General features: G+C 45.0%; 1 protein-coding gene, 1 long non-coding RNA gene and 1 pseudogene across 2 annotated transcripts; 1 reads left to right on the top strand and 2 right to left on the bottom strand.

The window, feature by feature from the left end:
* The first annotated feature begins 25,840 nt into the window (after positions 1-25,840).
* Positions 25,841-31,029, top strand: LOC147316583 (uncharacterized; annotated as a pseudogene).
* Positions 31,030-31,729: 700 nt separating this feature from the next.
* LOC147316582 (uncharacterized) lies at positions 31,730-34,132 on the bottom strand. The gene is made up of 6 exons (XM_086258161.1): positions 33,486-34,132; positions 33,196-33,241; positions 32,869-32,960; positions 32,680-32,790; positions 32,138-32,414; positions 31,730-31,954 (listed from the first exon to the last, which is right to left on the bottom strand). Exons 1-6 carry the CDS (start codon positions 33,674-33,676, stop codon positions 31,730-31,732), a joined length of 942 nt encoding a protein of 313 aa, XP_086114287.1. The 5' UTR covers positions 33,677-34,132.
* Positions 34,133-62,608: 28,476 nt separating this feature from the next.
* Positions 62,609-65,809, bottom strand: LOC147316581 (uncharacterized). The gene is made up of 5 exons (XR_015124496.1): positions 65,279-65,809; positions 64,716-64,784; positions 63,005-63,075; positions 62,849-62,886; positions 62,609-62,766 (listed from the first exon to the last, which is right to left on the bottom strand). It is a non-coding gene; the product is annotated as an uncharacterized LOC147316581 (long non-coding RNA).
* Positions 65,810-72,089: the final 6,280 nt, after the last annotated feature.

Here is a 72,089-nt window from a genome sequence, read left to right as displayed (position 1 = left end):
AGTCGTTATCTTACACGGAAACAGTCGTTATGTTACACGGGCAGGCGCGGGAAACAGGCGTTATCTTACATGGCCAGGCACGGGAAACAGGCGTTAACTTGCACGGAAACAGGCGTTATCTTACACGGAAACAGGCGTTATCTTACACGGGCAGGCACGGGAATCAGGCGTTATCGTACACGGGCAGTCGCAGCAAAAGAGCGTTATCTGAAAAGGGCAGGCGCGGGAAACAGGCGTTATCTTATAAGGGCAGGCGCGGGAAACAGCCGTTATCTTACACGGAAACAGGCGTTATCTTACACGGAAACAGTCGTCATCATACACGGGCAGGCGCGGGAAACAGGCGTTATCTTGCACGGGCAGGCGCGGCAAACAGGCGTTATCTGACACAGGCAGGCGCGGGAAACAGTCGTTATCTTACACGGAAAAAGGCGTCATCTTACACGGGCAGGCGCGGGAAACAGTCGTTAACTTACACGGGCAGGCGCGTCAAACAGGCGTTAACTTACACGGCTAGGCGCGGGAAACAGGCTTTATCTTACACGGGCAGGCGCGGGAAACAGGCGTTATCTTACACGGAAACAGGCGTTATCTTTCACGGGCAGGCGCGGGAAGCAGGCGTTATCTTACAAGGCCAGGCGCCGGAAACAGGCGTTATCTTACACGGAAACAGTTGTTATCTTACACGGGCAGGCGCAGCAAAAAGGCGTTATCCGACAAGGGCAGGCGCGGGAAGCAGGCTTTATCTTACACGGAAACAGGCTTTATCTTACACTGGCAGGCGCGGGAAACAGTAATGTGGATGGCATGAGCCAGCAACGCAGGGCCTGGTGAAATGAGGATGGTATCAGCCAGCAGCACAGGCCCTGTTGTGGTGAATATGGCCTCACAGGGAGCTGAAACTGGAAACCTAAACTGGGTAAACTAATAAGACAAACCAGAAACGAGGATGCAGGGAGGTCCGGGGAAATACATACGGTGAGACGCAGGGAGACCGAGGGCAAACAACACAGACGAACCAGCAACTACCATGACAGAAGACACAACTTAAATACACTCAGAGAACACAGGGAGATTACACACAGGTGGGGAACACAGCTGGGAATGATTACGTGACGAGAGTAGGGAGACAAACTGAAAACACTCACATAAGACGCAGACCTTCACAATAAAACAGGAAAGACATACACGCATTGACACAACACACCAACTTAACACAGACTGGGGGACACAGAACATAGGAACATGAACCATGAAACAGAAGAGTACAAACACCCAAGGTAACCAAAACCACAGAATACTAATAAACTAAACATAAACACGGAGTCGCAGACTCCGGATCATGACAGGACCCCCCCCCCCAACCTCAAATGCTGGCTCCAGACAGCACAACAAGAAACAAAACAGCAAGAAAAAAACAGAAAACAACCCGACCAGGGCGGGCGGCGGGGGTCCAGGACGGAGGGCTCGAGGCAAAACAAAACAGGAGCACCAGAAGGTCAAAAGACAAAAAGAAAAACAAAACACGAGTCCAAAACCAAAAAAACCAATGAAACGAAACACACCATAGCCCAAGAGTCCAAAACAGAAGAGTTCAGGGGGCTGGCCAGGGGGCCGACAGCACAGGAGTCCAAGACAGAAGAGCTCAACGGCGGCGACGTGGACACAGTTCGGGAGGCCGACCGTGCGGAAGGCAACGGCGACAGCGCTGGTCCGGGGGCTGGCCGTGCGGAAGGCAACGGCGGCTGCTCAGGCGAAGAGGGTCCGGGGGCCGCCCACGACGGCGATGGCGCCCGGCCAGTGGCCTAGCCAGCGGTCTAGAAAACGGCCGTTTAGCTCCAGACCCAAACGAAGCTGGGCCAGGCGAGGCTGAAGGCACGGAGGCTGGGCCAGATTCGGTGGAAGACTCTGCGGCTGGACCAGACTCGGCGGAAGACTCTGCGGCTGGACCAGACTCGGCGGAAGACTCTGCAGCTGGACCAGACAAGGCGGAAGACTCTGCGGCTGGACCAGACGAGGCGGAAGATTCTGCGGCTGGACCAGGCGAGGATGATGAAGCTGCAGCAGGCGAGGAGGATGATGAAGCTGCAGCAGGCGAGGATGATGATGAAGCTGCAGCAGGCGAGGTTGATGAAGCCGCAGCCGGCGGCTGGACGGGCTCCTCGGGCCCCCCAGCTGATGAGGCAGGAAGCTGGACGGACTCCTCGAGCCCTCCAGCTGACGAGGCAGGAAGCAAGGGCCGGAGCGGTCCCTCGGACCCTCCAGCGGAGACAGGAGACGAAGGCCGGAGCGGTCCCTCGGACCCTCCAGCGGAAACAGGAGACGAAGGCCGGAGTGGTCCCTCGGACCCTCCAGCGGAGACAGGAGACGAAGGCCGGAGCGGTCCCTCGGACCCTCCAGCGGAGACTAGAGACGAAGGCCGGAGCGGTCCCTCGGACCCTCCAGCGGAGACTAGAGACGAAGACCGGAGCGGTCCAACGGACCCTCCAGCAGAGGTCATCACTAAGCCAGCAGTCATGGAGGCCACTAGCTGACACAAAGGCGACTGGCGATGCACTGAGCACTGGCTCTGCCCAGGCAACGCTGACATGGTGCAGTTCTCAGGTGGCTGCTTAAACTTCAGGGGTCCAGAATTAGCTGGGGACTGAGACCTAGCCTCTGGGGAAGCCCTGGAGCAGCAAACTTTGCCAATGGTGGCTAAACTATGAAAAGCACCTTGAGTTGAAATTAGACTTTCTCCCTGCATGGAGTGAATGAGTGAAACTGGTAATACTGGAGCCAGAGCTACGGGTAGCGGGGGCACTGGAGCTACTGGGGCCTGAGCTACAGGCGGCACTGGAGCTACGGGGGCCTGAGCTACTGGCGGCACTGGAGCTATGGGGGCCTGCGCTACAGGCGGCACTGGAGCTACTGGAGACTGAACTGAAAGGGACACGGGTGGCTCTGGAGACTGAACTGAAAGGGACACGGGTGGCTCTGGAGGCTGAACTGAGGGTGACTCTGGAGGCTGAGCTGAGGATGACTCTGGAGGCTGAGCTGAGGGTGACTCTGGAGGCTGAGCTGAGGGTGACACTGGAAACTGAACTGAGTTTCCAGTGTCACCTTCAGCTCAGGACAGCAAAAAAAAAAAAAAAGAAAAAAAAAAAAAGATGGCGCCGATTATGGCAGCCTCGTCACGAGCTCCCCCAAGCAACAGCTTTTTTCTGTGTTTAATTTTACTTTTCCTTCATTTTTTCGCGAGTAGCACATGTCTCCTTGTGTACGACCGACAAACCTTACTGGACATAAAAGACGGTCTTTCTTATATCTTTCCGGAGTTCAAGTTTTGCAACACAGACGCTCCGTTTGCAGACCCCCCATTCATATCACCTGAGACGCCTTTGTTCTCTGGCCCTGGAGGCCGCAAACGCCGATGCAGAGGGAGAAGATCTGGCGTTCTGGTTCGACTGAGACGGCGCACTAACAGACCACCATTACCCAGTTTATTACTGGCTAATGTGCAGTCTCTGGAGAACAAGCTGTGTGAGCTTCGGGCACGGATCTCATTCCAGCGAGAGATGCGGGACTGCTGCGTGATCTGCCTCACAGAAACCTGGCTATCGGACAAGGTACCAGACTCCGCAATACAACTACCGGGGTTCTCCGTGCATCGCGCGGACAGGTCACAGGATCTTACTGGGAAAAGCAGAGGCGGTGGTGTGTGTTTCATGATCAACAACAGCTGGTGTGATTATGCGAACGTGCACCCGGTCAAATCCTTCTGCTCACCGGACCTGGAGTACCTGATGATTAAGTGCCGGCCATTCTGGCTACCGAGGGAATTTACAGCAGTGATTATTACAGCTGTTTACATTCCCCCACAAGCCGACACTGACCGAGCACTCAGGGAACTGTACAGCGCGATCAGCAGCGAGGAAACCGCACACCCAGAGGCAGCATTTATCACAGCCGGAGACTTTAATAAGGGAAACCTGAAGAAAGTCTCACCCAAACTCCACCAACACATCCATTTTAACACTCGTGGAGATGTCGTCCCATCCAGAACAGTTAAATCCTTCCCAAATCAAAAACCCTGGATTAACAGAGATGTTCGCGCGGCACTGGCGGCACGGAGCACCGCCTTTGCCTCCGCGAACACATTGGACTACAAACACACACATTACCAACTCCGGAAGAGGATCAAAGCAGCCAAACGTGAGTACAGGGACAGGGTGGAGCAACAGTTTGACAACCCTCAGAGTATGTGGCAGGGACTAAACACGATCACAGACTTTAGAGGGAAAACCAGCACACCGCAGACCACGGCCTCTCTGTGTGAGGATCTAAACGTATTCTACGCTAGATTCGACACAGCGAACACCATGAGACCGGACAGTGTGCGCACCGCGGATGACGTCAGTGCGCACACTGTGTCTGAGGAGGATGTGCGGAAGTGCTTCAGGAAGGTGAACGCACGCAAAGATACAGGTCCGGACGGGATTCCCGGCCGCGTCCTCAAGTCATGCGCGGCTCAGCTGGCTGGAGTGTTCACACACATCTTCAACCTTTCCCTCTCTCTGTCTGTAGTCCCAGCCTGCTTCAAAATGGCCACCGTCGTCCCTGTACCCAAATCCTCCACCATCTCCTCATTGAACGACTGGCGACCTGTAGCCCTGACTCCCATCATTAGCAAATGTTTCGAGAAGCTGGTCAGGGACTTCATCTGCTCTGCACTACCCGACTCACTGGACCCTCTACAGTTCGCATACTGCCACAACAGGTCCACTGATGATGCCATAGCCCTGACACTACACACTGCCCTGTCACACCTGGAGAAGAGAGACACGTATGTGAGAATGCTGTTTGTAGATTACAGCTCAGCATTCAATACCATCGTTCCCTCGAAGCTGGACAGGAAACTGCAGGATCTAGGACTGAGTAGCTCCCTCTGCAGCTGGATCCTTAGCTTCCTCTCTGACAGATGCCAAGTGGTCAGACTGGGCAGTATCACCTCATCCCCCATCACACTGAACACTGGTGCTCCACAGGGGTGTGTACTGAGCCCTCTCCTATACTCACTCTACACCTACGACTGCACAGCCACTAACAACTCCAACATCATTGTGAAGTTTGCGGACGACACTACAGTGGTGGGTCTTATCACCAATGGTGATGAGACGGCTTACAGGGAGGAGGTCAGCGCCCTGACCCACTGGTGTCAAGACAACCATCTCACCCTCAACGTCGCAAAGACAAAGGAGTTGATAGTGGACTTCCGGAGGTGCAGAGAAGTACACACCCCCATCACCATCAACGGCGCTGCTGTGGAGAGAGTGAGCAGCTTCCGGTTCCTTGGTGTACATCTGGCTGAGGATCTTACGTGGTCAGTACACACAAACAAAGCAGTGAAGAAGGCGCAGCAGCGCCTCTTCTTTCTCAGGAGACTGAAAAGATTCGGCATGAGCCCCCGCATCCTCAGGACCTTCTATCACTGTGCCATTGAGAGCATCCTCACTGGATGCATCACCACCTGGTATGGCAACAGCACCGCCTACAACTGCAAAGCTCTCCAGAGAGTAGTGCGGTGCTCTGAACGGATAATTGGAGGTGAGCTTCCCTCCCTCCAAGACATCTACAGGAAGCGGTGCCTGAGGAAAGCGGGGAGGATCATCAAGGACTCCAGTCACCCCAGCCATAAACTGTTCAGACTACTTCCATCAGGAAGGAGGTTCTGCAGCATCCGGTCCCGTACCAGCAGACTGAGAGATAGCTTCTTCCACCAGGCCATCAGACTGCTGAACACGTCATAGACACCTCACCTTCACTACTGGAACTTTAACATTATGCACTCCATACTGTACAGTAATGCCACTGTTTTGCACATGTCTCAACTCTGTATATTTTTATATATTTTATTTATTGTTTACTCTATTTAATTTGTAAAATATGTGTACACACACACACACACGTAGAAAAATATTTAGTATACACATCCAGAAATGCATATACTATTATATATTATACATATATTTATTAGTTTCAGATGTAGCCATTCTTGTATTTTGCTTGTTTACATTATTGTATTCTACACAACTCTGTTGCTTGTGAAGCTCGCACACAAGAATTTCACTCACATGTGCTGTACCAATGTACCTGAGAGTGGCTGCGGGGGAGCTAACCGAGCTGAGAGTGGCTGCGGGGGAGCTAACCGAGCTGAGAGAACAGAGTGTGTCTGAGGGGCGGGTAACTGGGCTGCCGGTAGCTGCACAGGCGATAAGCAGGTCGCGTTGACATCCGCCACACAAAACACAGCACCTGAATGAACAGTCACAAAGTCTGGAAAAGACACAGAGTCCTCACTCACCACAGCCGTGGAAATTAGAAGTCCGAACATCCGGCTGTGGGGTGGCGCACCGGCGGCGTGATTTGCGTTTCCTCCCCGCAGACAGCTCCGACGGGCCGGGCAAGATCACATCCGGCGAGTCGGGCAGCGAGGCAGGAGCGGCTGAGAGAAGGTGGGGTGTGTGCCGGAGAAAAGCCTGAACGGTCGGAAGAAGAGAAGTTAGAAGCTTTTGCAGGCCGGAAAAGAGCCATTGTAGCCGACTTTCCACGGCGCGGCGAAGCTCCTCTGGAGGGTACTCAAGCCACAGCCCGAGGAGAATCTCCACGTTATATGTAACGTCGTCCCGGAGCTCCTCGGACGGATTTACTGCCGCTGGGTACATGGTGGCTGGTTCGTGAAGTAGGCATCACAGGCCCTGATGTAATGCGGATGGCCTCAGCCAAAAGCACAGTCCCTGGTTTGGTTAAGATGGCCTCACAGGAAGCACTGGCAGTGGTGTAAGCTGGATGGCCTCAGCCAACACCACTGGCCCCGGTGTAATGTGGATGGTTTCGGACAGCAAAACAGGCCCGGGTGTGGTGATTATGGTCTCACAGGGAGCACTAGCCGTGGGGTCCAGAATTAGCTGGGGACTGAGACCTAGCCTCTGGGGAAGCCCTGGAGCAGCAAACTTTGCCAATGGTGGCTAAACTATGAAAAGCACCTTGAGTTGAAATTAGACTTTCTCCCTGCATGGAGTGAATGAGTGAAACTGGTAATACTGGAGCCAGAGCTACGGGTAGCGGGGGCACTGGAGCTACTGGGGCCTGAGCTACAGGCGGCACTGGAGCTACGGGGGCCTGAGCTACTGGCGGCACTGGAGCTACGGGGGCCTGCGCTACAGGCGGCACTGGAGCTACTGGAGACTGAACTGAAAGGGACACGGGTGGCTCTGGAGACTGAACTGAAAGGGACACGGGTGGCTCTGGAGACCGAACTGAAAGGGACACGGGTGGCTCTGGAGGCTGAACTGAGGGTGACTCTGGAGGCTGAGCTGAGGATGACTCTGGAGGCTGAGCTGAGGGTGACTCTGGAGGCTGAGCTGAGGGTGACACTGGAAACTGAACTGAGTTTCCAGTGTCACCTTCAGCTCAGGACAGCAAAAAAAAAAAAAAAGAAAAAAAAAAAAAGATGGCGCCGATTATGGCAGCCTCGTCACGAGCTCCCCCAAGCAACAGCTTTTTTCTGTGTTTAATTTTACTTTTCCTTCATTTTTTCGCGAGTAGCACATGTCTCCTTGTGTACGACCGACAAACCTTACTGGACATAAAAGACGGTCTTTCTTATATCTTTCCGGAGTTCAAGTTTTGCAACACAGACGCTCCGTTTGCAGACCCCCCATTCATATCACCTGAGACGCCTTTGTTCTCTGGCCCTGGAGGCCGCAAACGCCGATGCAGAGGGAGAAGATCTGGCGTTCTGGTTCGACTGAGACGGCGCACTAACAGACCACCATTACCCAGTTTATTACTGGCTAATGTGCAGTCTCTGGAGAACAAGCTGTGTGAGCTTCGGGCACGGATCTCATTCCAGCGAGAGATGCGGGACTGCTGCGTGATCTGCCTCACAGAAACCTGGCTATCGGACAAGGTACCAGACTCCGCAATACAACTACCGGGGTTCTCCGTGCATCGCGCGGACAGGTCACAGGATCTTACTGGGAAAAGCAGAGGCGGTGGTGTGTGTTTCATGATCAACAACAGCTGGTGTGATTATGCGAACGTGCACCCGGTCAAATCCTTCTGCTCACCGGACCTGGAGTACCTGATGATTAAGTGCCGGCCATTCTGGCTACCGAGGGAATTTACAGCAGTGATTATTACAGCTGTTTACATTCCCCCACAAGCCGACACTGACCGAGCACTCAGGGAACTGTACAGCGCGATCAGCAGCGAGGAAACCGCACACCCAGAGGCAGCATTTATCACAGCCGGAGACTTTAATAAGGGAAACCTGAAGAAAGTCTCACCCAAACTCCACCAACACATCCATTTTAACACTCGTGGAGATGTCGTCCCATCCAGAACAGTTAAATCCTTCCCAAATCAAAAACCCTGGATTAACAGAGATGTTCGCGCGGCACTGGCGGCACGGAGCACCGCCTTTGCCTCCGCGAACACATTGGACTACAAACACACACATTACCAACTCCGGAAGAGGATCAAAGCAGCCAAACGTGAGTACAGGGACAGGGTGGAGCAACAGTTTGACAACCCTCAGAGTATGTGGCAGGGACTAAACACGATCACAGACTTTAGAGGGAAAACCAGCACACCGCAGACCACGGCCTCTCTGTGTGAGGATCTAAACGTATTCTACGCTAGATTCGACACAGCGAACACCATGAGACCGGACAGTGTGCGCACCGCGGATGACGTCAGTGCGCACACTGTGTCTGAGGAGGATGTGCGGAAGTGCTTCAGGAAGGTGAACGCACGCAAAGATACAGGTCCGGACGGGATTCCCGGCCGCGTCCTCAAGTCATGCGCGGCTCAGCTGGCTGGAGTGTTCACACACATCTTCAACCTTTCCCTCTCTCTGTCTGTAGTCCCAGCCTGCTTCAAAATGGCCACCGTCGTCCCTGTACCCAAATCCTCCACCATCTCCTCATTGAACGACTGGCGACCTGTAGCCCTGACTCCCATCATTAGCAAATGTTTCGAGAAGCTGGTCAGGGACTTCATCTGCTCTGCACTACCCGACTCACTGGACCCTCTACAGTTCGCATACTGCCACAACAGGTCCACTGATGATGCCATAGCCCTGACACTACACACTGCCCTGTCACACCTGGAGAAGAGAGACACGTATGTGAGAATGCTGTTTGTAGATTACAGCTCAGCATTCAATACCATCGTTCCCTCGAAGCTGGACAGGAAACTGCAGGATCTAGGACTGAGTAGCTCCCTCTGCAGCTGGATCCTTAGCTTCCTCTCTGACAGATGCCAAGTGGTCAGACTGGGCAGTATCACCTCATCCCCCATCACACTGAACACTGGTGCTCCACAGGGGTGTGTACTGAGCCCTCTCCTATACTCACTCTACACCTACGACTGCACAGCCACTAACAACTCCAACATCATTGTGAAGTTTGCGGACGACACTACAGTGGTGGGTCTTATCACCAATGGTGATGAGACGGCTTACAGGGAGGAGGTCAGCGCCCTGACCCACTGGTGTCAAGACAACCATCTCACCCTCAACGTCGCAAAGACAAAGGAGTTGATAGTGGACTTCCGGAGGTGCAGAGAAGTACACACCCCCATCACCATCAACGGCGCTGCTGTGGAGAGAGTGAGCAGCTTCCGGTTCCTTGGTGTACATCTGGCTGAGGATCTTACGTGGTCAGTACACACAAACAAAGCAGTGAAGAAGGCGCAGCAGCGCCTCTTCTTTCTCAGGAGACTGAAAAGATTCGGCATGAGCCCCCGCATCCTCAGGACCTTCTATCACTGTGCCATTGAGAGCATCCTCACTGGATGCATCACCACCTGGTATGGCAACAGCACCGCCTACAACTGCAAAGCTCTCCAGAGAGTAGTGCGGTGCTCTGAACGGATAATTGGAGGTGAGCTTCCCTCCCTCCAAGACATCTACAGGAAGCGGTGCCTGAGGAAAGCGGGGAGGATCATCAAGGACTCCAGTCACCCCAGCCATAAACTGTTCAGACTACTTCCATCAGGAAGGAGGTTCTGCAGCATCCGGTCCCGTACCAGCAGACTGAGAGATAGCTTCTTCCACCAGGCCATCAGACTGCTGAACACGTCATAGACACCTCACCTTCACTACTGGAACTTTAACATTATGCACTCCATACTGTACAGTAATGCCACTGTTTTGCACATGTCTCAACTCTGTATATTTTTATATATTTTATTTATTGTTTACTCTATTTAATTTGTAAAATATGTGTACACACACACACACACGTAGAAAAATATTTAGTATACACATCCAGAAATGCATATACTATTATATATTATACATATATTTATTAGTTTCAGATGTAGCCATTCTTGTATTTTGCTTGTTTACATTATTGTATTCTACACAACTCTGTTGCTTGTGAAGCTCGCACACAAGAATTTCACTCACATGTGCTGTACCAATGTACCTGAGAGTGGCTGCGGGGGAGCTAACCGAGCTGAGAGTGGCTGCGGGGGAGCTAACCGAGCTGAGAGAACAGAGTGTGTCTGAGGGGCGGGTAACTGGGCTGCCGGTAGCTGCACAGGCGATAAGCAGGTCGCGTTGACATCCGCCACACAAAACACAGCACCTGAATGAACAGTCACAAAGTCTGGAAAAGACACAGAGTCCTCACTCACCACAGCCGTGGAAATTAGAAGTCCGAACATCCGGCTGTGGGGTGGCGCACCGGCGGCGTGATTTGCGTTTCCTCCCCGCAGACAGCTCCGACGGGCCGGGCAAGATCACATCCGGCGAGTCGGGCAGCGAGGCAGGAGCGGCTGAGAGAAGGTGGGGTGTGTGCCGGAGAAAAGCCTGAACGGTCGGAAGAAGAGAAGTTAGAAGCTTTTGCAGGCCGGAAAAGAGCCATTGTAGCCGACTTTCCACGGCGCGGCGAAGCTCCTCTGGAGGGTACTCAAGCCACAGCCCGAGGAGAATCTCCACGTTATATGTAACGTCGTCCCGGAGCTCCTCGGACGGATTTACTGCCGCTGGGTACATGGTGGCTGGTTCGTGAAGTAGGCATCACAGGCCCTGATGTAATGCGGATGGCCTCAGCCAAAAGCACAGTCCCTGGTTTGGTTAAGATGGCCTCACAGGAAGCACTGGCAGTGGTGTAAGCTGGATGGCCTCAGCCAACACCACTGGCCCCGGTGTAATGTGGATGGTTTCGGACAGCAAAACAGGCCCGGGTGTGGTGATTATGGTCTCACAGGGAGCACTAGCCGTGGTGTAATGTGGATGGCATCAGCCAGTAGCACAGGCCTTTGTATATTGTGGATGGGATCAGCCTCCAAGACAGGCACTGGTGAAATGTAGTTGGCCTCAGCCAGTAGAAAAGGCCCTGTTTTAATGTTGATGGCCTCATCTAATAACACTGTCCTTGGTGAAATATGGATGGTATTGGTCAGCATCACACACCCTGGTGTAGTGTGAATGGCCTTTGCCAACACCACTGGCACTGGTGAAATGTGCATGATATCCAGCACCACACGCCCAGGTTTAATGTGGTTGGCATCAACGAGAAGAAGAGGTCCTGGTGGCGTGAAGATTCTCTCAAGGGAAGCACTGTCCCTGGTGTAACTTATCCACATTACACCAGGCTTCTACCGGCCTGTGATACCGGTAGAAGCCGGCATCAAAGGCCCACGTGTAATGTGGATGGCATCAACGAGCAGCAGAGGCCAAGGTTGGGTGAAGATGGCCTCACCGGAAGCACTGTCCCTGGTGTAACTTATCCACATTACACCAGGATACATTACACCAGGCTTCTACCGGCCTGTGATACCGGTAGAAGCCGGCATCAAAGGCCCAGGTGTAATGTGGATTGCATCAACAAGCAGCAGAGGCCCTGGTTGGGTGAAGATGGCCTCACAGGATGCATTGTCCCTGGTGTAATGTGGATGGTAGAAGCCGTCATCACAAGCCCTGGTGTAATGTGTATGGCCTCAGCCCACAGCAAAAGCCCTGGTGTGGTGAAGATGGCCTCACTGTCCCTGGTGAAATGTGGATGTATAAGCCGGCATCACAGGCCCTTGTGTAATGTGGATGTCCTCGGCCAACACAACTATTGAATGGCCCTGGTGAAATGTGGATGGTATCAACAAGTAGAACAGGCACTGGTGTAATGTGGATGGCCTCATCCAGCACCACTGTTGGATGGCCCTGGTGAAATGTGGATGGTATCAACACGTAGCACAGACCCTGGTGTAATGTGGATTGCCTCATCCAGCACCACAGGCCCTGGTGAGTTGATGATGGCCTCAATGGAAGCACTGGCAGTGGTGTAATGTGGATGGCCTTATCCAGCACCACAGGCCCTGGTGTGTTGATGATGGCTTCAATGGAAGCACTGGCAGTGGTGTAATGTGGATGGCCTCATCCAACAACACTGGCCCTGGTGAAATGTGGATGGTTTTGGACAGCACCACTTGCGCTGGTATAATGTGGATGGCATCAACGACTAGCACAGGCCCTGGTGAAATGTAGTTGGCCACAGCCAGTAGCACAGGCCCTGTTGTTATGTGGATGGCATGAGCCAGCAATGCAGGCCCTTGTGAAATGTGGATGGCCTCATCTAACAACACTGTCCCTGGTGAAATATGTATGGTATATGCCAGCACCACTGGACCTGGTGTAATGTGGATGGCATCAGCCAGTAGCACATGATCTGGTGTAATGTGGATGGCATGAGCCAGCAACGCAGGCCCTAGTGAAATGAGGATGGTATCAGCAAGCAGCACAGGCCCTGGTGTTGTGAATATGGCCTCACAGGGAGCAGTGGCCCTGTTGCAATGTGGATGGCATCATCCAGTAGCACAGGCCTTTTTATATTGTGGATGGGATCAGCCATCAACACAGGCCCTGGTGAAATGTAAATGTCCTCACCCAGTAGGACAGGCCCTGGTGTAATGTGGATGGCCTCAGCGAACAGCAAAGAACCTTGTGTGGTAAAGATCGCCTGACAGGAAGACCAAAGGCCCTGGTGTAATGTGCATGGCCTCAGCCAATACTACAGAAACCTTGTATATTGTGGATTGCATCACAAGCAACACAAGCCCTGGTGTGGTGATGATGGCCTCACAGGAAGCACTGGCACTGGTGAAATGTGGATGGCGTAAGCCAACAATACTGGCACTGGTGAAATGTGGATGGTATTGGCCAGAACCAAAGGCCCAGATGTAATGTGAATGTCCTCAGCCAAAAGCACAGACCCTGGTGTGGTGAAGATGGCCTCAAAGGAAGCACTGTCCCTGGTGTAAAGTGTATGGCCTAAGCCAACAACAGTGGCCCTGGTGAAATGTGGATGGCATCAGCCAACACCACTGGCCCTGGTGTAGTGTGGATGGCATCAGCCAGTATCACAGCCCCTTTGTTTTTTGTGGATGTCATCAGCCAGCAACACAAGCCCTTGGGAAATGTGGATGGTATTGGCCAGCACCAAAGGCCCTGGTGTGATGTGGATGGCCTCAGCCAACAGTACAGGCCCTGGTGTGGTGAAGATGCCCTCACAGGAAGCACTGTCCCTGATGTAAAGTTTATGGCCTCAGCCAACAACAGTGGCCCTGGTGAAATATCGATGGTATTGGCCAGCACCACAGGTCCTGGTGTAATGTGAATGTCTTCAGCCAGTAGCAGAGGCCCTTGTGAATTGTGGATCGCATCAGCCAGCAACACAAGCCCTGGTGAAATGTGGATGGTAGCAACGAGCAGCACAGGCCCTGATGTGGTGATGATGGCAACACAGGATGCACTGGCAGTGGTGTAAGCTGGATGGCCTCAGCCAACACCACTGGCCCTGGTGAAATGTGGATGGTATTGGCCAGCACGACAGGCCCTGGTGTAATGTGAATGGAATCAACGAGTAGCACAGGCCCTGATGTGGTGATGATGGCAATACAGGAAGCACTGGCAGTGGTGTAAGCTGGATGGCCTCAGCCAACACCACTGTCCCCGGTGTAATGTGGATGGTTTCGGACAGCAAAACAGGCACGGGTGTGGTGATTATGGTCTCACAGGGAGCACTGGCCCAGGTGTAATGTGGATGGCATCAGCCAGTAGCACAGGCCTTTGTATATTGTGGATGGGATCAGCCACCAAGACAGGCACTGGTGAAATGTAGTTGGCCTCAGCCAGTAGAAAAGGCCCTGTTTTAATGTTGATGGCCTCATCTAATAACACTGTCCTTGGTGAAATATGGATGGTATTGGTCAGCATCACACACCCTGGTGTAGGGTGAATGGCCTTTGCCAACACCACTGGCCCTGGTGAAATGTGCATGATATCCAGCACCACACGCCCAGGTTTAATGTGGTTGGCATCAACGAGAAGAAGAGGCCCTGGTGGCGTGAAGACTCTCTCAAAGGAAGCACTGTTCCTGGTGTAACTTATCCACATTACACCAGGCTTCTACCGGCCTGTGATACCGGTAGAAGCCGGCATCAAAGGCCCACGTGTAATGTGGATGGCATCAACGAGCAGCAGAGGCCAAGGTTGGGTGAAGATGGCCTCACCGGAAGCACTGTCCCTGGTGTAACTTATCCACATTACACCAGGATACATTACACCAGGCTTCTACCGGCCTGTGATACCGGTAGAAGCCGGCATCAAAGGCCCAGGTGTAATGTGGATTGCATCAACAAGCAGCAGAGGCCCTGGTTGGGTGAAGATGGCCTCACAGGATGCACTGTCCCTGGTGTAATGTGGATGGTAGAAGCCGTCATCACAAGCCCTCGTGTAATGTGTATGGCCTCAGCCCACAGCAAAGGCCCTGGTGTGGTTAAGATGGACTCACTGTCCCTGGTGAAATGTGGATGGTATAAGCCGGCATCACAGGCCCTTGTGTAATGTGGATGTCCTCGGCCAACACAACTGTTGGATGGCCCTGGTGAAATGTGGATGGTATCAACAAGTAGCACAGGCCCTGGTGTAATGTGGATGGCCTCATCCAGCACCACTGTTGGATGGCCCTGGTGAAATGTGGATGGTATCAACACGTAGCACAGGCCCTGGTGTAATGTGGATTGCCTCATCCAGCACCACAGGCCCTGGTGTGTTGATGATGGCTTCAATGGAAGCACTGGCAGTGGTGTAATGTGGATGGCCTCATCCAACAACACTGGCCCTGGTGAAATGTGGATGGTTTTGGACAGCACCACTTGCGCTGGTATAATGTGGATGGCATCAACGACTAGCACAGGCCCTGGTGAAATGTAGTTTGCCTCAGCCAGTAGCACAGGCCCTGTTGTTATGTGGATGGCATGAGCCAGCAATGCAGGCCCTTGTGAAATGTGGATGGCATCATCTAACAACACTGTCCCTGGTGAAATATGGATGGTATATGCCAGCACCACTGGACCTGGTGTAATATGAATGGAATCAACGAGTAGCACAGGCACTGGTGTAATGTGGATGGCCTCATCCAACAACACTGGCCCTGGTGAAATGTAGTTGGCCTCACCCAGTAGCACAGTCCCTGGTGTAATGTGGATGGCATGACCAAGCAACGCAGGCCCTGGTGAAATGAGGATGGCCTCAGCCAGCAACAAAGACCCTGGTGTGGTGAAGATGGCCTCACAGGGAGAACTGGCCCTGGTGTAATGTGGATGGCATCAGGCAGTAGCACAGGCCTTTGTATATTGTGGATGGGATCAGACACCAAGACAGGCACTGGTGAAATGTAGTTGGCCTCAGCCAGTAGAAAAAGCCCTGGTGTAATGTTGATGGTCTCATCTAATAACACTGTCCTTGGTGAAATATGGATGTATTGGTCAGCATCACACACCCTGGTGTAGTGTGAATGGCCTTTGCCAACACCACTGGCCCTGGTGAAATGTGCATGATATCCAGCACCACACGCCCAGGTTTAATGTGGTTGGCATCAACGAGAAGGAGAGGCCCTGGTGGCATGAAGATTGCCTCAAGGGAAGCACTGTGCCTGGTGTAACTTATCCACATTACACCAGGCTTCTACCGGCCTGTGATACCGGTAGAAGCCGGCATCAAACTCCCAGGTGTAATGTGAATGGCATCAACGAGCAGCAGAGGCCAAGGTTGGGTGAAGATGGCCTCTCAGGAAGTACTGTCCCTGGTGTAACTTATCCACATTACACCAGGCTTCTACCTGTCACGGGCCACCGGGGCAGACCGTGTGGAGTGAGTGGAGGACCCAAGAGCAAACAGAGGTGAGGACACAAAAACCGGACTTAACAGAAGGCGAGCCTTTATTTAGGGCCGAAAACTTAAGGAACAAGGCAGCAAAGCAACTGAGGGAAAACCTGAACATAGACTGGGAAAACTATGGCTAAACAAAGTACAAACTAGGACTAGTTAAGGCTGGGAAACTATGACAAGGGGTAGGGGAGATAACACAGACGACGCGACACAGACTGTAAGAAACACAGAGACTAAATACACATGAGGAAACATGAGACATGAACCGGGGAGACGTAGTACAGGGGGAGGTGACATAACTGACAGCATGAACTTGACAGTACAAGACACACAGACATAAACACACGAAGGGCAAGGGAGACGTAATGCAAGGCTGACATAATTACAAAAAGGGCTGGACTACCTTAAAGAACCTAAGCAAACAATAAACATCAAAATAGGTTAAGCATAACACACTGGGTCACACGACCCAGGACCATGACACTACCGGCCTGTGATACCGGTAGAAGCCGGCATCAAAGGCCCAGGTGTAATGTGGATTGCATCAACAAGCAGCAGAGGCCCTGGTTGGGTGAAGATGGCCTCACAGGATGCACTGTCCCTGGTGTAATGTGGATGGTAGAAGCCGTCATCACAAGCCCTGGTGTAATGTGTATGGCCTCAGCCCACAGCAAAGGCCCTGGTGTGGTGAAGATGGCCTCACTGTCCCTGGTGAAATGTGGATGGTATAAGCCGGCATCACAGGCCCTTGTGTAATTTGGATGTCCTCGGCCAACACCACTGTTGGATGGACCTGGTGAAATGTGGATGGTATCAACAAGTAGCACAGGCCCTGGTGTAATGTGGATTGCCTCATCCATCACCACAGGCCCTGGTGTGTTGATGATGGCCTCAATGGAAGCACAGGCCCTGGTGTAATGTGGATGGGCTTATCCAGCACCACAGGCCCTGGTGTGTTAATGATGGCTCCAATGGAAGCACTGGCAGTGGTGTAATGTGGATGGCCTCATCCAACAACACTGGCCCTGGTGAAATGTGGATGGTTTTGGACAGCACCACTTACGCTGGTATAATGTGGATGGCATCAACGACTAACACAGGCCCTGTGAAATGTAGTTGGCCTCAGCCAGTAGCACAGGCCCTGTTGTTATGTGGATGGCATGAGCCAGCAACGCAGGCCCTGTTGCAATGTGGATGGCATCATCCAGTAGCACAGCCTTTTTATATTGTCGATGGGATCAGCCACCAACACAGGCCCTGGTGAAATGTAAATGTCCTCACCCAGTAGGACAGGCCCTGGTGTAATGTGGATGACCTCAGCGAACAGCAAAGAACCTTGTGTGGTGAAGATCGCCTGACAGGAAGCACCACTGGCCCTGGTGTAATGTGGATGGCCTCAGCCAATAGTACAGAAACCTTGTATATTGTGGATTGCATCAGAAGCAACACAAGCCCTGGTGTGGTGATGATGGCCTCACAGGAAGCACTGGCAGTGGTGTAATGTGGATGGCGTAAGCCAACAACACTGGCACTGGTGAAATGTGGATGGTATTGGCCAGAACCAAAGGCCCAGGTGTAATGTGAATGTCCTCAGTCAAAAGCACAGACCCTGGTGTGGTGATGATGGCCTCACAGGAAGCACTGTCCCTGGGGTAAAGTGTATGGCCTAAGCCAACAACAGTGGCCCTGGTGAAATGTGGATGGCATCAGCCAACACCACTGGCCCTGGTGTAATGTGGATGGCATCAGCCAGTATCACAGTCCCTTTGTTTTTTGTGGATGTCATCAGCCAGCAACACAAGCCCTTGGGAAATGTGGATGGTATTGGCCAGCACCAAAGGCTCTGGTGTGATGTGGATGGCCTCAGCCAACAGTACAGGCCCTGGTGGGGTGAAGATGCCCTCACAGGAAGCACTGTCCCTGATGTAAAGTTTATGGCCTCAGCCAACAACAGTGGCCCTGGTGAAATATCGATGGTATTGGCCAGCACCACAGGTCCTGGTGTAATGTGAATGTCTTCAGCCAGTAGCAGAGGCCCTTGTGAATTGTGGAACGCATCAGCCAGCAACACAAGCCCTGGTGAAATGTGGATGGTAGCAATGAGTATCACAGGCCCTGATGTGGTGATGATGGCAACACAGGAAGCACTGGCAGTGGTGTAAGCTGGATGGCATCAGCCAACAACACTGGCCCTGTTGAAATGTGGATGGTATTGGCCAGCACGACAGGCCCTGGTGTAATGTGAATGGAATCAACGAGTAGCACAGGCACTGCTGTAATGTGGATGGCCTCATCCAACGACACTGGCCCTGGTGAAATGTGGATGGCATCAGCCAGTAGCACAGGCCTTTGTATATTGTCGATGGGATCAGGCACCAATACAGGCCCTGGTGATATGTAGTTGGCCTCAGCCATGACCACACCCTGGTGTAATGTAAATGTCCTAAGCCAGTAGCAAAGGCCCTGGTGTAATGTGAATGACCTTAGCCAACACCACTGGCCCTGGGAAATGTGCATGATATCGATCAGCACCACAGGCCCAGGCGTAATGTGGATGGCATCAACGAGCAGCAGAGGCCCTGGTGGGGTGAAGATGGCCTCAAAGCAAGCACTGTCCCTGGTGTAATGTGGATGATAGAAGTCGGCATCACAGGCCCTGATGTAATGCGGATGGCCTCAGCCAAAAGCACAGTCCCTGGTTTGGTTAAGATGGCCTCACAGGAAGCACTGTCTCTGGTGTAATGTGAATGGCCTTAGCCAACACCACTGGCCCTGGGAAATGTGCATGATATCGATCAGCACCACAGGCCCAGGTGTAATGTGGATGGCCTCATCCAACAACACTGGCCGTGGTGAAATGTGGATGGTTTTGGACAGCACCACTTGCGCTGGTATAATGTGGATGGCATCAACGACTAGCACAGGCCCTGGTGAAATGTAGTTGGCCTCAGCCAGTAGCACAGGCCCTGTTGTTATGTGGATGGCATGAGCCAGCAATGCAGGCCCTTGTGAAATGTGGATGGCCTCATCTAACAACACTGTCCCTGGTGAAATATGGATGGTATTGGTCAGCACCACTGGCCCTGGTGTAATGTGAATGGCCTTAGCCAACACCACTGCCCCTGGTGTAATGTGGATGGCATCAGCCAGTATCACATGCCCTTGTGTATTGTGGATGTCGTCAGCCAGCAACACAAGCACTGGTGAAATGTAGTTGGCCTCACCCAGTAGCACAGTCCCTGGTGTAATGTGGATGGCATGACCAAGCAACGCAAGCCCTGGTGAAATGAGGATGGCCTCAGCCAGCAACAAAGGCCCTGTTTTTTTGAAGATGGCCTCACAGGGAGCACTGGCCCTGGTTTAATGTGGATGGCATCAGCCAATAGCACAGGCCTTTGTATATTGTCGATGGGATCAGGCACCAATACAGGCCTTGGTGATATGTAGTTGGCCTCAGCCATGACCACACCCTGGTGTAATGTAAATGTCCTAAGCCAGTAGCAAAGGCCCTGGTGTAATGTGAATGACCTTAGCCAACACCACTGGCCCTGGTGAAATGTGCATGATATCGGTCAGCACCACAGGCCCAGGCGTAATGTGGATGGCATCAACGAGCAGCAGAGGCCCTGGTGGGGTGAAGATGGCCTCAAAGCAAGCACTGTCCCTGGTGTAATGTGGATGATAGAAGTCGGCATCACAGGCCCTGATGTAATGCAGATGGCCTCAGCCAAAAGCACAGTCCCTGGTTTGGTTAAGATGGCCTCACAGGAAGCACTGTCTCTGGTGTAATGTAAATGGCCTTAGCCAACACCACTGGCCCTGGGAAATGTGCATGATATCGGTCAGCACCACAGGCCCAGGTGTAATGTGTATGGCCTCATCCAACAACACTGGCCGTGGTGAAATGTGGATGGTTTTGGACAGCACCACTTGCGCTGGTATAATGTGGATGGCATCAACGACTAGCACAGGCCCTGGTGAAATGTAGTTGGCCTCAGCCAGTAGCACAGGCCCTGTTGTTATGTGGATGTCATGAGCCAGCAATGCAGGCCCTTGTGAAATGTGGATGGCCTCATCTAACAACACTGTCCCTGGTGAAATATGGATGTTATTGGTCAGCACCACTGGCCCTGGTGTAATGTTAATGGCCTTAGCCAACACCACTGCCCCTGGTGTAATGTGGATGGCATCAGCCAGTATCACATGCCCTTGTGTATTGTGGATGTCGTCAGCCAGCAACACAAGCACTGGTGAAATGTAGTTGGCCTCACCCAGTAGCACAGTCACTGGTGTAATGTGGATGGCATGACCAAGCAACGCAAGCCCTGGTGAAATGCGGATGGCCTCAGTCACCAACAAAGGCCCTGTTTTTTTGAAGATGGCCTCACAGGGAGCACTGGCCCTGGTTTAATGTGGATGGCATCAGGCAGTAGCACAGGCCTTTGTATATTGTCGATGGGATCAGGCACCAATACAGGCCCTGGTGATATGTAGTTGGCCTCAGCCATGACCACACCCTGGTGTAATGTAAATGTCCTAAGCCAGTAGCAAAGGCCCTGGTGTAATGTGAATGACCTTAGCCAACACCACTGGCCCTGGTGAAATGTGCATGATATCGGTCAGCACCACAGGCCCAGGCGTAATGTGGATGGCCTGACCAAGCAACGCAGGCCCTGGTGAAATGAGGATGGCCTCAGCCAGCAACAAAGGCCCTGGTGTTGTGAAGATGGCCTCACAGGGAGCACTGGCCCTGGTGTAATGTGAATGGCCTTAGCCAACACCACTGGCCCTGGGAAATGTGCATGATATGGGTCAGCACCACAGGCCCAGGTGTAATGTGGATGGCCTCATCCAACAACACTGGCCGTGGTGTAATGTGGATGGCATCAGCCAGTATCACATGCCCTTGTGTATTGTGGATGTCGTCAGCCAGCAACACAAGCACTGGTGAAATGTAGTTGGCCTCACCCAGTAGCACAGTCCCTGGTGTAATGTGGATGGCATGACCAAGCAACGCAGGCCCTGGTGAAATGAGGATGGCCTCAGCCAGCAACAAAGGCCCTGGTTTTTTGAAGATGGCCTCACAGGGAGCACTGGCCCTGGTTTAATGTGGATGGGATCAGGCACATATACAGGCCCTGGTGATATGTAGTTGGCCTCAGCCATGACCACACCCTGGTGTAATGTAAATGTCCTAAGCCAGTAGCAAAGGCCCTGGTGTAATGTGAATGACCTTAGCCAACACCACTGGCCCTGGTGAAATGTGCATGATATCGGTCAGCACCACAGTTCCAGGCGTAATGTGGATGGCATCAACGAGCAGCAGAGGCCCTGGTGGGGTGAAGATGGCCTCAAAGGAAGCACTGTCCCTGGTGTAATGTGGATGGTGGAAGTCGTCATCACAGGCCCTGATGTAATGCGGATGGCCTCAGCCAAAAGCACAGTCCCTGGTTTGGTTAAGATGGCCTCACAGGAAGCACTGTCTCTGGTGTAATGTGAATGGCCTTAGCCAACACCACTGGCCCTGGGAAATGTGCATGATATCGGTCAGCACCACAGGCCCAGTGGTGTAATGTGGATGGCCTAATCCAACAACACTGGCCGTGGTGAAATATGGATGGTTTTGGACAGCACCACTTGCGCTGGTATAATGTGGATGGCATCAACGACTAGCACAGGCCCTGGTGAAATGTAGTTGGCCTCAGACAGTAGCACAGGCCCTGTTGTTATGTGGATGGCATGAGCCAGCAATGCAGGCCCTTGTGAAATGTGGATGGCCTCATCTAACAACACTGTCCCTGGTGAAATATGGATGGTATTGGTCAGCACCACTGGCCCTGGTGTAATGTGAATGGCCTTAGCCAACACCACTGCCCCTGGTGTAATGTGGATAGCATCAGCCAGTATCACATGCCCTTGTGTATTGTGGATGGCATGACCCAGCAACACAAGCACTGGTGAAATGTAGTTGGCCTCACCCAGTAGCACAGTCCCTGGTGTAATGTGGATGGCATGACAAAGACACGCAGGCCCTGGTGAAATGAGGATGGCCTCAGCCAGCAAAAAAGGCCCTGGTGTGGTGAAGATGGCCTCACAGGGAGCACTGGCCCTGGTTTAATGTGGATGGCATCAGGCAGTAGCACAGGCCTTTGTATATTGTGGATGGGATCAGGCACCAATACAGGCCCTGGTGATATGTAGTTGGCCTCAGCCATGACCACACCCTGGTGTAATGTAAATGTCCTAAGCCAGTAGCAAAGGCCCTGGTGTAATGTGAATGACCTTAGCCAACACCACTGGCCCTGGTGAAATGTGCATGATATCGGTCAGCACCACAGGCCCAGGCGTAATGTGGATGGCATCAACGAGCAGCAGAGGCCCTGGTGGGGTGAAGATGGCCTCAAAGCAAGCACTGTCCCTGGTGTAATGTGGATTTTAGAAGTCGGCATCACAGGCCCTGATGTAATGCGGATGGCCTCAGCCAAAAGCACAGTCCCTGGTTTGGTTAAGATGGCCTCACAGGAAGCACTGTCTCTGGTGTAATGTGAATGGCCTTAGCCAACACCACTGGCCCTGGGAAATGTGCATGATATCGGTCAGCACCACAGGCCCAGGTGTAATGTGGATGGCCTCATCCAACAACACTGGCCGTGGTGAAATGTGGATGGTTTTGGACAGCACCACTTGCGCTGGTATAATGTGGATGGCATCAACGACTAGCACAGGCCCTGGTGAAATGTAGTTGGCCTCAGCCAGTAGCACAGGCCCTGTTGTTATGTGGATGGCACCAGCCAGCAATGCAGGCCCTTGTGAAATGTGGATGGCCTCATCTAACAACACTGTCCCTGGTGAAATATGGATGGTATTGGTCAGCACCACTGGCCCTGGTGTAATGTGAATGGCCTTAGCCAACACCACTGCCCCTGGTGTAATGTGGATGGCATCAGCCAGTATCACATGCCCTTGTGTATTGTGGATGTCGTCAGCCAGCAACACAAGCACTGGTGAAATGTAGTTGGACTCACCCAGTAGAACAGTCCCTGGTGTAATGTGGATGGCATGACCAAGCAACGCAAGCCCTGGTTTAATGTGGATGGCATCAGCCAGTAGCACAGGCCTTTGTATATTGTGGATGGGATCAGGCACCAATACAGGCCCTGGTGATATGTAGTTGGCCTCAGCCATGACCACACCCTGGTGTAATGTAAATGTCCTAAGCCAGTAGCAAAGGCCCTGGTGTAATGTGAATGACCTTAGCCAACACCACTGGCCCTGGTGAAATGTGCATGATATCGGTCAGCACCACAGGCCCAGGCATAATGTGGATGGCATCAACGAGCAGCAGAGGCCCTGGTGGGGTGAAGATGGCCTCAAAGGAAGCACTGTCCCTGGTGTAATGTGGATTTTAGAAGTCGGCATCACAGGCCCTGATGTAATGCGGATGGCCTCAGCCAAAAGCACAGTCCCTGGTTTGGTTAAGATGGCCTCACAGGAAGCACTGTCTCTGGTGTAATGTGAATGGCCTTAGCCAACACCACTGGCCCTGGGAAATGTGCATGATATCGGTCAGCACCACAGGCCTAGGTGTAATGTGGATGGCATGACCAAGCAACGCAGGCCCTGGTGAAATGAGGATGGCCTCAGCCAGCAACAAAGGCCCTGGTGTTGTGAAAATGGCCTGACAGGGAGCACAGGCCCTGGTGAAATGTGGATGGCATCAGGCAATAGCACAGGCCTTTGTATATTGTCGATGGGATCAGGCACCAATACAGGCCCTGGTGATATGTAGTTGGCCTCAGCCATGACCACACCCTGGTGTAATGTAAATGTCCTAAGCCAGTAGCAAAGGCCCTGGTGTAATGTGAATGACCTTAGCCAACACCACTGGCCCTGGTGTAATGTGGATGGTAGAAGTCGGCATCAAAGGCCCTGATGTAATGTGGATGGCCTCAGCCAAAAGCACAGTCCCTGGTTTGGTTAAGATGGCCTCACAGGAAGCACTGTCTCTGGTGTAATGTGAATGGCCTTAGCCAACACCACTGGCCCTGGGAAATGTGCATGATATCGGTCAGCACCACAGGCCCAGGTGTAATGTGGATTGCCTCATCCAACAACACTGGCCGTGGTGAAATGTGGATGGTTTTGGACAGCACCACTTGCGCTGGTATAATGTGGATGGCATCAACGACTAGCACAGGCCCTGGTGAAATGTAGTTGGCCTCAGCCAGTAGCACAGGCCCTGTTGTTATGTGGATGGCACCAGCCAGCAATGCAGGCCCTTGTGAAATGTGGATGGCCTCATCTAACAACACTCTCCCTGGTGAAATATGGATGGTATTGGTCAGCACCACTGGCCCTGGTGTAATGTGAATGGCCTTAGCCAACACCACTGCCCCTGGTGTAATGTGGATGGCATCAGCCAGTATCACATGCCCTTGTGTATTGTGGATGTCGTCAGCCAGCAACACAAGCACTGGTGAAATGTAGTTGGACTCACCCAGTAGAACAGTCCCTGGTGTAATGTGGATGGCATGACCAAGCAACGCAAGCCCTGGTTTAATGTGGATGGCATCAGCCAGTAGCACAGGCCTTTGTATATTGTGGATGGGATCAGGCACCAATACAGGCCCTGGTGATATGTAGTTGGCCTCAGCCATGACCACACCCTGGTGTAATGTAAATGTCCTAAGCCAGTAGCAAAGGCCCTGGTGTAATGTGAATGACCTTAGCCAACACCACTGGCCCTGGTGAAATGTGCATGATATCGGTCAGCACCACAGGCCCAGGTGTAATGTGGATGGCATCAACGAGCAGCAGAGGCCCTGGTGGGGTGAAGATGGCCTCAAAGCAAGCACTGTCCCTGGTGTAATGTGGATGGTAGAAGTCGGCATCAAAGGCCCTGATGTAATGCGGATGGCCTCAGCCAAAAGCACAGTCCCTGGTTTGGTTAAGATGGCCTCACAGGAAGCACTGTCTCTGGTTTAATGTGAATGGCCTTAGCCAACACCACTGGTCCTGGGAAATGTGCATGATATCGGTCAGCACCACAGGCCCAGGTGTAATGTGGATGGCATGACCAAGCAACGCAGGCCCTGGTGAAATGAGGATGGCCTCAGCCAGCAACAAAGGCCCTGGTGTTGTGAAGATGGCCTCACAGGGAGCACTGGCCCTGGTTTAATGTGGATGGCATCAGGCAGTAGCACAGGCCTTTGTATATTGTCGATGGGATCAGGCACTATGGAATCAGAACGATGCCACCTTGAAACGAAGCCGAAAAATGGATTGAAACCAAAAAAAAATATTGTAACTGAAATAAACGTACTGAAAAATCTTGTATTGAAACCGAAAAAAAAAATGGATAGTGAAAAACAATTAATTAAAACTGTAATTTTTTTGTTTTCGCTTACAATTTTTTTTTTTTCGGTTTCAATCCACTTTTCGGTTTCAAACCAGTTTTCGGTTTCAAACCATTTTTCAGTTTCAATCTGCTGGCACTGTTTTGGCATCCAGAGGCGCGCTTGAGGGGGCGGGGATTCCGACCCACATGAATTTGCATACATTATAGAGTCCGTTGCTCGTGCTGACCAAGCTGCCATTTTTCTCTTTTTGCCTCTTTCAATAATGGCTGCATCAAGTTCAAGTGGACCCTCTAAACCACAGGTAAGTAATCATTTTCCGTCGTCTTTCTTTGCTATTTCACTCGACTGGACATAGGTGTAGTTTTTATTAGCTAAATCTGGTGAAGTTGTGGTAAAATGCCAACATTAGCCTATTCGTTGTAGCAAGCTAGCTGGCAGCTAAAATTTGCTAAATTCAGTGATGCCCCTGTCACTTTCAGGAGTTAGAGGCCCGTGTTATAACGGCGGCACAAGATATAATCAACAGGTTAGCTCAAAGTCTTCAGCAACCTAATACCACATGTATACCAAATGCTGAGCACTCTCACGAGCACTCAGTTGGACAAGCCGAGACCCCAAAAGATACAGTGCAGGCGGAGATGGCAAGGTTAGAAATTGTATTGAACCATTATACTTTTAATCATTTGGATTAGTAAAAAAAAAAAAATCCCTGCATTTTGAAAATTATTTCTGCTTCTCACATATAGGTCATTTCCAGGATTTTTTACCAAAAAAAGGGGGAAAAATCGCTTTTCCCCACTCCAAAGTAGCACGCCGAGGCCTAAATCCAGCAAGCCATTCAGTGTATATATATATCTAGTGAATAAAGGCTGCACCAACACTCCTTCTGCTAGTGAGGAGCTGCAGCTGAGCCAAGCAGGGCTGGGAAAGAGATCCCTCATCTTGACTGATGATATGAGCCATACAATGGTAATGTAGTTAAACTTATATAAGAGAAATGCATTTACATAAAAAAATAAACATGTTCTATATCAAATCATAATGATAGACATGCAAATGATAGTTGGTTTGGGTCATATATTAGCACTGATAAAAATATTTCTGAATTATGTAGTTTTACCAATTGTGTCCCCTTATGTACTGTTTTAGATTAATAAACTGATAACTGAAGAATATCCCAAAATGGATGGAGTGCAAGGATGGTTGTTGCACAAGTCATCAGGTGCATAATTTTCCTCTTTGAAATTATTTTTTTTAGATGCTAGTGAAAGTTGAAAATGGTACAATGTTTTTTCTATTAATCTGTGTATTTAGGTAGTCAAGGTAGGAGGAAACTTTTAGCAATTCCTCCTCATGTAAATGGCTACACAGGAAGACTGATCCGCAACGTTTCCAGTGCAGGAAAGACCCTCTTGTATGTTGTTCCGCTACAGCAGGACCTTGATCTTACTCCTCTTCCATCAGATGCAGCTGAATTTCAAACCATGCCAAAGGCTTCTTGTCAGGTGTGCAAGGAAAGTATGCCTCTGCATATCCTAGCACTCCATGTCAACAATTGTGTGAAGTCTCAGTCAACAGAAGAGGAAGATGAGGTGAATTTATGTTATATTGTGGAATATTGCCTTATTAACAGTCTATAAATATTTGGGATATTTGTGCACGTAATTATAGAAGGCTTTTTTTTGTGTGTGTGACTATTCTGTTTTTGTTAATGTACAATACATTGTAGTAATTACAATTGTACTTCATAGACTGATGTCCAGCTTCTGTCTGTCATGAATTCACCAAGTTTTTGTAGAGAGCCTCTTGACATGAAGCAGGTGATAATGTTCAATCCACATATTTACAAATCATTGTTTCTTTTATGTTTTAACAGTATTTTTTTTTCTCTAGGACATGAAAGAATGCCCAATCTGTGTTTGCTGCTTTCCAGTGAATGAGATTGCCCAGCATGCAAGCCTGTGTGGTGAAAGGTTCGTTCAAATTTATACATATTAAACACATTTTCCTATGTTTACATCGGATTCCTTTTTAAAATTTTTAAGCCATTACAGTTTTGAGCTCAGTATGTAGTTACAGTAAATACTTACTTGGTCCACATTTTAATGCTTACAGTATATTTGAAACACACAATGTAATCACCGTACCTATTAAGCTCAGGACCCAATTTAAATGGCAGTAAAATCAGTTAAAAGACATCATAAGTTACATCACATATATTTTTGCTATTGTTCATAATTTTTAGACCTGAGGACAGTTCCACTCACATGACAGACGTTTATGTCAGTACTGACTCTGAGTGCAGTGTGCCAAGCAACAGAACAGATCCTTTAACTGATTTAGTCAGGTATGATTTATATTATTTGCCCTTTCAGATTATCTGGTTTTGTTTATAATACATTTGCTTTCATTTTAAGAAACAAAAATATATATATATTTTTTTTTCTCAGTGAAGCAGATGTGCTACAGTGGCTTTCAAGTCAGGTGGATACCAGCAAAAACTTTAGGATTTGCATCACTCGCAATGATCTTGTTCAAAGAGGCTTCATTCAGTGGCAACGACAGAAGAAGGCTTCCCCTGTGAACAAACTCCACGTGACTTTTATCGGAGAAGAAGGAATTGATACTGGTGCATTAAGCAAAGAATTTTTGACTGGTATAGCTATGTACATTGTACTTACAGTTCAGATATTGAATATGGCCAAATCAAATTAAGATAAAGTATAAGGTTAACCCTTTAAATTATTTTGTCTTTCTGTATCTCTATGTAGAAATGATGCATGGTATTGAGACTCGACTGTTTGAAGGCAGTGGCAAGAAGGGAAAGAGTCCTGTCTACTCTATCAGTGATTTAGAAAGTAGTTTCTACAGGTTTGTCTGTTTTTATACATTTCCGAGGATTATGTAGCATATGAAGCATGTTAAATATTTCTTTGTATCTTGCAGAACTGCATGAGAAGTGTTTTCAGTGAGCCTTGCACAGGGAGGTCCACCACCATGCTTCCTGAGAAGCTGGTGTTATCATTTTCTTGCAACAGGAAACTTCGATATTCTTCAGCTGACCAAAGATGATGTGGATGACACAGAATATAGGTCTCTAATCGAAAAGGTGAGCTGTGTTTGTACAGACTAGTGGAAAAGTGCTGATTGTTTGTGTGTGTATACAGTGTTGGGGAGTAACGTAAGACATGTACCGGCGTTACGTATTTAAAATACAAAATATGAGTAACTGTATTCCGTTACAGTTACCGTTTAAAAAGGTGGTATTTAGAATACAGTTACTTTGTTGAAATATATGAATTACACAGCGGCAGCGTTACGGTTGCCATGGTTACAGGGTGACGCGTGCTCTCTCTGCGACTGTGTGTTTCCTGGATGAGAGAGAGCCTTTTGGTTGTTGTTGTTGTGCTAAGCTAATAGGCAGCGTTACAGTCATAGCCCTAAAGAATGTAGCCTCATGGACAGTCTAGTCCGTGCTGCAGGGAGAATGGACTGCCATACTCGTTATGTGTCTGTGAGCGAGGAGGGAGAAAAAAGAAGAGTGGACAAGTACGAGTTGTCATCAAGCAGAAACGGGAGCTGGAAGCATGTAAATATAATAATAACCACTTCAGCCAAGAAGAGAGCCTGACGAGCCCAGTTGTAAGTAAGCTATTAAGACTCGACTGTACACCGTGTTCGTGTTTTCCTCCGAAACAATAAGTTCCTTTGCAGCAGCCTTTCAACGCCTCTCTCTGTCTCTCACTAGCAAATTTGACCCAGACAACAAAGTAAAGCTAGTATTTGGCTTCGAGCCCGACACGAACCTGACATATTAGCCAGAGGTCCCTTTACTATGGTTCGGAGCCGCGGACCTTCAATAAGAGTAATAAATCACATTTATGTAGTTGTAAATAGCATGATAATATATTAAGTAATCCAAAGTATTCAGAATACGTTACTCTCATTTAGTAACGTAACGGAATACGTTAAAAAATACAGTTTGGGGCCTGTAATCTGTAGTGGAATACATTTTAAAAGTAACCTTCACAATACTGTGTGTATAGTTGCATAATTTCAAAAACTTGAAATCATTTATTGTTTTGTTTTTGTATGTTTTCAGGTGGAAGTGGCAGACAACCTGACAGACCTCACTGAAGACATTGTGAGCTGTGGTTACACAGGACTTGTGAAGTTGGACAAACGGGACAGTATAATAAGGTAGTATATTTTAATAGACAATATACCAACCAGACACATTTGAAAGTAATATTTTGTAAGTTAAAACCCTGGTTTAGACCACCATACCCCATCAGTTTCACTAATGACTGTGTTTGCTTTTCTAAATAGATCAATTGTTGTGTATGCTACGGTGCGTCTGACTCCAATGCTACAGCAAATCAGAAATGGCATGAAGATCTACAACCTTCTGGAGGTGATTGGAAGGCACGAAAGTCTCTGTTCAAACCTGTTTGTTCCCAGCGATGAGAATGATGATACAGCGGTAAATATGTCTTTATTTATTTCAGGTGTTTTGTTTTTAGAACAGATTCTAAAAATACATGTGATGCAGTAATAGCCCTGTGAGGACTTTTTTGTTTCAGCCTTTATTTAGGTTGCTCAGATTAATGACTATTGAAGAATATATATATTTGTTATTGTTTATTTGAAATCACAACACGTGACACCCCCCAAAATCTCTTTAGCCGGATGCTGATTACATAATGAGCATCCTTGAGCCTGAGCTGAGTGAGAGGGGAAGTCCAAGGCATGCCAAAGAAAATGCCATCATCAACTTCTTCCAAGACTTCCTGGAGAACCTTGAAACCTCAGGTTTGTGCCGTCGGCCAGTTACTGATATTATCATCAAACCAACATTAACACAACAGCTGTTACAAATATAGTGTTGTAACATTTCTTTCAAACGTACTGTACTCTGCAAAATTGTCATCACGGAACTGAAATCTCTGTAAAGATTTGTTTATATGTTTTGATGTTTTATACAATCTACCACATGTCTAAATGACAAAATTGGTTTTGCATATTAATAAATTTTGTGGCATGACAGTTAAAGATTTAAAGTAAGTCAAATCTGCTTCTTCAGATCAGGATAAAGACAAAAAGAGCTGTGAGTATGGGATACAAGTCCTACAGGACCAGGAACAGGACCAGGAAGAATACTGGATTTCCAAACACCAACCACCGAGAATGTCTGTCCCAGCGATTATGCAGTGGTTAACTGGACAAAGACACAAACCATGCCTTCCTTCAGAAAGGGCAAGTTTTAAAATACATGTAAGATTTGAGCATCAATGCAAAGATACGATGCCTGGACACTACATATGTTACCCACTTGTAAGTGCCTGCACAAACACAATCATCTTTCCTGTGGCACACATGAACTCATACACCGAGTTCACAGAATTTATGACAACAGCTGTCACAATGGGGAGAGATTTCAGCCGTGTGTAGTTGACACTCAAATAGCATGCCATCACAAGTTATGCAGTATTGCACTGTATTTCTACTATTTGTGTAACCCTTTAGACCTATTTCAGTTCTTGGAACAGCGTAAGAAAGGAAAAAAGATTTACAGTTAGATTATTTTTCCATGTTGTTTCACTTACTTTTTGTTCTTATAATGTTAAAAACTATGTTCACAAAACGGAGGAGCCCATTCAGAAGACTGCATTCATAAAAACTTGAGTCTAAGATTCAACTTGTTCGCAAATTAAATTCTGTAAGTCTGAAGAAGTTTAAGTGAATTTTGTTTAAATATATTTTCTGTATATAAAGCATATAGTTTTATTTTGTTACAGAAAAGTTTTCCACTGTGAAATTGTAAATTTATTGATATCGCAACTGTTTTGCTGAAAATAAATATTCTTACACTTGATGAATTGTTTTTTTCAGTCATTAAAATGATATCATTTAATTGTTTAGAGTATTTATTGGCATGACATGTTAAACAAATTTAATCAATCCAGTTACAAAAACATCAGACATGAGATGCTTAACTGACTGTGGCTACTTTAAACATGAAGTTATAAAAGGTGAAAACAGTATTTGATGCAATTAAAAAAGATATAATCTGAAAATACATCTTAAGATTGATTGATTTGCTATTTTGTCATTACAATACAAATAATGTGGTCAAATCCTATGAGAAAGGCTAACTGAGTGGGTTCTGTTGTGTTACTGAATGAACTATGATGTAGTTCAGCACTCTCTCATAAAGGTCTCTTCCGTTGTCAAAGGAGGGACTAAGAGGATGAATGGCTGCCCTCAGTCCTGCCATCTCCTCAGGCCCCAAAGGACACTGTATTGGTGGAAGAACTACACCACCACTCTCTGGTCTCGAACAGTCAAGGTCCAAAGAGAAATGTTCTTGAATGTCCTGAAAATCCACTTGCTTTTGTTATGAACAGTATAACTATAGTATGCAGCAATTAAAAAAGTATGTTAAAGTCTTTAAAAACAAAGACAGGTGCACATGTTAAATATATGCATGTCATGAATTTCAAGGTACAAAAACATAAGCGTTATAAAACATCTGTAATAGCACATTTTATAGTCATACCTCAGTGTTTTCTGGTGGAGCGACAGGATTTTGAAGAAGTCCAATAGTCCAAAGTTGATTAGGCGTAAGATTTTGTTCTGTTCGCAGTGCATGATTATCCCACCCGTTCTTGAAAGTGTCAAGGTCCTTCTGCAGACGTTCCACAAAGATGTACTGAGCACAGAACAGGTGGAGGCTGTTGGAGGGGTCGAGCAGGCTGTCTTCCTCAAGGTTGTGAAGTAGCTCATAATAAACACTGGTTACAGCCATCCAGACATCACGCCACAAGCGCTCAACTCTACAACATAAAAAATATCAAAAGAACAGTAGTTTACAAATCCAGGCTTGTACCTGTTTTTGATTTACTAATGATAAAAGACCCATGTATTTAAAAATAAATGAATAAATATTGAATAAGACGCTGGTGAATGTGATGATTGATTTGGGTTTACAAGAAAGAGATGATATATATATATATATATATATATATATATATATATATATATATATATATATATATATATATATATATATATATATGCTAAGTCCTGTATATAACTTACCTTTGATTGTGAACACTTTTTCTTGAAATGTAGCTTGCTCTGCCACAACCACGAACAGTAAAAATGCAATGAGCAATGCCAACATTTTCGACACCCTGGTCTCCTCTAACTCTGCATGACGAAATAGAATACAAACAAGTGTTCAGAAGGTTGAATAATAATATAGCATGTATCAAGGTTGTACATTACCTTAAAGGAAAGCCAAACTGTTCAACAGAGCTCACAAAGAAGCCTAATGCAGTTGATGCCTTGTTATTATTTCCAGCACCAAGGTACATTATCTGGAAAATAATTTATGAATAACTGATTTTGTTTTGAAGAAACAAACACAATATCTAACCAACTAAGAACACCTGACAGTTATATACTTTCTTAAAGTAAAATAAAGACAACTCAACACTAATGAACGTAAATTTCTTGTCAAAGGAGTGGAAGAAGAATACGCCACTTTCTCTCTATAGGGTAGTTAATTAATTTTGAGAAAAGAAATTGTGATTGCAATGGAATATTGTTTACCTTTCGCGAATAGCCATCAATCCCAGCAAATATAACTATGCCATATCTAAAAAAGAAAAATGTGAAACACACACACACGTCCAAGTATAACATTTGTCCACAAGTCAGAATTTATCAACTTGTTTTTTTCTTTGCTTACTAAACAGGAATTTTTTTTTTACTTTGTAGAAATAGAAATTTACCTGAATCCTCTAACCGTTAACGTAAAATGCCTTATGCTCAAATCATAAATGAAAATAGTTACAGTGTATCCAGAGTACTGAACATACAAACACGTACTGTACACAAACCTGATGAGTTTGTGGTTTGTATCTACATGGACCAATGAGAGGGGACCTTTTACAGAGTACACTCTTCTTGCAACACAGCCGACAGATGCCATCCTTTCTAGGATTCCTGCAGCATCTACCCTATGCATCGATGCAGACACTTGCTCCCATTTGACACGGTATCCCATGGCCTGCAGTTCCCCCATCATCATTCGATAGCCGATGTGTGGCAGTCTCCTTTTAACTGATCTAACAAGGCTGTCCAGCTCATCATCTGTGACACTGCTATATGATGCATGCACTGAAAGTCCATACTATTGCATCCGACGAAATAATGTCCTTTTGCTGACACCCAGAAGCCGAGCTATACTTGGAATGGAAAATTTCATGTTGATGAGGCTTTGCAAACATTCTTCTGATATACTAAGTTTACGTTGTCCTCCCGCTGTGTATACAACATCAACAAGAGAAGAATGTGGGTGTCTCTCTCCGTCTTGAAAATTTATCAGTCTCAAAAGATTGGATAAGGCATTAAGAATATCTTGTGGTACTGCTAAAATATTACCAAATGACCGTATAAGTCTCAATTCATGACTGATGACATAATGCAAATAGTCCATATCTACAGGTCTGCGTTGTACAGCTCCATGAAGCTTTGTTAGCAATCTTTCATAGAACTGCCTCCTTATTAATGGTACCTGGAACAGAAATTGATACATTTGCTAATTGTGCACTAATGACATATCAATCTATGCATACGTACATGAACACAACAGGAAGATAAAGAAATTAAATCATTTACATCAACAACTACATCCATTTCATAGGACTTTTAATGAATTTTAGTTTAAAATACATTTGTGATTTAAAAATACTTAAAAATGCAAAATATGTGAAAACTTTTTGTCCAGATTGGAGCAGAATATTCATATTTAAAATTAATTTAGTTACAAATGGCTTGGTACAGCACCCTTTTTACACTGACAGACAGGCAACTATTTTGTTTTAAAGAGTACGGCAAGCAAAGATGTATAAAAAAAAACAGGTGACCTGCAACACTGCCATAAAGACATTACTTGCAACCCTACACTTGTCTTACCGTTATGTGCCTGGAATCTGCCATTGCTTAATATGTTATCATCACCACTGGCCATCAGGAGTAAGGCTCTGGCACCCTTGTAGATACCTTTGCAGTTTGAACCTCAAATCCCTGTACTGCAGAATCCATTTCAAAGTTAAAGTGTTTGTTTATTCACAAAAGAGACAGGGGCATCACTGAATTTAGCAAATTTTAGCTGCCAGCTAGCTTGCTACAACGAATAGGCTAATGTTGGCATTTTACCACAACTTCACCAGATTTAGCTAATAAAAACTACACCTATGTCCAGTCGAGTGAAATAGCAAAGAAAGACGACGGAAAATGATTACTTACCTGTGGTTTAGAGGGTCCACTTGAACTTGATGCAGCCATTATTGAAAGAGGCAAAAAGAGAAAAATGGCAGCTTGGTCAGCACGAGCAATGGACTCTATAATGTCTGCAAATTCATGCGGGTCGGAGTCCCCGCCCCCTCAAGCGCACCTCCGGATGCCAAAACAGTGCCAGCAGATTGAAACTGAAAAATGGTTTGAAACCGAAAAATGGATTGAAACCGAAAACTGGTTTGAAACCGAAAAATGGATTGAAACCGAAAAAAAAAAAAAATTGTAAGCGAAAACAAAAAAATTACAGTTTTAATTAATTGTTTTTCACTATCCATTTTTTTTCGGTTTCAATACAAGATTTTTCAGTACGTTTATTTCAGTTACAATATTTTTTTTCGGTTTCAATCCATTTTTCGGTTTCGTTTCAAGGTGGCATCGTTCTGATTCCATAAGGCACCAATACAGGCCCTGGTGATATGTAGTTGGCCTCAGCCATGACCACAACCTGGTGTAATGTAAATGTCCTAAGCCAGTAGCAAAGGCCCTGGTGTAATGTGAATGACCTTAGCCAACACCACTGGCCCTGGTGAAATGTGCATGATATCAGTCAGCACCACAGGCCCAGGCGAAATGTGGATGGCATCAACGAGCAGCAGAGGCCCTGGTGGGGTGAAGATGGCCTCAAAGGAAGCACTGTCCCTGGTGTAATGTGGATGGTAGAAGTCGGCATCACAGGCCCTGATGTAATGCGGATGGCCTCAGCCAAAAGCACAGTCCCTGGTTTGGTTAAGATGGCCTCACAGGAAGCACTGTCTCTGGTGTAATGTGAATGGCATGATATCGGTCAGCACCACAGGCCCAGGTATAATGTGGATGGCATCAACGACTAGCACAGGCCCTGGTGAAATGTAGTTGGCCTCAGCCAGTAGCACAGGCCCTGTTGTTATGTGGATGGCATGAGCCAGCAATGCAGGCCCTTGTGAAATGTGGATGGCCTCATCCAACAACACTGTCCCTGGTGAAATATGGATGGTATTGGTCAGCACCACTGGCCATGGTGTAATGTGAATGGCCTTAGCCAACACCACTGCCCCTGGTGTAATGTGGATGGCATCAGCCAGTATCACATGCCCTTGTGTATTGTGGATGTCGTCAGCCAGCAACACAAGCACTGGTGAAATGTAGTTGGCCTCACCCAGTAGCACAGTCCCTGGTGTAATGTGGATGGCATGACCAAAAAACGCAGGCCCTGGTGAAATGAGGATGGCCTCAGCCAGCAACAAAGGCCCTGGTGTGGTGAAGATGGCCTCAACGGGAGCACTGGCCCTGGTTTAATGTGGATGGCATCAGGCAGTAGCACAGGCCTTTGTATATTGTCGATGGGATCAGGCACCAATACAGGCCCTGGTGATATGTAGTTGGCCTCACCCATAACAACACCCTAGTGTAATGTAAATGTCCTAAGCCAGTAGCAAAGGCCCTGGTGTAATGTGAATGACCTTAGCCAACACCACTGGCCCTGGTGAAATGTGCATGATATCGGTCAGCACCACAGGCCCAGGTGTAATGTGGATGGCATCAACGAGCAGCAGAGGCCCTGGTGGGGTGAAGGTGGCCTCAGCCAGAAACAAAGGCCCTGGTGTTGTGAAGATGGCCTCACTGTCCCTGGTGAAATGTGGATGGTATAAGCCGGCATCACAGGCCCTTGTGTAATGTGGATGTCCTCGGCCAACACAACTGTTGAATGGCCCTGGTGAAATGTGGATGGTATAAACAAGTAGAACAGGCCCTGGTGTAATGTGGATGGCCTCATCCAGCACCACTGTTGGATGGCCCTGGTGAAATGTGGATGGTATCAACACGTAGCACAGACCCTGGTGTAATGTGGATTGCCTCATCCAGCACCATAGGCCCTGGTGTGTTGATGATGGCCTCAATGGAAGCACTGGCAGTGGTGTAATGTGGATGGCCTCATCCAACAACACTGGCCCTGGTGAAATGTGGATGGTTTTGGACAGCACCACTTGCGCTGGTATAATGTGGATGGCATCAACGACTAGCACAGGCCCTGGTGAAATGTAGTTGGCCTCAGCCAGTAGCACAGGCCCTGTTGTTATGTGGATGGCATGAGCCAGCAATGCAGGCCCTTGTGAAATGTGGATGGCATCATCTAACAACACTGTCCCTGGTGAAATATGGATGGTATATGCCAGCACCACTGGACCTGGTGTAATGTGAATGGAATCAACGAGTAGCACAGGCACTGGTGTAATGTGGATGGCCTCATCCAACAACACTGGCCCTGGTGAAATGTAGTTGGCCTCACCCAGTAGCACAGTCCCTGGTGTAATGTGGATGGCATGACCAAGCAACGCAGGCCCTGGTGAAATGAGGATGGCCTCAGCCAGCAACAAAGACCCTGGTGTGGTGAAGATGGCCTCACAGGGAGAACTGGCCCTGGTGTAATGTGGATGGCATCAGGCAGTAGCACAGGCCTTTGTATATTGTGGATGGGATCAGACACCAAGACAGGCACTGGTGAAATGTAGTTGGCCTCAGCCAGTAGAAAAAGCCCTGGTGTAATGTTGATGGTCTCATCTAATAACACTGTCCTTGGTGAAATATGGATGTATTGGTCAGCATCACACACCCTGGTGTAGTGTGAATGGCCTTTGCCAACACCACTGGCCCTGGTGAAATGTGCATGATATCCAGCACCACACGCCCAGGTTTAATGTGGTTGGCATCAACGAGAAGGAGAGGCCGTGGTGGCATGAAGATTGCCTCAAGGGAAGCACTGTGCCTGGTGTAACTTATCCACATTACACCAGGCTTCTACCGGCCTGTGATACCGGTAGAAGCCGGCATCAAACTCCCAGGTGTAATGTGAATGGCATCAACGAGCAGCAGAGGCCAAGGTTGGGTGAAGATGGCCTCTCAGGAAGCACTGTCCCTGGTGTAACTTATCCACATTACACCAGGATACATTACACCAGGCTTCTACCTGTCTCGGGCCACCGGGACAGACTGTGTGGAGTGAGTGGAGGACCCAAGAGCAAACAGAGGTGAGGACACAAAAACCGGACTTAACAGAAGGCGAGCCTTTATTTAGGGCCGAAAACTTAAGGAACAAGGCAGCAAAGCAACTGAGGGAAAACCTGAACATAGACTGGGAAAACTATGGCTAAACAAAGTACAAACTAGGACTAGTTAAGGCTGGGAAACTATGACAAGGGGTAGGGGAGATAACACAGACGACGCGACACAGACTGTAAGAAACACAGAGACTAAATACACATGAGGGATGATCAGGGGAAGTGGCCACACATGGGAACACAGCTGACACACATGAACTTAACGACAGGACAGGAGGAGTGAGCTGAATACACAGACAGTGAATGCAGGCCTTCAAAGTAAAACAGGAAACATGAGACATGAACCGGGGAGATGTAGTACAGGGGGAGGTGACATAACTGACAGCATGAACTTGACAGTACAAGACACACAGACATAAACACACGAAGGGCAAGGGAGACGTAATGCAAGGGTGACATAATTACAAAAAGGGCTGGACTACCTTAAAGAACCTAAGCAAACAATAAACATCAAAATAGGTTAAGCATAACACACTGGGTCACACGACCCAGGACCATGACACTACCGGCCTGTGATACTGGTAGAAGCCGGCATCAAAGGCCCAGGTGTAATGTGGATTGCATCAACAAGCAGCAGAGGCCCTGGTTGGGTGAAGATGGCCTCACAGGATGCACTGTACCTGGTGTAATGTGGATGGTAGAAGCCGTCATCACAAGCCCTGGTGTAATGTGTATGGCCTCAGCCCACAGCAAAGGCCCTGGTGTGGTGAAGATGGCCTCACTCTCCCTGGTGAAATGTGGATGGTATAAGCCGGCATCACAGGCCCTTGTGTAATTTGGATGTCCTCGGCCAACACCACTGTTGGATGGCCCTGGTGAAATGTGGATGGTATCAACAAGTAGCACAGGCCCTGGTGTAATGTGGATTGCCTCATCCATCACCACAGGCCCTGGTGTGTTGATGATGGCCTCAATGGAAGCACAGGCCCTGGTGTAATGTGGATGGGCTTATCCAGCACCACAGGCCCTGGTGTGTTGATGATGGCTTCAATGGAAGCACTGGCAGTGGTGTAATGTGGATGGCTTCATCCAACAACACTGGCCCTGGTGAAATGTGGATGGTTTTGGACAGCACCACTTGCGCTGGTATAATGTGGATGGCATCAACGACTAGCACAGGCCCTGTGAAATGTAGTTGGCCTCAGCCAGTAGCACAGGCCCTGTTGTTATGTGGATGGCATGAGCCAGCAACGCAGGCCCTTGTGAAATGAGGTTGGTATCCGCAAGCAGCACAGGCCCTGGTGTTGTGAATATGGCCTCACAGGGAGCAGTGGCCCTGTTGCAATGTGGATGGCATCATCCAGTAGCACAGGCCTTTTTATATTGTGGATGGGATCAGCCACCAACACAGGGCCTGGTGAAATGTAAATGTCCTCACCCAGTAGGACAGGCCCTGGTGTAATGTGGATGGCCTCAGCGAACAGCAAAGAACCTTGTGTGGTGAAGATTGCCTGACAGGAAGCACCACTGGCCCTGGTGTAATGTGGATGGCCTCAGCCAGTAGTACAGAAACCTTGTATATTGTGGATTGCATCAGAAGCAACACAAGCCCTGGTGTGGTGATGATGGCCTCACAGGAAGCACTGGCAGTGGTGTAATGTGGATGGCGTAAGCCAACAACACTGGCACTGGTGAAATGTGGATGGTATTGGCCAGAACCAAAGGCCCAGGTGTAATGTGAATGTCCTCAGTCAAAAGCACAGACCCTGGTGTGGTGATGATGGCCTCACAGGAAGCACTGTCCCTGGGGTAAAGTGTATGGCCTAAGCCAACAACAGTGGCCCTGGTGAAATGTGGATGGCATCAGCCAACACCACTGGCCCTGGTGTAATGTGGATGGCATCAGCCAGTATCACAGTCCCTTTGTTTTTTGTGGATGTCATCAGCCAGCAACACAAGCCCTTGGGAAATGTGGATGGTATTGGCCAGCACCAAAGGCTCTGGTGTGATGTGGATGGCCTCTGCCAACAGTACAGGCCCTGGTGTGGTGAAGATGCCCTCACAGGAAGCACTGTCCCTGATGTAAAGTTTATGGCCTCAGCCAACAACAGTGGCCCTGGTGAAATATCGATGGTATTGGCCAGCACCACAGGTCCTGGTGTAATGTGAATGTCTTCAGCCAGTAGCAGAGGCCCTTGTGAATTGTGGATCGCATCAGCCAGCAACACAAGCCCTGGTGAAATGTGGATGGTAGCAATGAGTATCACAGGCCCTGATGTGGTGATGATGGCAACACAGGAAGCACTGGCAGTGGTGTAAGCTGGATTGCATCAGCCAACAACACTGGCCCTGTTGAAATGTGGATGGTATTGGCCAGCACGACAGGCCCTGGTGTAATGTGAATGGAATCAACGAGTAGCACAGGCACTGCTGTAATGTGGATGGCCTCATCCAACGACACTGGCCCTGGTGAAATGTGGATGGCATCAGCCAGTAGCACAGGCCTTTGTATATTGTGGATGGGATAAGGCACCAATACAGGCCCTGGTGATATGTAGTTGGCCTCAGCCATGACCACACCCTGGTGTAATGTAAATGTCCTAAGCCAGTAGCAAAGGCCCTGGTGTAATGTGAATGACCTTAGCCAACACCACTGGCCCTGGTGAAATGTGCAAGATATTGGTCAGCACCACAGGCCCAGGCGTAATGTGGATGGCATCAACGAGCAGCAGAGGCCCTGGTGCGGTGAAGATGGCCTCAAAGCAAGCACTGTCCCTGGTGTAATGTGGATGGTAGAAGTCGGCATCACAGGCCCTGATGTAATGCGGATGGCCTCAGCCAAAAGCACAGTCCCTGGTTTGGTTAAGATGGCCTCACAGGAAGCACTGTCTCTGGTGTAATGTGAATGGCCTTAGCCAACACCACTGGCCATGGGAAATGTGCATGATATCGATCAGCACCACAGGCCCAGGTGTAATGTGGATGGCCTCATCCAACAACACTGGCCGTGGTGAAATGTGGATGGTTTTGGACAGCACCACTTGCGCTGGTATAATGTGGATGGCATCAACGACTAGCACAGGCCCTGGTGAAATGTATTTGGCCTCAGCCAGTAGCACAGGCCCTGTTGTTATGTGGATGGCATGAGCCAGCAATGCAGGCCCTTGTGAAATGTGGATGGCCTCATCTAACAACACTGTCCCTGGTGAAATATGGATGGTATTGGTCAGCACCACTGGCCCTGGTGTAATGTGGATGGCATCAGCCAGTATCACATGCCCTTGTGTATTGTGGATGTCGTCAGCCAGCAACACAAGCCCTGGTGAAATGTAGTTGGCCTCACCCAGTAGCACAGGCCCTGGTGTAATGTGGATGGCCTCATCTAACAACACTGTCCCTGGTGAAATATGGATGGTATTGGTCAGCACCACTGGCCCTGGTGAAATGTGAATGGCCTTAGCCAACACCACTGGCCCTGGGAAATGTGCATGATATCGGTCAGCACCACAGGCCCAGGCGTAATGTGGATGGCATCAACGAGCAGCAGAGGCCCTGGTGGGGTGAAGATGGCCTCAAAGGAAGCACTGTCCCTGGTGTAATGTGGATGGTAGAAGTCGGCATCACAGGCCCTGATGTAATGCGGATGGCCTCAGCCAAAAGCACAGTCCCTGGTTTGGTTAAGATGGCCTCACAGGAAGCGCTGTCTCTGGTGTAATGTGAATGGCCTTAGCCAACATCACTGGCCCGGGGAAATGTGCATGATATCGGTCAGCACCACAGGCCCAGGTGTAATGTGGATGGCATGACCAAGCTACGCAGGCCCTGGTGAAATGAGGATGGCCTCAGCCAGCAACAAAGGCCCTGGTGTTGTGAAGATGGCCTGACAGGGAGCACTGGCCCTGGTTTAATGTGGATGGCATCAGGCATTAGCACAGGCCTTGTATATTGTCGATGGGATCAGGCACCAATACAGGCGCTGGTGATATGTAGTCGGCCTCAGCAATAACCACACCCTGGTGTAATGTAAATGTCCTAAGCCAGTAGCAATGGCCCTGGTGTAATGTGAATGACCTTAGCCAACACCACTGGCCCTGGTGAAATGTGCATGATATCGGTCAGCACCACAGGCCCAGGCGTAATGTGGATGGCATCAATGAGCAGCAGAGGCCCTGGTGGGGTGAAGATGGCCTCAAAGGAAGCACTGTCCCTGGTGTAATGTGGATGGTAGAAGTCGGCATCAAAGGCCCTGATGTAATGCGGATGGCCTCAGCCAAAAGCACAGTCCCTGGTTTGGTTAAGATGGCCTCACAGGAAGCACTGTCTCTGGTGTAATGTGAATGGCCTTAGCCAACACAACTGGCCCTGGGAAATGTGCATGATATCGATCAGCACCACAGGCCCAGGTGTAATGTGGATGGCCTCATCCAACAACACTGACCGTGGTGAAACGTGGATGGTTTTGGACAGCACCACTTGCGCTGGTATAATGTGGATGGCATCAACGACTAGCACAGGCCCTGGTGAAATGTAGTTGGCCTCAGCCAGTAGCACAGGCCCTGTTGTTATGTGGATGGCACCAGCCAGCAATGCAGGCCCTTGTGAAATGTGGATGGCCTCATCTAACAACACTGTCCCTGGTGAAATATGGATGGTATTGGTCAGCACCACTGGCCCTGGTGTAATGTGAATGGCCTTAGCCAACACCACTGCCCCTGGTGTAATGTGGATGGCATCAGCCAGTATCACATGCCCTTGTGTATTGTGGATATCGTCAGCCAGCAACACAAGCACTGGTGAAATGTAGTTGGCCTCAACCAGTAGCACAGTCCCTGGTGTAATGTGGATGGCATGACCAAGCAACGCAGGCCCTGGTGAAATGAGGATGGCCTCAGCCAGCAACAAAGGCCCTGGTGTGGTGAAGATGGCCTCACAGGGAGCACTGGCCCTGGTTTAATGTGGATGGCATCAGCCAGTAGCACAGGCCTTTGTATATTGTCGATGGGATCAGGCACCAATACAGGCCCTGGTGATATGTAGTTGGCCTCAGCCATGACCACACCCTGGTGTAATGTAAATGTCCTAAGCCAGTAGCAAAGGCCCTGGTGTAATGTGAATGACCTTAGCCAACACCACTGGCCCTGGTGAAATGTGCATGATATCGGTCAGCACCACAGGCCCAGGCGTAATGTGGATGGCATCAACGAGCAGCAGAGGCCCTGGTGGTTTGAAGATGGCCTCAAAGCAAGCACTGTCCCTGGTGTAATGTGGATGGTAGAAGTCGGCATCACAGGCCCTGATGTAATGCGGATGGCCTCAGCCAAAAGCACAGTCCCTGGTTTGGTTAAGATGGCCTCACAGGAAGCACTGTCTCTGGTGTAATGTGAATGGCCTTAGCCAACACCACTGGCCATGGGAAATGTGCATGATATCGATCAGCACCACAGGCCCAGGTGTAATGTGGATGGCCTCATCCAACAACACTGACCGTGGTGAAACGTGGATGGTTTTGGACAGCACCACTTGCGCTGGTATAATGTGGATGGCATCAACGACTAGCACAGGCCCTGGTGAAATGTAGTTGGCCTCAGCCAGTAGCACAGGCCCTGTTGTTATGTGGATGGCATGAGCCAGCAATGCAGGCCCTTGTGAAATGTGGATGGCCTCATCTAACAACACTGTCCCTGGTGAAATATGGATGGTATTGGTCAGCACCACTGGCCCTGGTGTAATGTGAATGGCCTTAGCCAACACCACTGCCCCTGGTGTAATGTGGATGGCATCAGCCAGTATCACATGCCCTTGTGTATTGTGGATATCGTCAGCCAGCAACACAAGCACTGGTGAAATGTAGTTGGCCTCAACCAGTAGCACAGTCCCTGGTGTAATGTGGATGGCATGACCAAGCAACGCAGGCCCTGGTGAAATGAGGATGGCCTCAGCCATCAACAAAGGCCCTGGTGTGGTGAAGATGGCCTCACAGGGAGCACTGGCCCTGGTTTAATGTGGATGGCATCAGCCAGTAGCACAGGCCTTTTTATATTGTCGATGGGATCAGGCACCAATACAGGCCCTGGTGATATGTAGTTGGCCTCAGCCATGACCACACCCTGGTGTAATGTAAATGTCCTAAGCCAGTAGCAAAGGCCCTGGTGTAATGTGAATGACCTTAGCCAACACCACTGGCCCTGGTGAAATGTGCATGATATCGGTCAGCACCACAGGCCCAGGCGTAATGTGGATGGCATCAACGAGCAGCAGAGGCCCTGGTGGTTTGAAGATGGCCTCAAAGCAAGCACTGTCCCTGGTGTAATGTGGATGGTAGAAGTCGGCATCACAGGCCCTGATGTAATGCGGATGGCCTCAGCCAAAAGCACAGTCCCTGGTTTGGTTAAGATGGCCTCACAGGAAGCACTGTCTCTGGTGTAATGTGAATGGCCTTAGCCAACACCACTGGCCCTGGGAAATGTGCATGATATCGATCAGCACCACAGGCCCAGGTGTAATGTGGATTGCCTCATCCAACAACACTGGCCGTGGTGAAATGTGGATGGTTTTGGACAGCACCACTTGCGCTGGTATAATGTGGATGGCAACAACGACTAGCACAGGCCCTGGTGAAATGTATTTGGCCTGAGCCAGTAGCACAGGCCCTGTTGTTATGTGGATGGCATGAGCCAGCCAGTAGCACAGGCCCTTGTGAAATGTGGATGGCCTCATCTAACAACACTGTCCCTGGTGAAATATGGATGGTATTGGTCAGCACCACTGGCCCTGGTGAAATGTGAATGGCCTTAGCCAACACCACTGGCCCTGGTTTAATGTGGATGGCATCAGGCAGTAGCACATGCCCTTGTGTATTGTGGATGTCGTCAGCCAGCAACACAAGCACTGGTGAAATGTAGTTGGCCTCACCCAGTAGCACAGGCCCTGGTGTAATGTGGATGGCCTCATCTAACAACACTGTCCCTGGTGAAATATGGATGGTATTGGTCAGCACCACTGGCCCTGGTGAAATGTGAATGGCCTTAGCCAACACCACTGGCCCTGGTTCAATGTGGATGGCATCAGGCAATAGCACAGGCCTTTGTATATTGTCGATGGGATCAGGCACCAATACAGGCCCTGGTGATATGTAGTTGGCCTCAGCCATGACCACACCCTGGTGTAATGTAAATGTCCTAAGCCAGTAGCAAAGGCCCTGGTGTAATGTGAATGACCTTAGCCAACACCACTGGCCCTGGTGAAATGTGCAAGATATTGGTCAGCACCACAGGCCCAGGCGTAATGTGGATGGCATCAACGAGCAGCAGAGGCCCTGGTGGGGTGAAGATGGCCCCAAAGCAAGCACTGTCCCTGGTGTAATGTGGATGGTAGAAGTCGGCATCACAGGCCCTGATGTAATGCGGATGGCCTCAGCCAAAAGCACAGTCCCTGGTTTGGTTAAGATGGCCTCACAGGAAGCACTGTCTCTGGTGTAATGTGAATGGCCTTAGCCAACACCACTGGCCATGGGAAATGTGCATGATATCGATCAGCACCACAGGCCCAGGTGTAATGTGGATGGCCTCATCCAACAACACTGGCCGTGGTGAAATGTGGATGGTTTTGGACAGCACCACTTGCGCTGGTATAATGTGGATGGCATCAACGACTAGCACAGGCCCTGGTGAAATGTAGTTGGCCTCAGCCAGTAGCACAGGCCCTGTTGTTATGTGGATGGCATGAGCCAGCAATGCAGGCCCTTGTGAAATGTGGATGGCCTCATCTAACAACACTCTCCCTGGTGAAATATGGATTGGTCAGCACCACGGACCCTGGTGTAATGTGAATGGCCTTAGGCAACACCACTGCCCCTGGTGTAATGTGGATGGCATCAGCCAGTATCACATGCCCTTGTGTATTGTGGATGTCGTCAGCCAGCAGCACAAGCACTGGTGAAATGTAGTTGGCCTCACCCAGTAGCACAGGCCCAGGTGTAATGTGGATGGCATGACCAAGCAACGCAAGCCCTGGTGAAGGATGGCCTCAGCCAGCAACAAAGGCCCTGGTTTTTTGAAGATGGCCTCATAGGGAGCACTGGCCCTGGTTTAATGTGGATGGCATCAGCCAGTAGCACAGGCCTTGGTTTGGTTAAGATGGCCTCACAGGAAGCACTGTCTCTGGTGTAATGTGGATGGCATGACCAAGCAACGCAGGCCCTGGTGAAATGAGGATGGCCTCAGCCAGCAACAAAGGCCCTGGTGTGGTTAAGATGGCCTCACAGGAAGCACTGTCTCTGGTGTAATGTGAATGGCCTTAGCCAACACCACTGGCCCTGGGAAATGTGCATGATATTGGTCAGCACCACAGGCCCACGTGTAATGTGGATGGCATGACCAAGCAACGCAGGCCCTGGTGAAATGAGGATGGCCTCAGCCAGCAACAAAGGCCCTGGTGTTGTGAAGATGGCCTGACAGGGAGCACTGGCCCTGGTTTAATGTGGATGGCATCAGGCAGTAGAACAGGCCCTGTTGTTAGGTGGATGGCATGAGCCAGCAATGCAGGCCCTTGTGAAATGTGGATGGCCTCATCTAACAACACTGTCCCTGGTGAAATATGGATGGTATTGATCAGCACCACTGGCCATGTTGTAATGTGGATGGCATCAGCCAGTATCACATGCCCTTGTGTATTGTGGATGTCGTCAGCCAGCAACACAAGCCCTGGTGAAATGTAGTTGGCCTCACCCAGTAGCACAGGCCCTGGTGTAATGTGGATGGCCTCATCTAACAACCCTGTCCCTGGTGAAATATGGATGGTATTGGTCAGCACCACTGGCCCTGGTGAAATGTGAATGGCCTTAGCCAACACCACTGGCCCTGGGAAATGTGCATGATATCGGTCAGCACCACAGGCCCAGGTGTAATGTGGATGGCATGACCAAGCAACGCAGGCCCTGGTGAAATGAGGATTGCCTCAGCCAGCAACAAAGGCCCTGGTTTTGTGAAGATGGCTGGGAAAACAGGTTTTGCAGCTGTTTGAGCTAAGATTTCCAAGTTATTCACATAATGAAAACTTATACTTTGTTTCGGTCGAGTTCCCCATTCAAATGCATGTAACAGTGAGAAACGCACTGTCTTGGCGAAAGAAAGCGTTTTTGTACAACTTCATATAAATAGCTGTAACTTTTGATAGAAGACTCAGACAAACATGTTTATGGCTTTATCTTATAGAACTCAAGGTCTCTGTGCTGGGAAAACAGGTTTTGCAGCTGTTTGAGCTAAGATTTCCAAGTTATTCACATAATGAAAACCTATACTTTGTTTCGGTCGAGTTCCCCATTCAAATGCATGTAACAGTGAGAAACGCACTGTCTTGGCGAAAGAAAGCGTTTTTGTACAACTTCATTTAAATAGCTGTAACTTTTGATAGAAGACTCGGATACACATGTTTATGGCTTTATCTTATAGAACTCAAGGTCTCCGTGCTGGGCAAACAGGTTTTGCAGCTGTTTGAGCTAAGATTTCCAAGTTATTCACATAATGAAAACCTATACTTTGTTTCGGTGGAGTTCCCCATTCAAATGAATGTAACAGTGAGAAACGCACTGTCTTGGCGAAAGAAAGCGTTTTTGTACAACTTCATATAAATAGCTGTAACTTTTGATAGAAGACTCAGACAAACATGTTTATGGCTTTATCTTATAGAACTCAAGGTCTCCGTGCTGGGAAAACAGGTTTTGCAGCTGTTTGAGCTAAGATTTCCAAGTTATTCACATAATGAAAACCTATACTTTGTTTCGGTGGAGTTCCCCATTCAAATGCATGTAACAGTGAGAAACGCACTGTCTTGTCGAAAGAAAGCGTTTTTGTACAACTTCATATGAATAGCTGTAACTTTTGATAGAAGACTCGGATACACATGTTTATGGCTTTATCTTATAGAACTCAAGGTCTCCGTGCTGGGAAAACAGGTTTTGCAGCTGTTTGAGCTAAGATTTCCAAGTTATTCACATAATGAAAACCTATACTTTGTTTCGGTCGAGTTCCCCATTCAAATGCATGTAACAGTGAGAAACGCACTGTCTTGGCGAAAGAAAACGTTTTTGTACAACTTCATATAAATAGCTGTAACTTTTGATAGAAGACTCAGACAAATATGTTTATGGCTTTATCTTATAGAACTCAAGGTTCCCGTGCTGGGAAAACAGGTTTTGCAGCTGTTTGAGCTAAGATTTCCAAGTTATTCACATAATGAAAACCTATACTTTGTTTCGGTCGAGTTCCCCATTCAAATGCATGTAACAGTGAGAAACGCACTGTCTTGGCGAAAGAAAGCGTTTTTGTACAACTTCATTTAAATAGCTGTAACTTTTGATAGAAGACTCGGATACACATGTTTATGGCTTTATCTTATAGAACTCAAGGTCTCCGTGCTGGGCAAACAGGTTTTGCAGCTGTTTGAGCTAAGATTTCCAAGTTATTCACATAATGAAAACCTATACTTTGTTTCGGTCGAGTTCCCCATTCAAATGCATGTAACAGTGAGAAACGCACTGTCTTGGCGAAAGAAAGCGTTTTTGTACAACTTCATATAAATAGCTGTAACTTTTGATAGAAGACTCAGACAAACATGTTTATGGCTTTATCTTATAGAACTCAAGGTCTCCGTGCTGGGAAAACAGGTTTTGCAGCTGTTTGAGCTAAGATTTCCAAGTTATTCACATAATGAAAACTTATACTTTGTTTCGGTCGAGTTCCCCATTCAAATGAATGTAACAGTGAGAAACGCACTGTCTTGGCGAAAGAAAGCGTTTTTGTACAACTTCATATAAATAGCTGTAACTTTTGATAGAAGACTCAGACAAACATGTTTATGGCTTTATCTTATAGAACTCAAGGTCTCCGTGCTGGGAAAACAGGTTTTGCAGCTGTTTGAGCTAAGATTTCCAAGTTATTCACATAATGAAAACCTATACTTTGTTTCGGTCGAGTTCCCCATTCAAATGCATGTAACAGTGAGAAACGCACTGTCTTGGCGAAAGAAAACGTTTTTGTACAACTTCATATAAATAGCTGTAACTTTTGATAGAAGACTCAGACAAATATGTTTATGGCTTTATCTTATAGAACTCAAGGTTCCCGTGCTGGGAAAACAGGTTTTGCAGCTGTTTGAGCTAAGATTTCCAAGTTATTCACATAATGAAAACCTATACTTTGTTTCGGTCGAGTTCCCCATTCAAATGCATGTAACAGTGAGAAACGCACTGTCTTGGCGAAAGAAAGCGTTTTTGTACAACTTCATATAAATAGCTGTAACTTTTGATAGAAGACTCAGACAAACATGTTTATGGCTTTATCTTATAGAACTCAAGGTCTCCGTGCTGGGAAAACAGGTTTTGCAGCTGTTTGAGCTAAGATTTCCAAGTTATTCACATAATGAAAACTTATACTTTGTTTCGGTCGAGTTCCCCATTCAAATGAATGTAACAGTGAGAAACGCACTGTCTTGGCGAAAGAAAGCGTTTTTGTACAACTTCATATAAATAGCTGTAACTTTTGATAGAAGACTCAGACAAACATGTTTATGGCTTTATCTTATAGAACTCAAGGTCTCCGTGCTGGGAAAACAGGTTTTGCAGCTGTTTGAGCTAAGATTTCCAAGTTATTCACATAATGAAAACCTATACTTTGTTTCGGTGGAGTTCCCCATTCAAATGCATGTAACAGTGAGAAACGCACTGTCTTGTCGAAAGAAAGCGTTTTTGTACAACTTCATATGAATAGCTGTAACTTTTGATAGAAGACTCGGATACACATGTTTATGGCTTTATCTTATAGAGCTCAAGGTTCCCGTGCTGGGAAAACAGGTTTTGCAGCTGTTTGAGCTAAGATTTCCAAGTTATTCACATAATGAAAACCTATACTTTGTTTCGGTCGAGTTCCCCATTCAAATGCATGTAACAGTGAGAAACGCACTGTCTTGGCGAAAGAAAACGTTTTTGTACAACTTCATATAAATAGCTGTAACTTTTGATAGAAGACTCAGACAAATATGTTTATGGCTTTATCTTATAGAACTCAAGGTTCCCGTGCTGGGAAAACAGGTTTTGCAGCTGTTTGAGCTAAGATTTCCAAGTTATTCACATAATGAAAACCTATACTTTGTTTCGGTCGAGTTCCCCATTCAAATGCATGTAACAGTGAGAAACGCACTGTCTTGGCGAAAGAAAGCGTTTTTGTACAACTTCATTTAAATAGCTGTAACTTTTGATAGAAGACTCGGATACACATGTTTATGGCTTTATCTTATAGAACTCAAGGTCTCCGTGCTGGGCAAACAGGTTTTGCAGCTGTTTGAGCTAAGATTTCCAAGTTATTCACATAATGAAAACCTATACTTTGTTTCGGTCGAGTTCCCCATTCAAATGCATGTAACAGTGAGAAACGCACTGTCTTGGCGAAAGAAAGCGTTTTTGTACAACTTCATATAAATAGCTGTAACTTTTGATAGAAGACTCAGACAAACATGTTTATGGCCTTATATTATAGAACTCAAGGTCTCCGTGCTGGGCAAATAGGTTTTGCAGCTGTTTGAGCTAAGATTTCCAAGTTATTCACATAATGAAAACCTATACTTTGTTTCGGTCGAGTTCCCCATTCAAAATGCATGTAACAGTGAGAAACGCACTGTCTTGGCGAAAGAAAGCGTTTTTGTACAACTTCATATAAATAGCTGTAACTTTTGATAGAAGACTCGGATACACATGTTTATGGCTTTATCTTATAGAACTCAAGGTTCCCGTGCTGGGCAAACAGGTTTTGCAGCTGTTTGAGCTAAGATTTCCAAGTTATTCACATAATGAAAACCTATACTTTGTTTCGGTCGAGTTCCCCATTCAAATGCATGTAACAGTGAGAAACGCACTGTCTTGGCGAAAGAAAGCGTTTTTGTACAACTTCATATAAATAGCTGTAACTTTTGATAGAAGACTCAGACAAACATGTTTATGGCTTTATCTTATAGAACTCAAGGTCTCCGTGCTGGGAAAACAGGTTTTGCAGCTGTTTGAGCTAAGATTTCCAAGTTATTCACATAATGAAAACTTATACTTTGTTTCGGTCGAGTTCCCCATTCAAATGCATGTAACAGTGAGAAACGCACTGTCTTGGCGAAAGAAAGCGTTTTTGTACAACTTCATAGAAATAGCTGTAACTTTTGATAGAAGACTCGGATACACATGTTTATGGCTTTATCTTATAGAACTCAAGGTCTCCGTGCTGGGCAAACAGGTTTTGCAGCTGTTTGAGCTAAGATTTCCAAGTTATTCACATAATGAAAACCTATACTTTGTTTCGGTCGAGTTCCCCATTCAAATGCATGTAACAGTGAGAAACGCACTGTCTTGGCGAAAGAAAGCGTTTTTGTACAACTTCATAGAAATAGCTGTAACTTTTGATAGAAGACTCGGATACACATGTTTATGGCTTTATCTTATAGAACTCAAAGTCTCCGTGCTGGGCAAACAGGTTTTGCAGCTGTTTGAGCTAAGATTTCCAAGTTATTCACATAATGAAAACCTATACTTTGTTTCGGTCGAGTTCCCCATTCAAAATGCATGTAACAGTGAGAAACGCACTGTCTTGGCGAAAGAAAACGTTTTTGTACAACTTCATAGAAATAGCTGTAACTTTTGATAGAAGACTCAGACAAACATGTTTATGGCCTTATATTATAGAACTCAAGGTCTCCGTGCTGGGAAAACAGGTTTTGCAGCTGTTTGAGCTAAGATTTCCAAGTTATTCACATAATGAAACCTTATACTTTGTTTCGGTCGAGTTCCCCATTCAAATGCATGTAACAGTGAGAAACGCACTGTCTCGGCGAAAGAAAGCGTTTTTGTACAACTTCATAGAAATAGCTGTAACTTTTGATAGAAGGCTCAGACAAACATGTTTATGGCTTTATATTATAGAACTCAAGGTCTCCGTGCTGGGCAAATAGGTTTTGCAGCTGTTTGAGCTAAGATTTCCAAGTTATTCACATAATGAAAACCTATACTTTGTTTCGGTCGAGTTCCCCATTCAAAATGCATGTAACAGTGAGAAACGCACTGTCTTGGCGAAAGAAAGCGTTTTTGTACAACTTCATATAAATAGCTGTAACTTTTGATAGAAGACTCGGATACACATGTTTATGGCTTTATCTTATAGAACTCAAGGTTCCCGTGCTGGGCAAACAGGTTTTGCAGCTGTTTGAGCTAAGATTTCCAAGTTATTCACATAATGAAAACCTATACTTTGTTTCGGTCGAGTTCCCCATTCAAATGCATGTAACAGTGAGAAACGCACTGTCTTGGCGAAAGAAAGCGTTTTTGTACAACTTCATATAAATAGCTGTAACTTTTGATAGAAGACTCAGACAAACATGTTTATGGCTTTATCTTATAGAACTCAAGGTCTCCGTGCTGGGAAAACAGGTTTTGCAGCTGTTTGAGCTAAGATTTCCAAGTTATTCACATAATGAAAACTTATACTTTGTTTCGGTCGAGTTCCCCATTCAAATGCATGTAACAGTGAGAAACGCACTGTCTTGGCGAAAGAAAGCGTTTTTGTACAACTTCATATAAATAGCTGTAACTTTTGATAGAAGACTCGGATACACATGTTTATGGCTTTATCTTATAGAACTCAAGGTCTCCGTGCTGGGCAAACAGGTTTTGCAGCTGTTTGAGCTAAGATTTCCAAGTTATTCACATAATGAAAACTTATACTTTGTTTCGGTCGAGTTCCCCATTCAAATGCATGTAACAGTGAGAAACGCACTGTCTTGGCGAAAGAAAGCGTTTTTGTACAACTTCATATAAATAGCTGTAACTGTTGATAAAAGACTCAAACAAACATGTTTATGGCTTTATCTTATAGAACTCAAGGTCTCCGTGCTGGGCAAACAGGTTTTGCAGCTGTTTGAGCTAAGATTTCCAAGTTATTCACATAATGAAAACTTATACTTTGTTTCGGTCGAGTTCCCCATTCAAATGCATGTAACAGTGAGAAACGCACTGTCTTGGCGAAAGAAAGCGTTTTTGTACAACTTCTTATGAATAGCTGTAACTTTTGATAGAAGACTCAGACAAACATGTTTATGGCTTTATCTTATAGAACTCAAGGTCTCCGTGCTGGGAAAACAGGTTTTGCAGCTGTTTGAGCTAAGATTTCCAAGTTATTCACATAATGAAAACCTATACTTTGTTTCGGTCGAGTTCCCCATTCAAATGCATGTAACAGTGAGAAACGCACTGTCTTGGCGAAAGAAAGCGTTTTTGTACAACTTCATATAAATAGCTGTAACTGTTGATAGAAGACTCAGACAAACATGTTTATGGCTTTATCTTATAGAACTCAAGGTCTCCGTGCTGGGAAAACAGGTTTTGCAGCTGTTTGAGCTAAGATTTCCAAGTTATTCACATAATGAAAACTTATACTTTGTTTCGGTCGAGTTCCCCATTCAAATGCATGTAACAGTGAGAAACGCACTGTCTTGGCGAAAGAAAGCGTTTTTGTACAACTTCATAGAAATAGCTGTAACTTTTGATAGAAGACTCGGATACACATGTTTATGGCTTTATCTTATAGAACTCAAGGTCTCCGTGCTGGGCAAACAGGTTTTGCAGCTGTTTGAGCTAAGATTTCCAAGTTATTCACATAATGAAAACCTATACTTTGTTTCGGTCGAGTTCCCCATTCAAATGCATGTAACAGTGAGAAACGCACTGTCTTGGCGAAAGAAAGCGTTTTTGTACAACTTCATAGAAATAGCTGTAACTTTTGATAGAAGACTCGGATACACATGTTTATGGCTTTATCTTATAGAACTCAAAGTCTCCGTGCTGGGCAAACAGGTTTTGCAGCTGTTTGAGCTAAGATTTCCAAGTTATTCACATAATGAAAACCTATACTTTGTTTCGGTCGAGTTCCCCATTCAAAATGCATGTAACAGTGAGAAACGCACTGTCTTGGCGAAAGAAAACGTTTTTGTACAACTTCATAGAAATAGCTGTAACTTTTGATAGAAGACTCAGACAAACATGTTTATGGCCTTATATTATAGAACTCAAGGTCTCCGTGCTGGGAAAACAGGTTTTGCAGCTGTTTGAGCTAAGATTTCCAAGTTATTCACATAATGAAACCTTATACTTTGTTTCGGTCGAGTTCCCCATTCAAATGCATGTAACAGTGAGAAACGCACTGTCTCGGCGAAAGAAAGCGTTTTTGTACAACTTCATAGAAATAGCTGTAACTTTTGATAGAAGGCTCAGACAAACATGTTTATGGCTTTATATTATAGAACTCAAGGTCTCCGTGCTGGGCAAATAGGTTTTGCAGCTGTTTGAGCTAAGATTTCCAAGTTATTCACATAATGAAAACCTATACTTTGTTTCGGTCGAGTTCCCCATTCAAAATGCATGTAACAGTGAGAAACGCACTGTCTTGGCGAAAGAAAGCGTTTTTGTACAACTTCATATAAATAGCTGTAACTTTTGATAGAAGACTCGGATACACATGTTTATGGCTTTATCTTATAGAACTCAAGGTTCCCGTGCTGGGCAAACAGGTTTTGCAGCTGTTTGAGCTAAGATTTCCAAGTTATTCACATAATGAAAACCTATACTTTGTTTCGGTCGAGTTCCCCATTCAAATGCATGTAACAGTGAGAAACGCACTGTCTTGGCGAAAGAAAGCGTTTTTGTACAACTTCATATAAATAGCTGTAACTTTTGATAGAAGACTCAGACAAACATGTTTATGGCTTTATCTTATAGAACTCAAGGTCTCCGTGCTGGGAAAACAGGTTTTGCAGCTGTTTGAGCTAAGATTTCCAAGTTATTCACATAATGAAAACTTATACTTTGTTTCGGTCGAGTTCCCCATTCAAATGCATGTAACAGTGAGAAACGCACTGTCTTGGCGAAAGAAAGCGTTTTTGTACAACTTCATATAAATAGCTGTAACTTTTGATAGAAGACTCGGATACACATGTTTATGGCTTTATCTTATAGAACTCAAGGTCTCCGTGCTGGGCAAACAGGTTTTGCAGCTGTTTGAGCTAAGATTTCCAAGTTATTCACATAATGAAAACTTATACTTTGTTTCGGTCGAGTTCCCCATTCAAATGCATGTAACAGTGAGAAACGCACTGTCTTGGCGAAAGAAAGCGTTTTTGTACAACTTCATATAAATAGCTGTAACTGTTGATAAAAGACTCAAACAAACATGTTTATGGCTTTATCTTATAGAACTCAAGGTCTCCGTGCTGGGCAAACAGGTTTTGCAGCTGTTTGAGCTAAGATTTCCAAGTTATTCACATAATGAAAACTTATACTTTGTTTCGGTCGAGTTCCCCATTCAAATGCATGTAACAGTGAGAAACGCACTGTCTTGGCGAAAGAAAGCGTTTTTGTACAACTTCTTATGAATAGCTGTAACTTTTGATAGAAGACTCAGACAAACATGTTTATGGCTTTATCTTATAGAACTCAAGGTCTCCGTGCTGGGAAAACAGGTTTTGCAGCTGTTTGAGCTAAGATTTCCAAGTTATTCACATAATGAAAACCTATACTTTGTTTCGGTGGAGTTCCCCATTCAAATGCATGTAACAGTGAGAAACGCACTGTCTTGGCGAAAGAAAGCGTTTTTGTACAACTTCATATAAATAGCTGTAACTGTTGATAAAAGACTCAAACAAACATGTTTATGGCTTTATCTTATAGAACTCAAGGTCTCCGTGCTGGGCAAACAGGTTTTGCAGCTGTTTGAGCTAAGATTTCCAAGTTATTCACATAATGAAAACTTATACTTTGTTTCGGTCGAGTTCCCCATTCAAATGCATGTAACAGTGAGAAACGCACTGTCTTGGCGAAAGAAAGCGTTTTTGTACAACTTCATATGAATAGCTGTAACTTTTGATAGAAGACTCAAACAAACATGTTTATGGCTTTATCTTATAGAACTCAAGGTCTCCGTGCTGGGCAAACAGGTTTTGCAGCTGTTTGAGCTAAGATTTCCAAGTTATTCACATAATGAAAACTTATACTTTGTTTCGGTCGAGTTCCCCATTCAAATGCATGTAACAGTGAGAAACGCACTGTCTTGGCGAAAGAAAGCGTTTTTGTACAACTTCATATAAATAGCTGTATCTTTTGATAGAAGACTCAGACAAACATGTTTATGGCTTTATCTTATAGAACTCAAGGTCTCCGTGCTGGGAAAACAGGTTTTGCAGCTGTTTGAGCTAAGATTTCCAAGTTATTCACATAATGAAAACCTATACTTTGTTTCGGTCGAGTTCCCCATTCAAATGCATGTAACAGTGAGAAACGCACTGTCTTGGCGAAAGAAAGCGTTTTTGTACAACTTCATATAAATAGCTGTAACTGTTGATAAAAGACTCAAACAAACATGTTTATGGCTTTATCTTATAGAACTCAAGGTCTCCGTGCTGGGAAAACAGGTTTTGCAGCTGTTTGAGCTAAGATTTCCAAGTTATTCACATAATGAAAACCTATACTTTGTTTCGGTCGAGTTCCCCATTCAAAATGCATGTAACAGTGAGAAACGCACTGTCTTGGCGAAAGAAAGCGTTTTTGTACAACTTCATATAAATAGCTGTAACTTTTGATAGAAGACTCGGATACACATGTTTATGGCTTTATCTTATAGAACTCAAGGTCTCCGTGCTGGGCAAACAGGTTTTGCAGCTGTTTGAGCTAAGATTTCCAAGTTATTCACATAATGAAAACTTATACTTTGTTTCGGTCGAGTTCCCCATTCAAATGCATGTAACAGTGAGAAACGCACTGTCTTGGCGAAAGAAAGCGTTTTTGTACAACTTCATATAAATAGCTGTAACTTTTGATAGAAGACTCGGATACACATGTTTATGGCTTTATCTTATAGAACTCAAGGTCTCCGTGCTGGGCAAACAGGTTGTGCAGCTGTTTGAGCTAAGATTTCCAAGTTATTCACATAATGAAAACCTATACTTTGTTTCGGTCGAGTTCCCCATTCAAATGCATGTAACAGTGAGAAACGCACTGTCTTGGCGAAAGAAAGCTATTTTGTACAACTTCATAGAAATAGCTGTAACTGTTGATAAAGGACTCAAACAAACATGTTTATGGCTTTATCTTATAGAACTCAAGGTCTCCGTGCTGGGAAAACAGGTTTTGCAGCTGTTTGAGCTAAGATTTCCAAGTTATTCACATAATGAAAACCTATACTTTGTTTCGGTGGAGTTCCCCATTCAAATGCATGTAACAGTGAGAAACGCACTGTCTTGGCGAAAGAAAGCTATTTTGTAACAACTTCATATAAATAGCTGTAACTTTTAATAGAAGACTCAGACAAACATGTTTATGGCTTTATCTTATAGAACTCAAGGTCTCCGTGCTGGGAAAACAGGTTTTGCAGCTGTTTGAGCTAAGATTTCCAAGTTATTCACATAATGAAAACTTATACTTTGTTTCGGTCGAGTTCCCCATTCAAATGCATGTAACAGTGAGAAACGCACTGTCTTGGCGAAAGAAAGCGTTTTTGTACAACTTCATATGAATAGCTGTAACTTTTGATAGAAGACTCAGATACACATGTTTATGGCTTTATCTTATAGAACTCAAGGTCTCCGTGCTGGGCAAACAGGTTTTGCAGCTGTTTGAGCTAAGATTTCCAAGTTATTCACATAATGAAAACTTATACTTTGTTTCGGTCGAGTTCCCCATTCAAATGCATGTAACAGTGAGAAACGCACTGTCTTGGCGAAAGAAAGCGTTTTTGTACAACTTCATATAAATAGCTGTAACTGTTGATAAAAGACTCAAACAAACATGTTTATGGCTTTATCTTATAGAACTCAAGGTCTCCGTGCTGGGAAAACAGGTTTTGCAGCTGTTTGAGCTAAGATTTCCAAGTTATTCACATAATGAAAACCTATACTTTGTTTCGGTCGAGTTCCCCATTCAAAATGCATGTAACAGTGAGAAACGCACTGTCTTGGCGAAAGAAAGCATTTTTGTACAACTTCATATAAATAGCTGTAACTTTTGATAGAAGACTCGGATACACATGTTTATGGCTTTATCTTATAGAACTCAAGGTCTCCGTGCTGGGAAAACAGGTTTTGCAGCTGTTTGAGCTAAGATTTCCAAGTTATTCACATAATGAAAACCTATACTTTGTTTCGGTGGAGTTCCCCATTCAAAATGCATGTAACAGTGAGAAACGCACTGTCTTGGCGAAAGAAAGCATTTTTGTACAACTTCATATAAATAGCTGTAACTTTTGATAGAAGACTCGGATACACATGTTTATGGCTTTATCTTATAGAACTCAAGGTCTCCGTGCTGGGCAAACAGGTTTTGCAGCTGTTTGAGCTAAGATTTCCAAGTTATTCACATAATGAAAACTTATACTTTGTTTCGGTCGAGTTCCCCATTCAAATGCATGTAACAGTGAGAAACGCACTGTCTTGGCGAAAGAAAGCGTTTTTGTACAACTTCATAGAAATAGCTGTAACTTTTGATAGAAGACTCGGATACACATGTTTATGGCTTTATCTTATAGAACTCAAGGTCTCCGTGCTGGGCAAACAGGTTGTGCAGCTGTTTGAGCTAAGATTTCCAAGTTATTCACATAATGAAAACTTATACTTTGTTTCGGTCGAGTTCCCCATTCAAATGCATGTAACAGTGAGAAACGCACTGTCTTGGCGAAAGAAAGCGTTTTTGTACAACTTCATATGAATAGCTGTAACTTTTGATAGAAGACTCAGATACACATGTTTATGGCTTTATCTTATAGAACTCAAGGTCTCCGTGCTGGGCAAACAGGTTTTGCAGCTGTTTGAGCTAAGATTTCCAAGTTATTCACATAATGAAAACCTATACTTTGTTTCGGTCGAGTTCCCCATTCAAATGCATGTAACAGTGAGAAACGCACTGTCTTGGCGAAAGAAAGCGTTTTTGTACAACTTCATATAAATAGCTGTAACTGTTGATAAAAGACTCAAACAAACATGTTTATGGCTTTATCTTATAGAACTCAAGGTCTCCGTGCTGGGAAAACAGGTTTTGCAGCTGTTTGAGCTAAGATTTCCAAGTTATTCACATAATGAAAACCTATACTTTGTTTCGGTCGAGTTCCCCATTCAAAATGCATGTAACAGTGAGAAACGCACTGTCTTGGCGAAAGAAAGCGTTTTTGTACAACTTCATAGAAATAGCTGTAACTTTTGATAGAAGACTCGGATACACATGTTTATGGCTTTATCTTATAGAACTCAAGGTCTCCGTGCTGGGCAAACAGGTTTTGCAGCTGTTTGAGCTAAGATTTCCAAGTTATTCACATAATGAAAACTTATACTTTGTTTCGGTCGAGTTCCCCATTCAAATGCATGTAACAGTGAGAAACGCACTGTCTTGGCGAAAGAAAGCTATTTTGTACAACTTCATAGAAATAGCTGTATCTTTTGATAGAAGACTCAGACAAACATGTTTATGGCCCTGTCTTATAGAACTCAAGGTCTCCGTGCAGGAAAAACAGGTTTTGCAGCTGTTTGAGCTAAGATTTCCAATTTTTCACATAATGAAAACCTATACTTTGTTTCGGTCGAGTTCCCCATTCAAAATGCATGTAACAGTGAGAAACGCACTGTCTTGGCGAAAGAAAGCGTTTTTGTACAACTTCATATAAATAGCTGTAACTTTTGATAGAAGACTCGGATACACATGTTTATGGCTTTATCTTATACACTGTAAAACCTGACAAGTTAAGTTAACTCAAATGATTTGGGGAAACCGATTGCACCAATTGATTCAGGTTTTATAACTTAAACAGTTTGGGGTTATTTAAGTACTTTATTAGAGTCCCAAGAACCCAAAGCAAATATGATAATGTAACTCAAATGCATTATGTTTATTTACTCATTGTATTTAGTATGTTTCAACTTAAACCATTAAATTTCTTGTACTAAGATGCTGTATTTATTCAAACTTATTTAAAGTGTTACATGCTCATATTCAAATTAAGTTAAATTAACTTAAATAGTTGTATTTAAACAACTTAATCCAATTGGGGAAACCGATTGCACCAAATGGTTCAAGTACTATTAACGCAAAACCAAGCTATTATTCTTTCCATTCAGTTTTTATTAACTTTAACTGCAGAGAAAATACAGAATGAATACAACCATACTTTCAGTCATAACCTATGACTGCTAAAGCCATTATCAAATAACAAATAATTAGGCATTTTAAAACTTGCACTTTTAGGGAATTTTTAATGTTTTTTGTAGCATTTTGAAAATCGATTAAATGTACAAAACACAAATTTAGTCATGTAGACCTGATACATAGGTGTACATCATAAAAAAACAATAGTCTAGAGGCAATTAGAGCCATAACAATCACAATTTTAAGTAACATTTAGTATAATAATGAAATCACATGCACTACAGCAATGCAACTATAGAAAACAGCTGAACTAAGGATGTCACTAACAAAAGGTATTCTCAAAGGTATTTGTGGCTTCGCAACAGTTTTGCCCAGACCTCGAGTGAACTGGCACTCATCACACAATTAAAAAATAAAGCATGAAAGTATACTGTACATATTGACTAATTATCAGTTATCTCGCAAAAGATTTCCATGTAACTAAAATATGTTTTTAGAAATAAGCTTAAGATTACACACTATGTGAAGATTTTTTTCAATCACAAACAAAATGTCAAATATGAATTTTCTCCTTATTCTTAGCTTTCTCCACATTGCCTTTTAGAAAGCTAATTACCCAGAACAAATAAAACTATTGAAGCCATTCACAGATAACTGAAAAAGCACGAATATAGTGACCAGTGAAAAACAAACATCATCTGCACAAGCTCATTTTTTAGTGTCTGCAATTTTGGTTTTAGTTGCTTTCTCTCATCGTCTAGCTTCAGCAACACTACTTGAATGAACTCAAAAAAGCCAGTATACTTCATAGGATAGCTCAGATGCAGAGCATAGATTAGCCCAAACAAAGACACCAGGGCATCAGTCCATGAGTGATGAGTCATAACAAACTGATCTTCAAGTTCTATGAACACTTGGCGTGGTGAGAAAGGAACTCCTCCAGGCACCTCCTCTTCATCGACATCAGCAACCAGAGCAATTCTATGGCTTCATAGAACTCAATTTCACCCTAAGATATAATACAGAGTGCACAATTATTCATCTGTAATATCTCTGTTAAAAGCATAAATACAAATGTTCAGGCACCTTTCTTCAGTTTTTCAAATTCTATATATCATAACATGTTTTAAGTTGACAGTGAAGGTTCATTTTTCATTCATCCAGGTAGTCAAATCAAGGATGAAAGAAGTTTATAAGTCATTCAACTTCACGTCTTCAACTTTCAACCCAAGTCCAGATGACTTATAAACTCCTTTCAACCTTTTTTAAATTCAAATGTGCAAATTATTGTAATACCAAAGTACCTTGCATGTTTTGAAAATCTCTGAGGTACATTGGTAGGCCGGCCAGAACTGCTGTTCTATTTGCATAGATGTCGTTTGTGTCCTTATATATATATATATATATATATATATATATATATATATATATATATATATATATATATATATATATATATATATATATATATATTAGGGCTGCCACGATTAGTCGACTAGTCACGATTACGTCGACTATCAAAATCGTCGACGACTGATTTAATAGTCGACGCGTCATTTGAAGCTTTGTAAGATCCCAAAAGCAGGAATAAGTAGCAGGATTTAAGAGTGTAATAACGGACTGAAACAGAAGATGGCAGTACTGCATGTACAAGGATGCCAGCTGCCATTAAACCCCGAAGAAGAAGAAACTGTGTCCCAGAATTCATAGCGCGGCCCAGCGCAGTTGTCAACAATGGCGGCAGCTAGTTAGTTTTAATATTACTCTTATTATTCTTTCTGGGTCACAAAATAAACGTTTAACATATTTTCAGGCGAGAATGTAGCTGTGTAAACCTCAAATATCTGCTCAGTTTATCAAGACACCACATATTTTCAAAAGCGCTCCGACGTTTTCGGAGGCGTCTGTTACCCACTAGCTCGATAGCTAGCCGGGGGCCATGAGAGCACCGGACTCCCGGCAGATCGTTTTCAAACCCACCGCCCTACTCAGGTTAAACATATACAAGTCACTTAGATAACTTAAAAATGTTATTGTTTGGCTTTTTTCAGTATTTTATTTGTTCCTGAGTAAATCGGCTGAGTTTATTAAACTCCACCGAAACAATCTGCACATTTAATTAGAATTCAATTAACTATCATCTTGTCTTTATTTTTAGTTAGCACAGACCTTAAACACTTAAAGCTGTAAGCTAATGATAGTTATATAAGAGCAGATGCTGCTGGTGCAATAAGCTGTACTTTTACGTTCAGTGGATGATGATCTGATTAGTCGACTAATCGCAAAAATAATCGGTGACTAGTCGACTATCAAAATAATCGTTTGTGGCAGCCCTAATATATATATATATAAATAAACAAACACATAACAATGGCAACTGCCAAGCAAGCAGAATAATAATTAGTATCTTTTAAATACCTGTTTTCCATATGCCGACAAAAGCTGCTCCATCCTTTCACCGACCCGTCCAGTTTTCCTCTTTTTGTAAAGTCCAGTCAGCTGAGGAGCATAATCATCCAGCGCAGCATAAAACACATGTGGCAGATTCTGATTGGTGATCCGATGAAATTCAAAGTAGAGCTGAAGAGAATTCCAAAAATATTATAAGCAAAACACAGCATACTATATGAGCAGCAAATGTTATATACATAGTTGTACTTACCTGTGTCTCATGAAAGAGTGCTGGCCATGGTCCCTCGCCTGGCAAAATTTGAGGTTATTGGATGAGGGCGATTAACTTTGTCAGAATGTTGGTATGGAAAGTGCAGAATTGCTCTGTTTAAGTCTTCTAAGTTAAAATATCTCTTAGAAATCAAACCTTTAAACAATGTGCCAACTCCACTGAAATGACACCTTCAAACAGGTCGTGTAGGAAGTCAGGTGGGAAGCCTGTGACAGGATGAAAGAAAGAGAGATGGTCAGAAGGAACACAGGTGTTTTTAACACCATAGTTTTCCTTAATGTCATCATTCTGAAGCTCTTGCACAATAATTATCATGAGCATCTTTTGTTCTCATTACATAATTCCCTGTAACAGCATTTTCTGTTTGCATTTCTGTTTGGGTGGCATGACAAAACCTACAGAAATATGTAGACCTGAAACTCTCATTGAAACCAGCAAGTCCATGGGCAGAAGGTTGTCTGCCACAACAGAGTAGACAGTGCCTTTAAGACATTCACCAAGAGTCTCAATGTAGGCACCTACTTCTTCAAGAGTTTTCAGATCATTTAAGAGTGGTGACAGCATTTCCTTACACCCAAACTGGCGTACATCATTGGAATTGCACAGCAGAGCAAGCTGGGTGCAGTGTAGAGCAGAACAAGATTTAACTGGAAAGTTTTCCAGTGTCCAATAAACTGCAAAGACTTTATGTATTTTCTTTGAGGTACCAAGTGGGTTTGTGATCAAAATCATCCACATAAAGTATCATTGACAATTTCTGTCCCTCTTGTGACAGTAGAACATTTTCCTGGTAGTAGGATCCATCACAAAATGACATGAAATGTCCAGGAATCTGTGTGGGTGCTTGTTTAATTTCTTCAAGCACATCATTTTTTTTCAACAACAATTGCAAAGATGTGAGAATAGGCACATACATATAAGTGTGCTTTGACGATTCAATTAAATACTCCACAGGTTTGACATATGGAAAATTTTCTTCATAATATGATTTCCTCCTCTTTGCTGTAGATAGTGGTCCTTCAGATGTGACACATTTATGTAAAACATTACTATCAGAAACTGCCTGACAAATCTCATCCACCAGTTTGTCCGTATATGTACAGTTGTGCTTTTTCAGTATATCTACAACTGATTTTCTAACCAAAGGTTGTGATAACAAAAACAACTGATCAATATGCTCAATAATCTCCTGTGTTGCTCTCTGGGACACATGGAGAAGGGTCTGCATTTTCAAGAAAAATCCAGCCAGATTGTATTGCAACTGCTCTTCTAAACCCTCAATTCCACTGATGTCACTGGTGGATGCCACTTGATTGTCATCTGATGACTCTATTGAATCAAGCTGCATGTCATCTTTTTGTTCTACATTTATAACACTTTGCACAATGCCTTCATCGTAACTTGTTGAATTTTGGTGGTCTCTGCATTTGTGGGCATTGAAGGTTGAGTAGACATTGGTTTTAAAATTGCAGTTCTTGAAAGGACATGGAACAGTTTCTTTTCGTTTTAAATGCCCCCTCAGATGGATAAACATTTGGCTTTCAATAAATGGCTTTTTAAAATTACACATAGAGCAACAAAATCCATAATTATTCAAATCTGGATAAGAACCGTCTTTTCTTTGCGTGGGAGTGTGCATTGTTGACATGTGTATCTTTAATGAATTAAATGTATTAAATGTACACATGCATGTGTTGTAGAGACAGGGTAAGGGTGAAATTGTGGAGTACTGACCATGGTTGAGCCGATAATGCTTCAACAACATGACTTTTATGGCAGTAGAAAAACTAGACAAACTACACAACTTGCAATTCCACATTTTGATACCAAATCGTTTTAAAATCACCTTTACTGGTTGTCTTTAGTGCAGTGCTGGATGATCTCTCGGCATGCTACTGCTCCTTCAATCGTCAGACTGTAATAACACAAAAGCCATGAGGACAGAAAGCTAGCAGAACAGTTTTTACTTTTACTTCACTTAAAAACAGTCAATCTGAATAACACAAGCTTGGAAAACAGTAAGATTTATTCTTGCACTACAGTTCATTTTCAATTCAGGTTGGTCAACTACTCTATACGTTATAAAATAATAAAGCAATTTTACACAAGTACACAATAGGCTAACCCTTGGAAAGTACAGAGTCAGAAACGTTTAGGTTTGGTGCAGTGCAGCTTTGAAAAGGTAAATTATTTCGCGACTAAAATGCCACTAACCATCATATTCAAAATTTGTGAAGGCGAACTTGTCCGTTAAACTCTTAAAATTAACACTAAATAAATTTTCTACTATTTTCACTGTGCAAAAGTAGGCTACATTTGAACTTGATAAAGGTCAGAGTCAGAAAAGCGTAAACACTGATTTTACCAAAGGTTTTGTGGCATGCAGTTTGCAAAAATCAGACTACTTACCAACTATTGATTGAAACAAGCCACCAACCGTTAATTTTTTAAATTGTGAAGGCAGACTCCATACAGCGCTAGGCGGGAATTGTGTGCTGGCAAGCTAAGTTACGAGCTACTACAACAAAGTAGTCTGATAAATTACAACGAAGTACAACTAAAACAAAGCAGTCTGATAAATGTACGTTTTGTATGCTAGAAGTAAGCATTAACAAAAAAACATAAAAATAACTTTATCTTGTACTTTCCACTCTCTTGACGAGGATCCTGTCTCATGGCCGACAAGTCCAGGCAAAACACTGGGGGCGGGGCTGTGGATGATGACTAATACAAATGAATTAGCACAACTTAAACAGTTTAAAGCAACAGTACTTAAAACGTTACAAAAACATAATGTGTACTTATTACAATAAAGTTATTATATCATATGTATACTTTTGGGTCTACCTAACACACTTCATGAAAGTTACTTTAACTATTTTTCAGAACTGAGTAAGAACAACTTACTTCTTTTAGTAAGATGCACTGTTGGGTTTTACAGTGTAGAACTCAAGGTCTCCGTGCTGGGCAAACAGGTTTTGCAGCTGTTTGAGCTAAGATTTCCAAGTTATTCACATAATGAAAACCTATACTTTGTTTCGGTCGAGTTCCCCATTCAAATGCATGTAACAGTGAGAAACGCACTGTCTTGGCGAAAGAAAGCTATTTTGTACAACTTCATAGAAATAGCTGTATCTTTTGATAGAAGACTCGGACAAACATGTTTATGGCCCTATATTATAGAACTCAAGGTCTCCGTTCTGGGAAAACAGGTTTTGCAGCTGTTTGAGCTAAGATTTCCAAGTTATTCACATAATGAAAACTTATACTTTGTTTCGGTCGAGTTCCCCATTCAAATGCATGTAACAGTGAGAAACGCACTGTCTTGGCGAAAGAAAGCGTTTTTGTACAACTTCATATAAATAGCTGTAACTTTTGATAGAAGACTCGGATACACATGTTTATGGCTTTATCTTATAGAACTCAAGGTCTCCGTGCTGGGCAAACAGGTTTTGCAGCTGTTTGAGCTAAGATTTCCAAGTTATTCACATAATGAAAACTTATACTTTGTTTCGGTGGAGTTCCCCATTCAAATGCATGTAACAGTGAGAAATGCACTGTCTTGGCGAAAGAAAGCGTTTTTGTACAACTTCATATGAATAGCTGTAACTTTTGATAGAAGACTCAGACAAACATGTTTATGGCTTTATCTTATAGAACTCAAGGTCTCCGTGCTGGGCAAACAGGTTTTGCAGCTGTTTGAGCTAAGATTTCCAAGTTATTCACATAATGAAAACCTATACTTTGTTTCGGTCGAGTTCCCCATTCAAATGCATGTAACAGTGAGAAACGCACTGTCTTGGCGAAAGAAAGCGTTTTTGTACAACTTCATATAAATAGCTGTAACTTTTGATAGAAGACTCGGATACACATGTTTATGGCTTTATCTTATAGAACTCAAGGTCTCCGTGCTGGGCAAACAGGTTTTGCAGCTGTTTGAGCTAAGATTTCCAAGTTATTCACATAATGAAAACCTATACTTTGTTTCGGTCGAGTTCCCCATTCAAAATGCATGTAACAGTGAGAAACGCACTGTCTTGGCGAAAGAAAGCGTTTTTGTACAACTTCATATAAATAGCTGTAACTTTTGATAGAAGACTCGGATACACATGTTTATGGCTTTATCTTATAGAACTCAAGGTCTCCGTGCTGGGCAAACAGGTTTTGCAGCTGTTTGAGCTAAGATTTCCAAGTTATTCACATAATGAAAACCTATACTTTGTTTCGGTCGAGTTCCCCATTCAAATGCATGTAACAGTGAGAAACGCACTGTCTTGGCGAAAGAAAGCTATTTTGTACAACTTCATAGAAATAGCTGTAACTGTTGATAAAGGACTCAAACAAACATGTTTATGGCTTTATCTTATAGAACTCAAGGTCTCCGTGCTGGGAAAACAGGTTTTGCAGCTGTTTGAGCTAAGATTTCCAAGTTATTCACATAATGAAAACCTATACTTTGTTTCGGTGGAGTTCCCCATTCAAATGCATGTAACAGTGAGAAACGCACTGTCTTGGCGAAAGAAAGCGTTTTTGTACAACTTCATATAAATAGCTGTAACTTTTGATAGAAGACTCGGATACACATGTTTATGGCTTTATCTTATAGAACTCAAGGTCTCCGTGCTGGGCAAACAGGTTTTGCAGCTGTTTGAGCTAAGATTTCCAAGTTATTCACATAATGAAAACCTATACTTTGTTTCGGTCGAGTTCCCCATTCAAATGCATGTAACAGTGAGAAACGCACTGTCTTGGCGAAAGAAAGCGTTTTTGTACAACTTCATATAAATAGCTGTAACTTTTGATAGAAGACTCGGATACACATGTTTATGGCTTTATCTTATAGAACTCAAGGTCTCCGTGCTGGGCAAACAGGTTTTGCAGCTGTTTGAGCTAAGATTTCCAAGTTATTCACATAATGAAAACGTATACTTTGTTTCGGTCGAGTTCCCCATTCAAATGCATGTAACAGTGAGAAACGCACTGTCTTGGCGAAAGAAAGCGTTTTTGTACAACTTCTTATGAATAGCTGTAACTTTTGATAGAAGACTCAGACAAACATGTTTATGGCTTTATCTTATAGAACTCAAGGTCTCCGTGCTGGGAAAACAGGTTTTGCAGCTGTTTGAGCTAAGATTTCCAAGTTATTCACATAATGAAAACCTATACTTTGTTTCGGTCGAGTTCCCCATTCAAATGCATGTAACAGTGAGAAACGCACTGTCTTGGCGAAAGAAAGCGTTTTTGTACAACTTCATATAAATAGCTGTAACTGTTGATAAAAGACTCAAACAAACATGTTTATGGCTTTATCTTATAGAACTCAAGGTCTCCGTGCTGGGAAAACAGGTTTTGCAGCTGTTTGAGCTAAGATTTCCAAGTTATTCACATAATGAAAACCTATACTTTGTTTCGGTCGAGTTCCCCATTCAAATGCATGTAACAGTGAGAAACGCACTGTCTTGGCGAAAGAAAGCGTTTTTGTACAACTTCATATAAATAGCTGTAACTTTTGATAGAAGACTCGGATACACATGTTTATGGCTTTATCTTATAGAACTCAAGGTCTCCGTGCTGGGCAAACAGGTTTTGCAGCTGTTTGAGCTAAGATTTCCAAGTTATTCACATAATGAAAACTTATACTTTGTTTCGGTGGAGTTCCCCATTCAAATGCATGTAACAGTGAGAAACGCACTGTCTTGGCGAAAGAAAGCGTTTTTGTACAACTTCATATAAATAGCTGTAACTTTTGATAGAAGACTCGGATACACATGTTTATGGCTTTATCTTATAGAACTCAAGGTCTCCGTGCTGGGCAAACAGGTTTTGCAGCTGTTTGAGCTAAGATTTCCAAGTTATTCACATAATGAAAACCTATACTTTGTTTCGGTCGAGTTCCCCATTCAAATGCATGTAACAGTGAGAAACGCACTGTCTTGGCGAAAGAAAGCTATTTTGTACAACTTCATAGAAATAGCTGTATCTTTTGATAGAAGACTCAGACAAACATGTTTATGGCTTTATCTTATAGAACTCAAGGTCTCCGTGCTGGGAAAACAGGTTTTGCAGCTGTTTGAGCTAAGATTTCCAAGTTATTCACATAATGAAAACTTATACTTTGTTTCGGTCGAGTTCCCCATTCAAATGCATGTAACAGTGAGAAACGCACTGTCTTGGCGAAAGAAAGCGTTTTTGTACAACTTCATAGAAATAGCTGTAACTTTTGATAGAAGACTCGGATACACATGTTTATGGCTTTATCTTATAGAACTCAAGGTCTCCGTGCTGGGCAAACAGGTTTTGCAGCTGTTTGAGCTAAGATTTCCAAGTTATTCACATAATGAAAACCTATACTTTGTTTCGGTCGAGTTCCCCATTCAAATGCATGTAACAGTGAGAAACGCACTGTCTTGGCGAAAGAAAGCTATTTTGTACAACTTCATATAAATAGCTGTAACTTTTGATAGAAGACTCAGACAAACATGTTTATGGCTTTATCTTATAGAACTCAAGGTCTCCGTGCTGGGAAAACAGGTTTTGCAGCTGTTTGAGCTAAGATTTCCAAGTTATTCACATAATGAAAACCTATACTTTGTTTCGGTCGAGTTCCCCATTCAAATGCATGTAACAGTGAGAAACGCACTGTCTTGGCGAAAGAAAGCTATTTTGTACAACTTCATATAAATAGCTGTAACTTTTGATAGAAGACTCAGACAAACATGTTTATGGCTTTATCTTATAGAACTCAAGGTCTCCGTGCTGGGCAAACAGGTTTTGCAGCTGTTTGAGCTAAGATTTCCAAGTTATTCACATAATGAAAACCTATACTTTGTTTCGGTCGAGTTCCCCATTCAAAATGCATGTAACAGTGAGAAACGCACTGTCTTGGCGAAAGAAAACGTTTTTGTACAACTTCATAGAAATAGCTGTAACTTTTGATAGAAGACTCAGACAAACATGTTTATGGCCTTATATTATAGAACTCAAGGTCTCCGTGCTGGGAAAACAGGTTTTGCAGCTGTTTGAGCTAAGATTTCCAAGTTATTCACATAATGAAAACCTATACTTTGTTTCGGTCGAGTTCCCCATTCAAATGCATGTAACAGTGAGAAACGCACTGTCTTGGCGAAAGAAAGCTATTTTGTAACAACTTCATATAAATAGCTGTAACTTTTAATAGAAGACTCAGACAAACATGTTTATGGCTTTATCTTATAGAACTCAAGGTCTCCGTGCTGGGAAAACAGGTTTTGCAGCTGTTTGAGCTAAGATTTCCAAGTTATTCACATAATGAAAACCTATACTTTGTTTCGGTCGAGTTCCCCATTCAAATGCATGTAACAGTGAGAAACGCACTGTCTTGGCGAAAGAAAGCGTTTTTGTACAACTTCATATGAATAGCTGTAACTTTTGATAGAAGATTCGGATACACATGTTTATGGCTTTATCTTATAGAACTCAAGGTCTCCGTGCAGGGCAAACAGGTTTTGCAGCTGTTTGAGCTAAGATTTCCAAGTTATTCACATAATGAAAACTTATACTTTGTTTCGGTGGAGTTCCCCATTCAAATGCATGTAACAGTGAGAAATGCACTGTCTTGGCGAAAGAAAGCGTTTTTGTACAACTTCATATAAATAGCTGTAACTTTTGATAGAAGACTCGGATACACATGTTTATGGCTTTATCTTATAGAACTCAAGGTCTCCGTGCAGGGCAAACAGGTTTTGCAGCTGTTTGAGCTAAGATTTCCAAGTTATTCACATAATGAAAACTTATACTTTGTTTCGGTGGAGTTCCCCATTCAAATGCATGTAACAGTGAGAAATGCACTGTCTTGGCGAAAGAAAGCGTTTTTGTACAACTTCATATAAATAGCTGTAACTTTTGATAGAAGACTCGGATACACATGTTTATGGCTTTATCTTATAGAACTCAAGGTCTCCGTGCTGGGCAAATAGGTTTTGCAGCTGTTTGAGCTAAGATTTCCAAGTTATTCACATAATGAAAACCTATCCTTTGTTTCGGTCGAGTTCCCCATTCAAATGCATGTAACAGTGAGAAACGCACTGTCTTGGCGAAAGAAAGCTATTTTGTACAACTTCATATAAATAGCTGTAACTTTTGATAGAAGACTCAGACAAACATGTTTATGGCTTTATCTTATAGAACTCAAGGTCTCCGTGCTGGGAAAACAGGTTTTGCAGCTGTTTGAGCTAAGATTTCCAAGTTATTCACATAATGAAAACCTATACTTTGTTTCGGTCGAGTTCCCCATTCAAATGCATGTAACAGTGAGAAACGCACTGTCTTGGCGAAAGAAAGCTATTTTGTAACAACTTCATATAAATAGCTGTAACTTTTAATAGAAGACTCAGACAAACATGTTTATGGCTTTATCTTATAGAACTCAAGGTCTCCGTGCTGGGAAAACAGGTTTTGCAGCTGTTTGAGCTAAGATTTCCAAGTTATTCACATAATGAAAACCTATACTTTGTTTCGGTCGAGTTCCCCATTCAAATGCATGTAACAGTGAGAAACGCACTGTCTTGGCGAAAGAAAGCTATTTTGTACAACTTCATAGAAATAGCTGTAACTTTTGATAGAAGACTCAGACAAACATGTTTATGGCTTTATCTTATAGAACTCAAGGTCTCCGTGCTGGGAAAACAGGTTTTGCAGCTGTTTGAGCTAAGATTTCCAAGTTATTCACATAATGAAAACCTATACTTTGTTTCGGTCGAGTTCCCCATTCAAATGCATGTAACAGTGAGAAACGCACTGTCTTGGCGAAAGAAAGCTATTTTGTACAACTTCATAGAAATAGCTGTAACTTTTGATAGAAGACTCAGACAAACATGTTTATGGCTTTATCTTATAGAACTCAAGGTCTCCGTGCTGGGAAAACAGGTTTTGCAGCTGTTTGAGCTAAGATTTCCAAGTTATTCACATAATGAAAACCTATACTTTGTTTCGGTCGAGTTCCCCATTCAAAATGCATGTAACAGTGAGAAACGCACTGTCTTGGCGAAAGAAAACGTTTTTGTACAACTTCATAGAAATAGCTGTAACTTTTGATAGAAGACTCAGACAAACATGTTTATGGCCTTATATTATAGAACTCAAGGTCTCCGTGCTGGGAAAACAGGTTTTGCAGCTGTTTGAGCTAAGATTTCCAAGTTATTCACATAATGAAAACCTATACTTTGTTTCGGTCGAGTTCCCC

Source organism: Aulonocara sp. 'chitande type north' Nkhata Bay, linkage group LG13, assembly GCF_057382095.1.
Source record: "Aulonocara sp. 'chitande type north' Nkhata Bay isolate Kocher_YH1m ecotype deep benthic linkage group LG13, A_spYH_male_GT1.1, whole genome shotgun sequence".
In the NCBI taxonomy this organism is placed as follows: Eukaryota; Metazoa; Chordata; class Actinopteri; order Cichliformes; family Cichlidae; genus Aulonocara; species Aulonocara sp. 'chitande type north' Nkhata Bay.
The sequence above is the reverse complement of the archived record's forward strand: the minus strand, read 5'-3'. Positions and strand labels throughout refer to the sequence as shown.

Bases quoted from the DNA above. Each gene is read 5' to 3' on its own strand.
- LOC147316582 (XM_086258161.1), bottom strand. From the start codon at position 33,676: ATGATGATGGGGGAACTGCAGGCCATGGGATACCGTGTCAAATGGGAG. The intron at 32,961-33,195 runs GTAAACAATATT...ATTATTTTCCAG, and splicing joins TTGATGGCTATTCGCGAAAG to ATAATGTACCTTGGTGCTGG. The intron at 31,955-32,137 runs GTATGACTATAA...GTGGATTTTCAG, and splicing joins CTCCACCAGAAAACACTGAG to GACATTCAAGAACATTTCTC.